The sequence below is a fragment of the Centroberyx affinis genome, unplaced genomic scaffold, assembly GCF_046629955.1.
Source record: "Centroberyx affinis isolate AG114_WGS23_722 - 3 ecotype Tasmania unplaced genomic scaffold, CSIRO-AGI_Caff_v1 ptg005683l_1, whole genome shotgun sequence".
In the NCBI taxonomy this organism is placed as follows: Eukaryota; Metazoa; Chordata; class Actinopteri; order Beryciformes; family Berycidae; genus Centroberyx; species Centroberyx affinis.
This window is the reverse complement of record NW_027282866.1, coordinates 1-67,500: the sequence shown is the minus strand read 5'-3', so window position 1 is coordinate 67,500 and position 67,500 is coordinate 1. Positions and strand designations below refer to the sequence as shown.

Below are 67,500 nucleotides of genomic sequence, written 5' to 3'. Positions count from 1 at the left end.
AGACATACGATGCCCCCCCGCGCCACCCTGCCAAAAAAAATCCCTGTAAGTGGAAGGGTTCATGTTCAGAGGTCGATATATAGCTGCTAACTGACTGTTGTTGTCAAATAAAACAGATTTCAGAGACGCACTAAAATCCTGCTGCTGCCTGAAAGCCTGTAGGTAATGAGATTTTCCAAAAAAAACATGAAAGTGTGTATGTGTGCATCTGCATTTCTATACACAAAAACACATCGCTTTAAGCCTTCGCATGAACTCCATATGTTGTATCTCTGTCATCCCCCCCCCCCCCACACACACACACACACACACACATTAGAAAACCCTCGCACTTCAGTCATTTTTTAAACTTCCCGTTTCAACCCCCCATCTGACCAGGTGGCTGTTTATTCTCCTTTAATTATTTTCAGTTTTTTTTTTTTTCTCCGGGACCATGAAATAAAAAAAATCTATACGTGGATTCCCCGAGCTCTCGTTATCCGGTTGCACATATTTTATGGCGAAATAAAACGGCGGCGTAATGAACGTTGGAATTTGACCCCATGCTGTTCGGGCCACGCAAAAGGTCAGGGAAATTAATTTTACCCACTGTTGCAGAGGAAAGACGGAGAAAAGGAGTATATAGGAAACGGAAAGAGGGGAGAAAGGTTATAGATACAATCAGAAATCCGGTGGAACTTCGAACCTTTTTCAACAGTTGATGAGTGAGTTCCACGATTCAAATGATCACGTCTTTTCTCCGTTATTAGCCGCGCAAAACACGGCGCAATTTGAACTTTCTCACTGCGCAAGCCTCATAGACGCGGAAGTGTATCTTTCAGTGCGCTCTAAATTGAATCTTATCTATTTGTAAAAGGGTGGTTAAGTGTGTGTGTGTGTGTGTGTGTGTGTGAAGCACCCCGAGCGCTGCTGTCATCCTTCTTTGAGAACAAAAGCACTCAACGTTACGAGCTGGGTCCAAGACGAGTTCTGCCCTGTTATTTATGGAAAACGAGGAGTGTATGGATTAAAGAGATGATGCCAAGAAGAACAAAAAAAAAAAAAAAACACAAAAAACAAAAAAAAAAAAAAACGGCATGATTCATTTCCCAAGCCATGGAAAAGGGCCAAAGGACAAACAAATCAATGGCATTTTGGATGATATCTGGCCCCAAGCACTGACAGGCCCTGGAGTATTTGGCATGAATGTAAATGTAAAAAGTCCAGTTTTCTTTATATCTAGCGAGGCGAGCCAAAGCTATATGCTATTTTATCTTGATTTTGTCGCTATATACATGCATTGAAAGCAGTTGTAGTAGCAGTAGCAGCAGTTGTAACAGTGGCAGCAGTGTGTTGAATATTTTTCCAGTCGGATGGAATAAGCAGAAGAAGTGATGCTGATGATTTTAAGAGACAACGGTGAGATCCATCAAATTAAAAACCAGCCAAAACAATCAAATAATGCACTGGATAAATGATGTCATACTGTAAAATCTATGGCTTATTGTCTGGGCGGCGGGCCAATTCGCATCGCTACACTGGTTATGCAAAATGGCAGGAATGCCTCTAATGTGAGCTAGTCATCAATATACAACAGTCTGGTCTGCTGCTGCGCTACTGTTTCCAAGGTAAATGCAATGTGTGTGTGTGTGTGTGTGTGCGCGGTAGTATTTGTTTACGCCAGCGATTCGGCGCGTTAAAAAAGCCACATGTGAGGAGGATGAGGAAGAGGAGAGAAGAGAGGGAGGAAGAACAGAGAAGAAGAAGAAGAAGAAGAAGAAGGAGACAAGCCCTGGCTGGCTGCCACTCATCTGGGCACCTTCCTAAGCAGGGCAGAAAATCAAACACGCCAGGAAAGAATTAAAGGAGAAAGAGAGGGAGAGAGAGGGAGGGAGAGAGAGAGAGAGAGAGAAGAAAAATGATTTTTCTTATAAATAGCAGGGCTCGCCAGAAGGCAGAGGAAATGAGAGCAAGCGAGCGCTGGAAAAGAAGGGCTTGAGCTTGACACGGGGCTTAAAATTGAGAGGGGGCGGAAAGAAGGGACCTACTGCGCGAAAATGTCTCCAACCAAAGCAAGGATTAGTGTTCCAACCTCCTCCACCGCCAAGATCCGCCAGTACAACTAATCACCTTCACAGCTTCTCCCTCTCCCTCTCTCTCTCTCTCTGTCCTTTTTTCACTCCTTTCATTCCCCTCTTCCCTTCACTCTCTCCTGCTCTTTAAAGTATCATTTCGCCCCTCTCATCGTCATTATGGCTAAAATTAAAGCGGAGTATGTTCTGCCAAGCACGATTAGTCGCCGCAGCCTAACTGGGCGCAGTAAGGTGCTTGGGTATTTTATTTTATTTTATTTATTTATTTATTTATTTTTTAAGTCAATCTAGTGCACCGTATGCACGCTACATTACCGGGGATAGGGGACACACACACACACACACACACACAAAAAAAACTTCAAAAGGCATCTACATATGTGATGACAAGGGATGTCGCAGATAAACGACACACACACACACACACACACACACACACCCCCTTCCCTTCCTTCCTCTCTCCCTCTCTCTCTCTCTGTCACATCCCCTCTGTCACTCCATCCCTCACTCTCTGATCTTCTCCCCCCCCGTCCCTCCTTCCTCTCCACCTGTCAGTCCATCCTCTTCCCTCTCTTCTTCTTCTCTCTCTCTCTCTCTCTGCCGCCGCCATCCATTTCCTCTTCCTTCTCTCTCTCTCTCTCTCTCTCTCTCTCTGCCCCCCCCCCCCCCTTCCGTGCAAGACGCCTCGCAAAGATGGCGACGGCGACAAGGAACGCCGTCGCGTAAACATAAACAAGTCAAATTGATCACATAGAAGATGAGCCAGGCGGTGGAGAAGAAGAAGGAGGGGAGGGGAGGGGGGGGGGGGTATGAAGAAACAGACAGGGGCGATTAAGCTCTCTTTCTTTCCCAAGCTCGATCTCTCTCTCTCTCTCTCCTTCCCTCCCTCTCTCTCTCTCAGTTGCAGAACCATCCCGGAGAAAGAGCCACTTCATAAGCAGATGCCTGGCATGCGATTGCAGCCGGGGGAGTGTGTGCGAATTCATTCTCCTCCGCTATAAATACGCCGCCGTGCCTCTGTATAGGTGCGAGCACAAAATGTAATTAGACAGTGAGGCAAGGAAAAAAAAAAAAAAAGCGAGCCGCCTTTCTCTCTGTTTGCATATTTTGTCCACAAATAATGTACTACAAAGGCGAACGAGAGAGAGAGAGAGAGAGAGAAGGGAAAAAAAAAACCTCTCTTGAATATTCATTTACAAAATAACGGTTTGCTGATAAGGCCCAGGCATGTGATAATCAATTAGCTAAATGTTCTACAAAAACCTGGCGCTAAGAGAAAAAAAGAAAAAAAAAAACACAAAAAAAGGCAATAATAATAATACACGCGCACAATGCGTGTTGATGTTTCACAAGAAACAAAATGACTACTTCAGCAGAAGTCTGCTCTGAATATCCATACCGCATTAGCCTAGATAAAATAACACAAAGAACAAAAAAAAAAAAAAAAGAAAAGGGAGCAGGGATATGTATTTCTAATGAGTTTGTTTGTTTCAAGGGGGTTTTGTACGGAGTTTGTTTTACATCCAGTGGGCCTAAACGCACCTGCTGTTACGTGGCGTGCGTGGGATTAGGAATATTACAGGAGAGGGAGGGGGGGGGGGGGGGGTGCAGATATTGCGGGATATAACGGTAGAGTAGAGCGCGGCGGCGAGGTCGGGACGAGACCCGGGGATCGGCGGCGTCGACGTCGGATCTTGCCGGTTTTTTTTTTTGTTTTGCATGCCGACAAATTGACAAACACGGAATCGCAGTTTCGGCCCTCTGTGCTCCTCTGGGCCCTCGACCCCGCAGTATGAAATCATCTCCGCATACGTTCGCGACTAATTTCCCGCCAAAATTCCAGAACGGCGAAGTCTAATTGTACAGCATGTCCGACGTAATTGAATTGTTCCACAGGCAGTGCTTTTATGCATTGCAGTTGTTACCACTACCCTATTACTGCGTGTGATACCAATTACAATGTGTGTAATTAGGCCTGGTGCCGATTAATAACTGGTAATAAGTGCTGTGTGTTGGATAAGTATTATAAGCAACTGTTTCCAATAACAATAATAACACTCATTTTCAAACTAATGCGAGTGACTCCTCTCCTGCAGCTCCTCCCGGGGCCCCCCGGGGCCCCCCTCCTTGTCGCCACGCGGGCCGCGTCGCCCTCTACCGGCCGGTAGCGGCGCACTGCAGCTGACCCCGGCCTCGGCTCGGGCTTCCTGCAGCCCCACGACCTGGCGGGGAACAAAGAGGCAGCGGCGTGCCAAAGAGGGCCTATCGCTCTCCCCCTCCAGAGAGGACGGGAGGGGAGGGAAGAGAAGAGAGAGAGAGAGGAGGAGGAGAGGAGGGAGGGAGGGAGGGAAGGCTTCCAAGGGGCAGGGTTAAGGGGGCTCCTCCGCCACGCTGGAGCGATGCAGCTGTGCTCCGCGGGTCCACGCCGAAGCCGAACGGGGGCAAACTGTTTCAGTATAGGGGGGGGTGAGGGGGGGTGTTGGCACCGAGGGGGCGGGCTGGTAAGACATCTGTCATCCTATCATCAACGCTGTCACATCATAGAACAAATGGGCTATGGGATTTTTTTTTTTTTTTTTTTACACACCCCCAAAAAAACAAGGGAGGCGGGTGGCAAAAGGTGATGGCTCCTGTGTGATCTATTGCCGGGGCCTATTGTGCTTCATATGGTGGTAAAAAAAAAAAAAAAAAAGCACAAAGAGCGGGAGCCACTGATCGGCGCTTTAAAGCCGATCAAAGGGGTCAGGCGATAAGGATGGCAAAAATGGCGACCGAGTGAGGCGCTTGCAGATCTGCTCAAAATCACCCCCCCACCCCCCCAAAAAAAAACAACAACAACAAAACAAACAAAAAAAAAAAAACTAATCATAATCAAAATCAAGCCGGCATCGTCACGCTGTTCCACATCTGAATGTCCTTGGCCGAGGGCCCAGAGCCACGTATGGCTGCGGCCGTGAAGAGTGAAGGAAGGGAAGGGAAGAGTGGCATATTTAATTCCCCCCCCCCCCCCACCTTCCCCTCCCTCCCCCCCCTCCCTTTTGTTTTTTTTTTTGCCGAAGCAAGGTCTCCCATAATGACACCTTGACTGTGAAGAACTTCATCCACTCCTGCCGCGCTATCTGGCGCCGGCGTGACAAGACGGGGCGCTCTCTCTCTCTCTCTCTCTCTCTCTCTCTCGCTTTGTTGCCCGGGAAGAGCGGGAAGGAGAGGAGGAGAAGAAGAAGGAGCTTTGAACCGCAGACTGACAGCGCGGGGGAAGCCGTTCCAGGCGTAAATGTAAATTATTGTTACTTACACGTTTAACCCGGCACCTACAATCCCCCCCCCACTACCCCCCCTCTACCCTCCTCCTCCTCCTCCGTTCGCCCGGCTATAAGTCTATGGAAGGAGACGGTGGTGGTGGTGTTGTTGATGCTGGTGGTGGTGGTGGAGGAGGGGGGGGGGTACAATTCTGACATCATGTTGCCCTCTTTTGGCGGGTATGTGCAACTGCGCCTCGCTCCTCGCCTGCCTCCAAAAGCAACAACAAGCTCCCCCCCCCCCCGCCCCCGTCCCGTCTCCCCCGACCCCGCAATGAAGTGATGAGGTGATGAAAATGGAGAAGTGGGTCTGGAGTGTTGATAGCAACTCCAGTGATGGAGCGGTGAGTAAAAAAAAAAAAAAAAAGCAGGTGACCTATGACCTTTAGTCGGGGATCATAAGGAAAACAACCACCAATATGAACAAAAATCTATTTATTTAGGCTTTTTTCCCCCTACTAGACCCTACCTTCACATACCTTCCATCAGTTTGATACTACTTACTATGTTATATACTATGAATTTACCTCATAAAGATTTATCTCAGGCTAAAATAGGTGAGTAAAGTCTATTCTGAAAGTAAAAAAGGTGGGTTTAGGTGGGTTTACCCTCCACTTCATCCATGGACACAATGTGCAAAATTCATGCTAAAAACTAGACACTAGAATGCATGAAATTAAAGCTACAGGTAGTGATTTGTTTTCCCCCTTGTGCCTGCCGCACCCCTCTCGTCTCCCACGGATTCGAGCGCCGTCTTATGACTCCACATTTTCCACCGCCTGTTTGTGAATCAGCCATATAGACGTCTCGGCTTACACAATCGGGAACAGTTTGGGGATTTTCTAGGGTTTAAGTATTAATCCGGCGGCGGTTTCGGCGTAAAAAGCAATTGTTACCGAAGGGCGGCTGAGGCTCTAGTCTGGCGGGATGTCCTCTACCTGCTTTGGAACTTCCCTTTGTCCATTTGTCTCTGCACTCCTTTCTCTCACCTGGATCCCTTCCTTCAGGTTTGATCCTGACGTTCGTCTGTGTTTCTGTCTTCGTCTATGACTAAGCTTTCCAATCTGTCCCCTTTTCTTCACTTCTGTATAATTCAACAAAAGACAAAAAGCAGTGGGACATGTGCAGTTGAGTTAAAGCTAGACCGGACAAACTCATAGCTTCAGATTACATTCGAGGCACCTTACGAAATAAATAGAACAAAAGCGCAGACAACCGCTAATCTCGATTTAATTTTAAGTATTAAAACGTCCCAAAAGTGGTGGTGGGGGGGGGGGTTGTCTTTCGCCACTGATCTTGTTTTCCACGCAGCCGCTGCCACTCCTCGCGGGGAGAGCCGAGCGCTGGCAGCGCCTGTCGCCAGGCAGAGCTCCAAGCCATTTCCCCTAGATGCATCTCGACTGAATCGATAGGGCCCTCGCAGCATATCATTAGACATAAGTATTATAATTACTTGTGTTATTAATTTTGCCTTAATACCGGGGATAATACGATATGTAATTCAACCCCATTGAGGGAAGAGAAAATAAGATAATCACAAATGCATCTCTTATGAAAATCAATGCTGAAATGGATATTCCAATAATGCCAAACCACTGCCCCTCTGGTTTTTTCTCATGCATATCAACCAATCATTTTCCGCATTCATCTGGAAAGAAATATATAAATACGTCCCGCATATTTCACGTCGGTGCCCCTGTCCGAGGCAAAACAATATGGATTTGTGTTGCCTCGCAAACAATTTTAATAAAAAGCTATCGATTGGGGATCGAGCGGCTAGCCTGTGGGCGCGGAGCACCAGACCCCAGTGGGTCCAGATCATTAATGTCCTCAACTGCTGGCTTCATTGGCGCAAATTTGGTCAATAAGGGTCTGGCATGCACGCTTCGGGCTTTGATTTTGATACAGCCACATCAAAACTGTTTTGCGGCCGCTCCACAGGCCGATATCCTGACAAACTGCAATCCGGGTTTTCTCTCAATCTAACGGGGAAAGCGTATTCTGATGCAGCACCGAGGTATAGCATGCTTTGTAGGATTCCAGTTGAGATCGAAACACCGCCAAGGCGTAATATGCAATGTAGTGAAACGATTAATGAATTTGAACACACATTACTCCTACTCAGCCCGGTGGTAAACATCACCTGGAGACTATACAGCACAAACAAAGTCTAGTCATAGCATGTGCATAGTAATAAGAGATAGAGCCACGACACCACAGCAATACAGGACTGCTTCCACTCCACCAGCAAGGTAAATAATGACACACACACACACACACACACACACCGTACAGCGCATCATGAATAGATTGCGTGCATAGATTTCAACATCCCCCACAAAGAGTGGGGTGTGCTGGATTTCACATGTGGAAAAAAAAGTGCAAAATACACTCTCTCTCTCACATACTTTCCTTTAAGACAAGCTCCACCGAAATTTGTGCACCCACAATATCTCCACACACACACACACACACACACACACTGTCTTGAGCAGGTATCAAAGCCTTGGCGCAGCGAGACAGTTTTAATTACCAGGTACTTTCCTTATGCTTATGATTTCAATTTCTCCCTGCAAAGCCGGTAATGATATTCAAAACGCCTGCTGGCAACTCCGACTCCTTATTCTCCCCTGTCTTTCCCTTCCACTAAAATGTGAATACCTCAGTTTATAGGCTTATTTGTCCTCCAGTCACTTTGTAAAATCTTTATTCTGGTGAACATATCTTTTAAATGCGAGCCTCGCTGGAAGGAATGGCAATAAAGGTTTTGGGGGAGAGAGATCAATGCAGAATGTATTAGGCTGCACTACCGAGACCGACTTCAATAATAAAAGAATTGATCCTTTAAAGTGAAGCTTATTCTGGGCCAGAATGGTAAAGGAGGATGGTCCATTCCTGCATTACTGCATGGGCCAGATGGAGAATCACAGCAGGCTATATACATATATAGATATATATATATATATATAAAAATGCACAATGTATTTTATTATATATTCAGTCCCAGTTATTAAAGGATTCTTGTTAAATCGCACTCAATATGGAAGAGCATCTCAAATAATACAGCATATGGAGCAACATATTCAATTGTCATTACTTAAGCTTGACAAAGTACGGAAGGTTGATGCCGACAAAAATGAGAATAGAGAAAGAAGAGAGAAGAATGAGAAGAAGGGAAGAAAATTAAATTAAATTGTTGCGGAGAATATATGGGATTAGTGTTTTACCGAAAAGCGAAGGCCATTTTAATTTAGTGCAGTTTAGTATAGAAGAGGGCAATTCAGAGAAAGCCACAGGAAAAGGATAGCCGTCATTTAATTCCATCCGATTGTTTTTAAATTGGTGATTTTTTTTTTTTTTTTTTCAAATGTGAAATGAGAGCTGCTGATATCGCCTGGCTTCCGTTTGTTTTGTTTTTTTTGCAGACCGGACACATCAGATCCCGCCCCAGTGCAGCGTCTGCAGCGTATGTCTGTACACAGCCAGCGGTAATCAAGCGTGAGGGGTGGATACATAACAAGCGCACTTCACAGTATGCCTAACAAGCACACTTCACACACTAATCAGCTCAAGTGGACTCGCTCGCAATCCCGCGTTCGGTTTCCACCCCCCCCACCCCCCTCCAGATTATGAAATTATCTCGATCGTATCAATAGATATCGTTATCGGTGATTTTTCCGCCGAAAAGTAATGAAGACGTCGAGGCGGCGGGAAGGAAGGAGAAGAAAGAGGAGGGGGGGGTGATTGCCGGGGTGTTTTGTTATAAGATTAAGCGGCTGAATGCAAAGCGGGGGTCGAAAGTAATCGGAGATGACACACACACACACACACACACACCTCCTGTTGTTTCTCAGCAAACTTCAACGCTGCCTGTATTGATCTCCATGTTAGGCCTTCGCAGACTTGATCAGTCCTCCTTTCCCACCTGGTGGTATCCAAATCAACACACCGAAATGACAGGGTTAGACCAGTACACCAGGTTGATATTGGCCTTTAAGTAAAAATCAGATATTGGCCAGTCAGTGTGGTCCACCTCTGATATGATGGAGGCTCCTCCCTGATCACAGCTAGTCAATATGTATGTTATTATTATTTATTTTTTTTTATATCAGATGTCTGACCAGAGGAATCATCCCAGTGTGGTGTGGGAGGATTTGACTCAACAGTCTGTAAAAGCTGCAGTGAAACCTGCCTCACTCTGCCTTAAGGAGCTGCTGACCCACCTAGAAGAAGTTCATTAGCTTTCAATGGAGAGTTTTAGTGTCCCATGATGGTCTGAATGCTGTTTCACAGGCTGAGAAGGATCCAATTCTAGGGGAATCACTGAATACATGTAATTTTTTTGATTTTTTTTTCCGCACATGAAAATGGTCTAGTCATGTTTATTTAGTCATGTTTATTTATGTAGCCCGTTATCACAAGCAAAGGGCTTCATTTACATACCATATATGATGGTATGTAAATAAAAATATATTGGATACCGGCACAAAATTCAATCCCAAAATGTCGACTTCGGCTTTCAGACACCTGTATCAGTCTAACAATAACACACACACACACACACACACCCATACACACACACACCGTGACCAGGCTTCCCATAAGACATTGAGGGAGAAACGTCAACCCCGCCACCTCTCAGTCTGCCCATCACAGGGGGGGGGGTGAGGGGGGGGGGGCAGGACAGAAACCCGCCCTCTCTAATCCCATCAACTCATGTCAGACACCGGTTTGGATACAGCCCTATCTGTGAGGCCTGTAATCCACGGCTAAGACTTCACACACCACGCTCCCACTCATCTGGAGACACACACACACACACACACACTACGCGGCAGGCAATCGTGTACCCACACTCGCAAAAAAAAGTGCTAGTTGGTTTGCTGTATCATTCAATTTGTGTTCCGATGTATGAACAAAAACGTGATATTACGCTGTATTGTATATAACGGGAGCGCCCTGTTTTCACGTCTATGCTGCCAGCTAATACACCAGTATGCTTCATGGTTAATAATCAAGCCGAGCATAGACACAAATGCATGCATTAAATCCATGTCTTTCCCATGTATTATCCAAACGCAAAAAGAAAAGGAAAGAAAAAAAGAAACTCACTATGTGTTATTTCATATATCAGTTAATCCTTTCTTTGGGGTCTAACTGGCATGGAAAGAAAGAAAGAAAAAAAGAAAGAAAGAAAGAAAAGGGTCACAAGGGTATTTTACTATTTTGCGTACAACATCTAAGTATTTGGCAGATAGAGCAATCACACACAGTACACACAGCCACTGTCACAGAGAACCTATGCCAGCAACCTACATGTGTGTGTGTGTGTGTGCGCGTGCATGTGCGTTTGCGTGCATGTGAGTGTGATTTTTCACAAATGCGCTGACATTGTTAAACCTCATAAAATTTCATAAAAATCATCGTTTTCGAACGTATTACTGATTTTTTTTTTCCCCCGCCTTAAAGCTCCTTTGATTAAAACAGAGGATGCTTAATCTATTGAGAATATCATAAATCGTAAATGTGGCAATATATTTCTAGAAAAAGAATAGAAATTCATAGAAGCCAAGGTGCAAACCCTCCCTGAATATGTGGTTATAAAACATAGATAGAGGAAAGAACATGCAAAATGATGTTAAGACTATAAAAAAAAGCAAAAACATTTGAAAAAGACAAAGTGCATTAATCAAATTGGTGCTCGAAAGAATCAAACACAGAATAATCTAGAAGTGGCCATGCACAAATCCCTGAATGTCCTCGGCACATTTTGCTGTCAAGCCATTAAATCAATCACCGTTGCAGGGAACAATATGTCCTATTATCATTCAGATACATGCAAAACGCCATGAAAGAAAGAGCGAGAAAGATAAAAAGGCACGTCGGACAAGGCACCCCTGCTCATGTCTCGCTTCAAAGAGAGAGAGCGAGGGAGAGAGAGAGAGCGAGAGAGAGAGAGAGAGAGAGAGAGAGAGAGAGACGCAGGGTGCAAGACCCACACGGTGTAGTTCCAGCCAATTGCATTCCAGAGAAGTGACCATGGCCAGTGATAAACAAAGCACCATAGATCATTCCTCTCACAGACGGAGCCCGGCGCTGGAGGCAGCGGAAGGGAGGACGGACGGAGAGAGAGAGAAAGAGACAGAGACAGAGAGAGATAGAGAGAGAGAAGGAGAAAAGAGAAAGACGACAGAGAGCTCACCGCCTATGCATCTGCCCCTGCTATCCTCTGATGCTACATTTTGAAGCCTTTTGCAACTGGAATGCCATTAAGCCAGCCGTGTTGCATGCCTGCAGATTTCCTCTCTATGACAAGAGAAAGAGAGAGAGAGAGAGAGAGGGAGAGAGAGAGAGAGAGAGAGAGAGAGAGGGAGGGAAGAGTGTTGCCTTCCTTCTCCCACTGCCACCGTGCCGATGCGTTCCTATTCAAAAAACGCCTTAAATTGTTCCCATTTCCCTCAGACAGCGGAGAAAAGAAAAAGAAAAAAAAAAAAAAAAGGGCATTCGACACTTACCCCACTCTCAGAGACAAGACTCATTCAGTGTTCATTTGAGCACGGTGTGCGTCACAACAGAAACCTCAGATATTCCTCCAAAAAACAGATGTGTAAAGAGGAGCAGTAAGGTTCTCCCTCTTTTGTTTGTGAGCCTGCCTGGGTAGGTTTCTCTATTTGCATCAGCCTGCTTTTTACAGCTTTGAAGCAGGTGGATGACAAAAACATCAATCTCTCCAGGCACATTGTGTGGCATGCACGCTTTGACACACTCCCCTCACCAGCTCTATACAGCATAATCACAAATTCCTATTCTATCCTCAGAGCTCGAGGAATGAATATGGGCTGAAAGGGAAACTGAAGGACAAGTGTGGCAAAAGAGACTGCTTTTGTAGTAATCATGTTTTGATTGGATTAGAATAGGAATTTGCGATATCTCCGCAGTTCCATTTGCCACATGTTGAGGCGATTTTATGCAAACTGATAGAGGGAGGACATTGGCTGATGGATTTCAGTCAACAAAAGACATTAAATATGAGCCATAATTACAATGTGCCCATTTGATTTTTTGCTCTTCACACCACCTTATAGTGTTAATTAATACCAAGTCCTGTGCATATAAAGATTTACCAATTGAAAAATGACTTCTGAAATCTAAAATGAAATCTACAAGGAAACACAACATAGCAAATCTTTCAACAGCAGACTGAATCTAAATATTTGTCATACTTTATATGTTCCACGAAACATGATCAATTAAAATAGACATAATTTAATTTTTGACCTTTCTAATAAGTTGCCCTATATGGTAAAACACCCCTGATTCCCAAAATTTATTTACTAATTCCATGACACTTTCACTGTTTTAGGCTGCCAGTTACATCACACAATCTGCCTGAATGAAGGTGTGTTTTGAAGAAACGTGCAAAGACACTGTAACAGCGGTGTGCAAAGAAATGTATTAAAAGAATATGATTTTGTTGATCATTTCTGCAAATTAGATAGGACCATGACAGTGGTTTATAAGTGGGCTGCAGATGAGAGGGCATTCAAGCAGGGCTTTTGCTCTGCTCCTTGTTTTTGGCAGGTCTGCAACTGCAACCTACATCAGCAGATTTTGTTTTCTTCCAGCAGGAAAGCCAAGAAAAGAAGCCACGATTCTTCTTCTTTGGTTTTGTAGACAGGCTGTCTTTGGCACTGGAGAGGTCCTGTAGGTTCGACCAGCTGGACGGGTGGAGGTGTCGTTTCCAGGGTCAGACAGAACAGATCCTTGGTGTCCTTGGTCTCATGGCACAAATTGGTAGAGGCCTTGATGTCAACAACAGTCTTACGCACATGGAGAAGATTGGATGAAGCTTCAGCCTGGATCTCCTGGTGTAGGATGGATGGGAATGGAACACGGATCTCCTCCATCAGGCAGGTTTGCACTTCGTCCTTTACGGCTTCGGCCTCCTGGATGGGTGGAGGGTGATCAGCCTGGTTGTAGCCTTAACCTTAGCCTCATGTGCCAGGATTGATGGAGTCATATCCTCCGGGTTCAGGATGGCTGGTGCCTTGTTGTCTGCAGCCTTTCTAGTTTCATTTTCCTGGATCAGGCTTGGTGGAGCCTTAACCTCAACCTGGATGGCTGGAGCGGAAACAAGGAGAGTCTCCACTGTGGTGGAATTATCGTCAGGTCGAGCCAGGACAGCACAGAGGTGACATTTCTTTCCTTGCCACATTCAAGTTTAGGCAAGATGCTGACAGCTCTTCCAGCAGTGGGCTCAATTCGTGCTTTTCCCCCTTGATGATATGAGGGCACTGTTCCTCCTCTTTCCCCAAGTCCTGGAGGAACAACATCAGGTGAGAGTCATTTTTGATGAGTGGCTCCCATTCATCAAGATCATGAGGAAGTCCATGGGGTGGAGCGCAGTCAGCAATAAATGTAGAGCTAGCTGACGAGGAAGCAGGAATGTGCTTTTCCCCAAGTTCCTCCTCCTCCAGGTGGACCGAGAGGAACTGCATCAGTTCAGTATCAGCACTGATTACTGGTTCCCATTTGTCAAGATGCTCCAGAGTTGGCCCAAGTTCTGGGGAGCAGTCGACCGCAAATCTAGAGAGATGTGATGAAGCGTAGAGGAGGTCCTCACCAAATCCCTCCTTCTCCAAGTCACAGTGGGATTTGACCAGTGGCTCCCACTCATCCAGGCAGTCCAGAGTGGATCCACAGGGTGAGCAGCAGTCAGCCACAAATCCAGATGTGTCACATGGGGGAGCATAGAGGTATCTCCTTCCAACTGCCTCCAGGTGGTAGTCATCGTCAAAACCAATGGAGGAGCGCTGAAGCTGATTCAGTCTCTCAATGATTTTGAAGTCATCAATCACTGGAGCTTCAACAATGCTGAGCAGGTTGGATTGAGCCTCGACATCCTGGGTTGGGTCCTTGGTCTTTGAGGGAGGAAGGTCTCCTATGTCCATATCCAAGAGAAGTTTGAATGCTGGTGAAGCTGTGCTGGCTATTGGTTCCCATATATTGAGGCTCTCAAATCCACAAGCAGATTTGGAGCCGAGACCAACAGCAGATTCAGGTGACAGGTCACCGTCCAGCTCAGCAATCCCTCCAGAGAAGCTAGAGGCTTCAGCATAAAGGTATCGCTCTTTCTCTCGGACTTTTGCAAACGTGCAGTCAAAGTTTCCATTGTGACTGCCATTGAGGGCGTTGAGTCGAGTGACCATTTGCATTGATGCTGAAAGAAATGCAATGGCAACATCTTAATGAAACAAATAACCACCTTATGTAGCTTAGTTCAAGGTCAATATAGCTTTGTCTTATGTTTTTCATCACAGTTTTGTTGAAACAAACGATGTATGAATGCAAATCAAACTAAGGAACAACTACACACAGATGTAAATCCTTCAACACAAACAATAAGTCAATCCTGGCTGGCTGTGTCTCGATCATCTGTTCAGCGAAATCCTTTGCACTAATCTTTTATGTTAAATAATACAATTTAAAATACATGTGCCTTACCAGTATGGAAATCACTCTCCATGTTTGCCTTTCCACACAGTGGATATTGTTAATGTTTTTCCAAATAAACGCAACGCAAGGTTTGTTTCTGAATTGGCAAGCGAAGACCGATCAGAGATGACAATGTTGAGTCTGTGTCTGTGTTCAAGTCAATAGCTGCCTTTATGATATTTACATTGTAAATTCTATGAGCTGTGCCTGCATTCTGTCAAGCTGGAGTTCATTATATGCAGCTCAGACTCCAGTTAAACTTTGATGAGAGATTTGTCTCACTTGGCATATGGTTTATAAACTAAACATGATTTCAAAAAATAAATAAACAGAATAGAATATTTGGAATTCATTAAGATACCCTATTTCTTTATGAGGAAAACACATTGACTATTTAATTCCTATTGCGCTTTCACTGTTTTAGGCCATAACTTAGCTGACTTAGCTGATATTTTAGGAAAGTATTTTGACTGTAGGCTACTGACGTTATCCATCTTCAAATCAGCTTTTCAGGCATAGAATTTCTCTTTTTTTAGAGGAACATGTACATCCACCCATGCAATTAATAGAAACTTGAGTCTAGGCAAGCAGCTAACAGTAAAAGACCAATCATGGAGAAAATCATAAGACTCCTAAAAGGCACGAGAGACAAACGCCAATAAATCTTGCCTGCTTTGGCTTTACTCATTAATAGTAAGCAAAATCATAAACCAATAAAAGGTATTCACTTGGGTAAAATAGTGAGCATAAAAATAGAACAGACAAGACTGTGAATTAAGAGTTATTTCTCATCTTGTCCAGTGATAGTCAACTTCTAAAAAAATACAATTATTCTAGCCAGCTATTCCTGTGTTTATTAACAACAACGAATGCTGCTTTCAAGTGCTCCTAGTAAGATCCTACTTCAGTTTTCAGAAGTAAATCAGTAAATCAGACTTGCTCATTAGATTCAAGTGCTTTTGGTTTGCTTCTAATAAAAGCAGGATTTGGTTGCTGTTATGTTAAAAAGAAAATCAAGAAGCATAGAGCTGCTTTTTGCTGCTGTGGCAGAATGAAGAAGAGAAAATGCATGTCAGACATTTAATTGATGCTTGAATTAATATATTTCCCAAGTTGTTGTATAATTTATCACATATTAAACTAATTGTGAATATTCATATTCATATTAAACAAAGTGTGGAGACAGAAACACACAACAACACAAATTATTTACACTGAAAGCCAAATATTTCTGCAACTCGCTTATACAGAAATTCCGACATTTCCAACAGCCCATGAAGGCAGCCGCGTGACGTGTAATGTTTTGTTTTTCATGGCGGGAGACATCGGTGTCTGGCTTGGCTCTTTGACATACTGAAAAACAAAAGACTTTCTTGATATATGGTGGTTATTTACAGCATGTAAGGTCAAATGTTTAGCTCAGGCTACGCTGGTGAGTGAAAAGTGTTTTTCTACATCGTAAATTCACTGCTACTCTAAGCTACCCTGTCAGGCTCGCTAACGCTAGCCAAGGAAGCAGTCTTCCTCAGACAGCTGACTGGAAGGTTGACCAAGAGCAACACGATGGAGAGTTCACTGGTAAAAGAAAACCCGCTGCTTTTACCTCTTAACAAGGAGAAAACTGTCTACGACGGATTTATCACAGTCCAGGTAACTTGCTGTGCCAGTGGGCTATTCTGTCTTTTACGGAGAGAACGTGACTCCAAACTGTATTAAAAAATCTGGCAATGTAATGTTTACTTCCCTTCGACAAACGTACATGCATCGTAGAATATAAATTAAGACCTTTTACGAATCGCCAAGAGGCACTGGTAAATTCGGCATACATATAATCCGTCAAGCGGCCTACTTTAATAAATTGGAAACTTTTTAATTGCTTCGCGGTGGTGTAGTTTAGCGGAATAAGATTGTGGGAATAACAAGCGAACCAATTGTAAAAGTTGAAATTTTATTGTTATAAGGGCTGCTTCGCGTATCGGACGTATGCCGAATTAAAGAGTGGATCATTACTATTCAAGTAAGGTATAAAGTCACATTCTACCAAGTATATACATTTGCCAATACGCAAGACAACATTGCGTTGTCAGATTTTTGAATAGGGATTTTGCGTCACGTTGTCTCCGTGCGAGGGCCTTGAACGTCTCAGGGCTAGAATTGAGCTATTAGCTCTAGATAGCACAGCTAGCTAACATTATCACCCTCGAATCTTGCCCTGCAGACAAATTCATTTGTAATATTGTTATTGTGGCTTTCGTGTACAGTAACGTAATTACATTTTTCTCGCAGGAACGAGACTTCAGAATGAGAATACTGCTACCACCGGATCACCTACTCAAACAGGCCAAGTACACATTATCCTCTCTCCTCTGTTTTCAAGCTGTTTTTATGCATTTTTGAAGAGACATAGCCTAGACATACTGTGATCAAATGATATGCTTGTCTTCTACTTTAATATGCCAAGACAATTCAGACAAGTATGGCATTTGGTGTAATTAGGATGGAGAGGTCACAGGAGGCTACATCCACATCCTCACCCAGTACAGCTGCATCCTCAGCTACCGCGCCCCCACATGACCACAGTATAGTGTTATGTGCTGTTTTTCTTGGTCCTAACATCTGCCCGACTTTGTCCTTGTAGGCTGCACTGCTGTTGGCAGCTGAAACACCTGTTGCGTGGATATGAGCACATAGTGAAGCAGGTAACCTCTAGACCGGACCAACCCGTGTGTTGCATTTTCCTGCCTGCTGCCTCCTAACAGTATTTTGTGTTGTGTCGTGGCTAGCAGCTTTGTTTTTTTCTGTTCTGTTTATTTTTTTTGTCATGTCTTTTTGGCTGTCTCTGTGTTCGCTGCATCCTGCCTGGCCTTGTTCCCGCACACTCTGTCACCCGTCAGGTTTGCCTCACTCGGAAGCAGAGAAAAATATTTTTCACTGTTTAATTAACATCGCCTGGAAAATGTCCCTATTTGTTATGTGGCCCCTCAGGGTTATTTGGATGAGATTGATATTTCACCCCGGGCTGCAAAGTTCATTATTTTCACAGCCTTTAAGCTATCATTAATTATTAAAGCTGGTGGCAGCCCCCATTAATCACAAACACTGTGTTTGATTTGAATGGCTGGCTAGGGGAAAAAAATAGACACTGTCACTTCATTATCCTCCCATTCAAGGATGTCTTTTCTCTCTCGTTTGACTCCTCGCAGAGGCTGCAGCACTCGGCTGATCTTGTCAGTTTCATTCTGGAGCTGAAGACCGTCTTGGTAAGGAGGCGAGAATGACACAGTGGTTAGCACGGTCGCTTTGACATTGTAGGTGTATGAATGGAAAGTAAATGGGAACCTCCGGGCATTATCAATAGCCTCGATTGCGAGCGACACGTGTACATGTATACCTCGTTAGATTAATGAAAACTGTAACGGCCTTTGTGTTTGGCACCAGACGAGGGCGTGAGACATATTGGCCCGGTTCATTTTTTTTGTTGTCTCCTCCTGTCTGATTTATGTTGCGGGGCTTTTAGCGGAGCGATGGAGCGATGGTGGAGTGAGGACGTCGTGATATGACATGCATAGTAATCTGGGTTTAAAATAAAAAAAAGCGCTCTCTCTCTGTCACTGCAGGAAGTAGCCCTGAAGAGCCGTCCTGAGTGCCGCTCCATCCCACCTCCACAGTATTACTCCCGGCTCATCTCGGAGATGGAGGCCCTTGGCTGGGACAAGTAAGTGGGCTGCTAGGAGCACTAACACCGGCTATATAAGCAGGGCTTTAAATGAACTCCAGCCACTTGTCAAACGCTGGGAAAGTTTGGCTGTGACTACTAAGTCTGTCAACTCCACTATGTTCAGTTTCTATATTAATAACTACTTTGGCAGCTAATAAATTGCATTGTCTGGTGAAATTCTGAGTTCACTTGCCACTGTGGCTGTGCAAAATTAGTTTTATACTCTTCATATGGCAAACTAGCATGCCCTCCATATGTTAAAAGTAGTGTCAAAGTTCCATAAGTTTCAAAAGTCTTAAGTGATCTAAATTTAAGGCCTCAAAAAGTATTAAAATACTCTTAAATACATTTATTAGAGGTCTTATTTTCACCATGTAATGACGGGTTTCTTTGCACTTAGATTAATACACAACATGGTTAGAAATACAATATGCATCGAATCTGCTTTACTAAACACAGTTGGACTTCATGTCTCTTAACAGTTAATTCCCTGGTGTTATTCGTCTTATTCTTTCTCTATTTATAGTTTCAGAACTTCCATTAGCTGCGTTCAGTCAGAAATAGGCCGGTTTTGCCAGCTCTGTATGTTCATTTTGGCTTTTAAACACTATGTATTTGCACTATGTATTTGCTAATTAGAGTAAACTGATTGCTTGCTGCAGCGAGGAGGAAGGCTATGCAGTAACACTAATTTGTGACCGGTTGCTGTCGGGCAACATTGCCAGAAAGCTCAGAAGCAGCCAAATCTCCCTCGCTGACAAACAAGTAAACAACGGCAAACAATGGAAACCTATGTCAAATTGGTTTTGACAGATTTATCTCTGTTCAGACAGAGTGAATAGACGTCTGGCGGCAAGTTGGTTTGAGCTGCTTGCGATGTGGACAAGACCCATCAGGCTTAACCCAGACCTGGCAAGAGACAAAGCGTATATCTTCACTTTGTGTAGCTCCAAAAAGCTGCTGTATAGGATCTCTAATGAACGTAAATAGTCATTTTAAATTGATGCACAGCTGATAGTCAAATAATTGTTGTTTTCTAATGAACATAATAATGCTCCAATACCCACTTGCATGATCCTAAGTACTCCGAAACGAATTTGCCTATGCAATTGCTTGCTGATAGAGCTTGTTTCTCTGTGATCCAGATATCAACTCTGGGTTTGCCCTATTCTCTGTAAAGGCTGAAGTGGTAACATTGCTGTAGGAATGTTGAATGGAGGTTAAACTCTTTATGAACACACAATAATGTTCATACGCCAAAATGAGGCTATTGGAAGCCACTCGCAGGGCCGGAAAACTCGGAAAAAGACACTAGTGGAACTCATTTAATGAAGCGAGTGTGCGAGGAAGAGATATAACATATTTGGAGTTTCTCCCATTTTCCCATAGGAGGTCAAATTAAACCGCTTAAGTGTGCCGAGGTACCTAGCCCGCTATATGGAACAGCCCATAGTCCTGCTAGGTTTTTTTTTTTTTTTTTTTTTTTCCTCCCAGCAGCCTAAACAGATTGGAGAGCGCCGCAACAACGCAGCTCCACATTAACGAATGGCTCTTAATGACTTCCTTATTTTTAGTTATTGAGTTATAGTTAAATCCAGGTCACATTTAATAACTCGCAGCCCACGTGCGGCGGCGGGGCCCCGGCTAATACCGCCGTCTCCACTTGTCAGGAAGGTAGTGGTGGTGGGGAATGTGTGTGTGTGTGCGTGTGTGTGTGTGTAGTTGGATGATCTATTCTCCCTCAGCTCGGATTAAGCCTTGACTACTACACTCATTTTCCACTTTTCCTATTAATGACCACAGCTACAATTATGATATTAGCAAAATGCAAATCGCTCTAATTGAAGACTCTCAGGTTTTAATAGGAGAAGGGAGGGAAGTGGGTGGGTGGGTGGGGGGGTGGGGGGGTTGAAGGTATGCTTTATGCGGGAAAATGGGCCCAACATCATTTCAGTGTCGTGTTACGGTTAGGAGGCATTATACACAGTGGGCCTCAATCTCCAAAGCACTCGAGATTCGCTTAGCGTCTTAATTGGCACGGGCCGCGCTAATAGCCGCCAGGGGTTTTTCAGCTGTAATTCTGTCCGCTGATTGGGCCAGGTAAACGAGTCGGTCTCTCCCTCTCTCTCTCTCTCTCTCTCTCTCTTTCTCGCTCTCTCTCCGAGTTTGCATTGGCGAGAGTGGTCATTTTAATTGGCTGGAGATGGCACGCCACGTGTTAATTAATGGGAAACGGAGTCAAGTAGGTCAGCCGCCGTCACTCGGTGCCCCCCCCCCTTCCCCCTCCCCCCCTCCTGTCTTCTTTTACGAGGCCGGTAAAAGTCCCCGACTAGGCTTCGTTGGGCCTAGCGGGGCCCGGGGCCGAGGGATTGCACCGGCTATAGCATGGGGTTTCTTTTTTTTTTTTTTTTTTTTTTTTGCGTTAAGTCCAGGTGATGAATCGGCCCTATACGCAAATGATGTAAGTACAATCACAAATGGTATCGGGAGTTATGGAGTTACATAAGTAATGAGTATGTCCTGGTTAGCCCTGTTAGGCCGTAAACCAGGCTAATGAATATATAGGTGTCTCTTATAAGATTAGTGTATCTGGGTGCTTCTGTACAAAGTGTGTATGCATTCGGTCTGCATGTGTGTGTGTGTGCATGTGACTCGCATCGTCCTCTATTTCCTTTATCATTGCTCACCAATTCCTTGGATACCTTGTGAACGTCATCATTTTGCACTTGAATTACTCATGCGACACGCTCACACACACACACACACACACACACACGCTATGTATGTGTTGATCTCATTGTTCATGAATCACTCAGTCGACACACACAAAAAAAAAAAAACACGCACATAGACACACACACACACACACACACAGAAGCACAAATGTGTGTCGCGTGCGCTGTCTGGAAGCAGCTCAGTTGGCTGCGGAGTTGCAAATGGGATGCTCTCATCAGTCTTCCCAGCAGGACGTCTGACTGTCACGCTGTTTCCATCATGGCCAAGTAGGGGCGGCGACTAGTCCCTGCTAGCCCGGGCGGGAGACCCCAGAGGAGAGGAGATGGAAATGATAGGGACGCACCGATGAGACTTCTTCCACTGCCGATAACTAATTCCAGAGTACGGAACCTTAAAGTTGGGCCGATACGGAGTTGCTTCTACCGAAAAATATAGACTATATACTGTAGGTATGCCCACTTTTAAATTAATACAGAACCTGGTTAGTAGTACAATCTGCATCCTATCTGCTTTACTACTATGGTGTTAAATTCAATTCCAGGTAGCACTGAAAAGGTCTTTAAAAGTCTTATTTTTGGCCTTCTGAAACCTGCAGATAGCCTGTATTGTGTATTTGCCAATAGAGTTAACTAATTCCTAACTGCAGCAATACAAAGAATATGCAATCAACTATTTTAGCGTCATAGGACTAGGAATAGGATTAAGATGAAACCATTTTTCTGCTTTTGAGAGAATCAACATCCTTTTTATGTGTGGGCTTTACAAAGCACTAGCACTTTATTTTATTGTTTTTGCTTATTTATTGATTGTTTTTATTTGGACACTTGTCACTGCACTTGCATAGGTCTATTAACTGGCCTCGCCTGACTGATTTGTGTATTTATTGCTGTCAGCGGTAATGGGAATTTTATGGGGCTATGCTGTATATGTATATGTTTACTTGATGCCCTGGCTTGTGTCTATGCTGAGGAAAAGAGAGTGGCCTTGGTTGATATGGATGTTAAATATCGAATTGGAAAAGGTCATAAAACCAACTCTTCTCATATGGTACGCATGGTTTTTGGTGTTGTATAGTCAAGAAGTTTTGAACTACTGTTACCTTATTTTAGCCTTGTATCGGCCTGATAGCTAGTGCTCGACTCATTTAAAATGTGGCATGGGAGGGATGTGTGTGTGTGTGTGTGTGTGTTAAAGGGAGAAGATAGGGCAATGTGTTTGGGAGATCTTAATGTGCAGATGTTTTTTGGAGATAGTCAGATGGAGTGAAGATCGGGACTGAGTGAAACTGAATGAGCGTGAGAGAGGAAAAAAATGTATCTGGCCCCACAGCACGCGAGAGTGAGATTTCGAGCGGAATCGGCGTGAAGACGGCGATACGAGCGTGATTTGACCCCCTCCACGTCCGTGCCCTTCCCCGGCGTTCAATTGCGTATCGCTTTTTTTTTTTTTTTTTTTTACGATTCGGGCCGCGTCGGACATCATCTCCCATCATTCCATCACTCCCCCCCCTCCCCCCCTAAGTGTGCGTCAGGCAGGGACACACCGCTCACATCACTCCTCTCCAACGCGCTCCATAAATCCCCGGCAGAAATACAGCTTTGTCGGGCCTCAGTGCGGAGCGCGCGGCGTAATGTATTGTAAATCTAGACTAGGACTGTCCAAATCCTTTTGTCTGAGATCGGTCTTTTGTCTTCCGGCCTCAATAGACTGGAGTCGGACTGGAAAGGAGGAGGAACTGATTCCTTAATGGTGTGTTGGAGCGGGTAGCAGGAGCAGTAAATCTGACAGCGGTGTTGGTGCATGCTCGGTGGAGATCAGTATTTTGTCTTCAACTTCAATAGGTTATAATTAGTTTGGGTAAAGGGGAGAATCTGATTTAGCGCTTGACTGAAGCCCTAAAGTTTGAACCCGTCGCAAACTGAGCCTGAGAGGTGAGAACTGTGTGAACTCCAAACCCGACTAAGGCGAAGTCTTGAATCATTTTCTCGTGAGAAATCGCTAACGACAGCGGACTGTTTTTTCAACAGTGTTTTTTGAACTTCAGCAGACAGGTTCATTCCCTGGTTCATTCAGCCGGTATTTCTTCCACAACCATGTGTCAATTTTCATCCCAAAAAATTCCAAGTATTCAGTGTTTCTCCAGGAATTTTACTGTCAGGGTGGAAGAGCGTCTGAAACAGAGTTTAAACCATCATGGGACACTAAAACTCTCCCTTTTGAAACCCAGACTGATGAAATTGTTTTGGGTTCAGCAGCTCCTTATGGCAGGATGTCCCACCACACCTATTCAATGGTAACAGAAACTCTGGGACATATTACTACCTTTAAATCAAGAATGAATTCACAGGGAAAAAAAAAACTGTACGGCAGGTTTTGCAGACTGGTTTTAGGTAGCTGTTGTCAGGGAGGAGCCTCCATCATATTGATATTTCATATTTAAAAAGGCCCGATATGTATCAGCAAACCGATATGTTCAAATCTACTTCAAGCATTTATTAATTCATTGTATAACATACCCTGTCCCTTTCTTTTTCACAATCATAAGCAAGTATTCATGAAATGCGACTGCCCCAATCTCAATAGAATCACCACCTTTTTATCATATTTAATTGTTTTATTAATCAAAGAGGTTTTGAAACTGAGCAGCAATTTGATCAATAATATAAATGTAGTTTACCCATTCACAGCAATAGCCTAACTTTGATCTGTGGCCTGCAGACTGTGAGAGGAATTTGTCTGTGCTTCAGTCCAGTCCTTTGTATCTGTCAGGTGATATGTCAGTTGTTGTCATGTGATTAGACAGTTACTGCTTGCAGATGAAATCAGTTTGTTTGCTCACAGTTTTTCCACAGAAGGCATAAAATCCAAAGGGTTTCAGTGTTGCACATGACTCGGTGTGGAAATATTTCTCTCGGCCTCAGTGCGGTTGGGTTTGTTATATTCCTCCATTAGAGCATTGAAATGCCACTCGCTTGTCTGCTCTTTTGATTTGAGCAGAATCACAAACAGCATGAACGCTACACTAAACATTTAAAGGGAAATCCCACTTTTTAACATAACTACGCATTCAAATGTTAAATATTTGACGGGGTTCAGTTTGGAATTTAGGGGGGTAAAGTAAAGTGCCACCTCTAGTCGGGCCTTGCCTGTGTTGGAACCAGGAGTGATAAATCTGAAAGCGGTGTTGATGTCTCAATGCTGCTCTCTCCAGAGCGGTGATTAATGATGGATGATGGCTGCTGTCATTTCGCAGTGCTACATGTACACCTCTCTGTGAGTGGATTTAGTGGGGGGATTTATTATGTATGTATTGTGTGTGTGTGTGTGTGTGTGTGTCCCTCTTCAGGCTGCTTTTCATAGACACAGAGTTCCGTACGTTGAGACTGAAAGCCGACGACTCCTCCGGAAGACAGCACATCCTCACTGTTAAACTTAAGTCCAAGGTAAGACACACACACACACACACACACACACAAAGTTTCCCATAAGAACTAGACAATTTTCACACCATCAAGAAACGGATCTACAGTTAGATGTTGACCTGCAGAGGGATCCAAATCCTAACAGGCAGACTCCACCAAACGCATGCGGGACGTTCAATTTTGCTGATAGCAAATCAGCGATTTCCATCTGCACCCCTAAATCTAGGTCAAACCGGAGAGGGTGTGGAGAGACACGATAGCCCGCTGCGACTGAGATGTAGCACAGATAAAACATCTCCACGTAGGCCTCAGCGTGAGAGAGAACCCTCCTCTCTGTGCAGAGAACACCAACACTCCCACACGCATCCACATAGCTGGTAGTTGTACATCTACGGGATAGTGGGAGTAGTACACAAAATCTGTACCTGATGTGGGTCAAAGTAAATGTATGCTGGTGGAATAGTACTCTAATACAGGGTTTCTCAAATGTTCTCATGTCACACATACCCAAATGCACAGATTATAGGCCATGGTCCCCTATTTAATAAGATTTTGTCCCAGAAACACTCCCAATAAGGGAGTATTGTTGTTGTTGATTTAGTATTGAATTTAATCTGTTTACACTGAGATAATAGTGGCGAGAGAGGCCTAGGTCTAGAAAAGTCAGTCTTATACATTCTCTAGTTGGGAATTAAATTATAGTGACATTAAACTATTCCTCATTTTGCTGGGGACCCTCTGGAACTCCCTCAACGACCCCTGGGGGTTCCCAGACCCCAGTTTGAGAACCACTGTTCTAGTAAAAGTAAGTCATTCAAAAGTCCAATACAGTCATAAAAAAAAAGTATATGATCAATTGCACTTATTGTTGTATTTCAGTGCTAGGGAGCGATCCAGTGTGTCATGTGTCAACCTTTATGGATTAAAGTGGTCCGTGTATACTTTCCCTCTTTGAGATGGAAGTCAGAAAAATCCATTATTCTTTTTTTCCTATATAGTCCTAATATGTGTGACCACTGCAGCTGTTGGATAAACAAGTCAAAAGTACGCTATTTGCATTGGAACGTAAAAGTAAAAACTTGCAAATAGCTCGGGAGCAAGCGCCTCAAACGATTACAAACACATCAAAACCGTATCTCAGCACAGTACATGAGTAACCGTACTTTTCCCACCCCTGGCTCTCTCCGACTCTCTTCTTAAAAGCTCCCAGTCAGGATGAAGCGGTCTCGCGGCAGTCGGGAGCGAAAGTAGCACACAGTGGTGGGCGCACATTCTGGGCCCCGGTGGGTGGGTGGCAACGGCCAGGCGAAGGCGGCGCTTTACCTAAGCCCCAGATGAGATCCGCTGGGAGGGGGGGCGGACGAGGGAGGGTGGCGGGACCCCACCCTGTGCCCACCTGCCCGCCCGGCACCCTCCCCCTCTCCCTCCCCCCCTCCCCCCCCCATCACCTCTCTGGCACCGGGTATAAATAGCTCGGAGTCCTCCCTGCGATCCAGCTGCCTCCACCGGATCCGGCGCCAGGTCATCCCTCACCGGGCACAGCCAGGGAGGAGGCAGCACTGGCATGGAGGCTTGGATGGCAGGGAAAAGCGAGCGAGGGAGGGAGGAAGAACAGAAGGAAAGGACGGAAAGTAGTGTAGCGCTGAAGGTGAAAGGAGGAGGGGGGGGGGGGGAGTCTGAGAGAAGAGAAAGACGCCGGAGAAGTGGTCAACGGTATCGGTCGTGTTCACGGCAGAAGTGTAGTTTTTGATTTTGGTTTTTCCCACATTTTTACATTCAGTTTACTGAGGGTTTACATTTACATTTTAGGCATTTATCCAGAGTAGATCACTAAAAATCAGGAGTGCAAAGGTCAAGGCCTTAGTCGTCTTAAAGTATTGCTGTAAACTTAGAACGATTATATGAGAGTGAAGTGCTAAGAGAAGAAAAAGTGCTAGATAGGGAGAGAATAGGGAGATAGTTTTTTTTTTTGCTATAATAATTTGGGTGCCCATTTTAAAGGTGCAGTAAAACTCTGCTATAAAGTGTTAATAAAAGCTAAATAAACTTTCTCCCATCCTGTCCTCTGCACCCATAGCACCCTGCAGAGGCTCCCGAATGCTCTGCTGACCTGCCGGTCCCCCTCGCCATAACCTGGACGCCACAGGTACATGCATTACACACAGATACAGTACATAAGCTTATAATGGCCATATAACCACAACAGACCCCTTATACATAGGATCCACGCATACAACATTCATACAGACAGATATTTTACAGACATTTCAAAAAGCCTCAAATCATTTTTCAACTGTTGTGCAATGACACTGAACCATTTGTCCAGCCAATCATGCCAAGCCTATGTCATTACTTATATATCCGTTGCTATTCATCACATCATTTATTGACAATTTTTTTTCCCGCCTCAAGCGGACGCAAAGACTTTTGTGCAATATCGAGGGAAATTTCCATTCAGCCTTTTCTAATTCAATACACCATAATGCTTTCTTTCTCTCTCTGCTTTTTTTTTTTTTTATCTCTGTCACTACCTCTGTGTTTCTCTGTGTCACTTACTCAGTCACACAGAGAGATTATGTCTTTTTTTTTTTTTTTTTTTTTTGCACTCGCGCAACCAGCCGCTTTGTCCATCACCAAAAAGTAGCGTTCCATATCTGATCATCTATCATTTACATCAGTGTTTCAAATGTATGTGGAGAGGCTGGTGTTGTCTGTGCGTGTGTGTGTGTGTGTGTGTGTGTGTGTGTGTGTGTGTGTGTGTGTGTGTCAGAGTCAGGATGTGGGGAGGAATCGGAAAAAAAGAGGAGTGAGAAGTGAGAGAGAGAGAGAAGAGAATTTGTGGGCAGGGATGCTAATGTGTGGGCAGATTTGTGTGTGTGTGTGCGTGTGTGTGTGTGTGTGTGTGTGTGCGTGTGTGTGTGTGTGCGTGTTTGTTGCTGAGCTGATACATGGCAGGCGTACAGTGAGGACCAGCTTAGAACAGCGCTGCCGTATGGAGCCTGTCTGCCTGCTGGGCCGTTGATGGATCTCTCCCACACTGCAACATGAAGTGTGTGTGTGTGTGTGTGTGCGCGCTCGCCTGCCCGCGTCTGTGTCAAGTGTGTTTTTGTCTAATGTGTGAACAGTCCGTGCGTGTGTGTGTGTGTGGCGGGGGGGGGGAAGGGCCTGTCTGTCGGCAGTCCTGACATGTTCATTTGAATGAGTAATTATTGCCTGCTCTGTTGCAGGGCCAAGACGTGCCACTCTGTGTATTTGTGTGGAACTAGAATGGAAAGAGAAATAAACCGTAGTGTGTGTGTGTATGTGTGTGAATGTGTACATGTGGGTGTGTGTAGAGTTGTGTGTGTCCTTCTGCGCTTGCATACGACACAAAGGTGATTTTAATAACAAAAACTTGTATGTATTAGTCGGACGTGAGTGAGAGATTGAGTTTGGCTGAATAAAAGAGTGAGTGTGTGTGTGTGTGTGTGTGTGTGTGTGTGTGGCTGGCTGAGCAGTGGGCATCATACCCACTGTTGAGTGTGCGTCATAGCATGACTGTGCCCTGCCTCTGTGTGTGTGTGTGTGTGTGTGTGTTGTTGTTTCTAAGCATAAATTTAGGGTTCGACCAATAAGGGTTTTTCAAGGCCAATACCGCTATTTATGGATTGAAGCTACCAAAAGCTCTTATTTTGTGCCAATATTCAATATTTTTTTCAATTTAACCGTTTTCATGTCAAAAAAAAAAATCCACCAAATTTGTAAGGATTCAGTGTTTTCCCACAGAATTGTATACTTTCAGGGTCTTGTATACTTCTCAGGGACACTAAAAAAATAATAATACTAATAATAAAATGCTGAAGTTTGATAGCGTCCAGGTTAGAGGAGTGAAGTGTCTCAAATTCAGGTCAGTCAAAGATATCATAAATAGATAAAGAGCACTGATTGAGACGCTTTAGGAGCAAATCTCTAAGACTCTCTTTCACTTTCTCACTCACTCATGTTCTGCCACTCAAATACAGCCGGAATTCAATTACCAGCTCTTCTTTTTTCCTCTTTTTTTTTTTCTATTTAAACTGGGCCTAGCGTAGTTATCCTGAGCCGTAACCGTAATCATGCCACTGGCATTAATTGGGCTGTAATTGCCGAGGCTCTCAGCACCTGGACGATGCTTAATTGTGTGCACTGTGCTGGCACAATGACCCATAATTTTTGGTTCATTTTTTCCCCTAATTTTTTTTTCCTCTCGTTCCATCTTTATTGCTCTCCCACACCTCTATCAGCCTCCCTTTCTCTCCTCCTCTGTGTGTGCATGTGTGTGTGTGTGTGTGTGTGTGTGTGTGTGTGTGTGCTTTAAGTTGCTTGAATTTTTACCAACTGGTCAATCACTATCAGCACTTTCCGTTCGCTCAAATTGCCTCAAATGAGGTGTTGCAGGAGTAGCGCTGTGCAGTAGGTTGCATCAAAAACAAGCCAAGGTTTATAGCCTTGCCAGTGTGGTATTTCACGGTAATCCTGAAAGTACTTAAAGGATAGATTCTGGAAAAATAAAACGTAAAATCCTCTCTTTCTCTCTTTGTTGTCTCTTTTGAACATAAACTTAATCACAATTTGCAGTTGTTTCCAGGCACTCCGCACCTCCGTTAGCTTCATTTACCCCTCACTGTGGCTTCAGCGCGGAGCAGCTGATTCTAATCCGCACATTTCCCCCCCCCCCAAGGCTAAAATATCAATACTCCCAAATCTCACCGCTTTATCGCAATAATGAGTTTTCAATTCTAATAAGAGGAGTTTGACTCGTCGTGGCAAACAAAACCAATTTAGCCACTGTTATCTTTGTGTTCTCTTTTCATGACGGCCCACATACTTTGAACCTGAACTCTCAATTATTAAATGACTTCTTATAGCTCCAGCCAGAAGACGGAAACTAGAGATCGATCTTATTAACTGTTTATTTTGAGTTGAGGAAAAGATCATGTTCATAAACGAGCGATACATATATTTAGATTTCAATACATGTGTCTCGTGGTTAAAACCTTTTTCATTAACGTTGAACTTGAAAAGCTGTAGCGCTGTAGCGTCGTAGCTGAACCGCTGTGCTTTGTTGCGGTTTTGGGTGGGTAGAGTACTCTGGACCAGCTCCACGGCCAGTTCCTGCTGGTTTTGGAGTCCGTGGCAGAGTTCTGGGCGGTCCTGGACGAGATCGACAGCAAGACCTGGATCCTGGAGCCGGAGAAACCCAGCCGGGCCGACACCATGAGGCGGATCGCCATCGGTACTGTGTCACACACGCAGGCAGATCTCAGTGTTTCACCCAATAGGGCATGGTCACACTGTTGGTCACATGACACTTTGCTTCCATAATGACTAGTTGCAAGTCATTATGAGACTTAGGTACAAGTCTCAGACACTTAACAGAAACTCCCACAACTATTACCAACTTTTCTGCCACTACTTTCTCCATTTTCATTCTGGTTGTTGTTGTCATAAACTGTCAGTTGCCTACATAGTGTGAAACCCTGCCTCTTCTTTGCTGTGATTGGTTGGTTCACAAAAACAGCAGTCAACATCATGTGGTCTCCGCTAAAAAAGTTGAACTTTTCCCAGCTTTCGAAATCTCTCCGTTCTTCTTAAAAAGAGGCAAAGCGCAGCGCTTTTTCCGACGCCTCACTGTTTCTCCCCCTTCACTTCAATGTAAAAGAGATGGCGGTACTTTGAAAACAATACACCCCATGTCTCTGTGTGTCTGTGTGTGTGTGTTGCAGGGAGCAACGTATCCATCAAGGTGGAGGTGGATCCCAGACACCCCAAGATGCTGCCGGAGTGCTGCCTGCTGGGAGCCGAGCATGGTGGGTAGACACAGAGACACCTCAAAGTGCTTTTTGAGGCAGTGCAGGGGCATTATAAGTTATATTCTGATTATAATACATTCATTGTCTGCTAATAAAGCCTTTAGAGCATCTCTTGAAGTACATTTGTACCTAAGGTATTTCCAGGAACTGCAAATGACAGGCAGAGCAGACTGGATCAGGCCTAAGTTGACTTCGAAATGACCGCCATGTACCTCCTCCTACTTGCAGTGTGAATTTAGGGTATAATGGGAATGGGTGTGTCCTGAGCCTCTTCATAGTACTTATATCGCTTTAGTCACATACTGTATCCTGCCTTTCCCCACCCCCAAAGGATTGATCTGAGCACTATGGTACAAACACTGCTTCTACCCATCCTTATTCACACCAGATCATCAGATGTAAATAAAAAAAAAAAGGAAAAGGAATAGCTCTGTAATTTCAGCATTGAACTCTACATGTCTCGACTACCACCCGGCCGGTTGTGTTGACTGCGGCCCGTCCGCCGTGTCAGAGGAGCCGTTTCCCCCCCGAACGGCACGTTCTCATTCTCGCCACGCCAACACCGGCGCCAGCTGGCGAGGGTTTTGGCGCTTTCTATTTAAGTCCCCGTCAATTGTCGGCGATTGTTTCTGTAAACCCAAGGTCACGCGACTCCTAGCCAGTTGCCTAGCAATGCGACTCAAAAGATATTAAACACACACACACACACACACTTCAGCCGCCCGAGACGGGGAGGCAGGCGGCGACCCTCAAATACGAGGGGTCGCGCAGAAATATTGCTTTTTGCATGTAGGAATAACAAACAGCGAAAGTGATGAGCGCCGCGCGGAGACAGAGCTCCCCTGTGGAACAGAGAAAGTAATGACGGTTCATATCTGACAGCGGAGACGCTCTTGTCTGTTGTGAACCGGGCTGTTGTCAAATAAGAGACGGCGTTTGAGGGCTATGCAGGCTATATATTTAAGACACAGGCTGATTTTTTTTCCGAGGGCGCGCACAATAATAAGGTATCCGGAGGTCCTTAAAAAGTCTGGGGGGAAAAAAGTCTTCACATAAATGAGCTAGATCTAAGGCCACTGTTTACGTTTGTGTTTTAAATAGTCCTTTTTTTCACCAGGTAATGACAGAACATAGTTAGTGCACCATATCTATACTTTACTTTGTGTCCCTTAATTCATTTCTGTCTTTTTTTTTTTTTTTTTACTGGCCATGCATAGCTTCACAACTTCCATTAGCTATGCTCAGTGGGCTGTTTTTGCCAGCGTTGTTTCCTTATTTAGAATTTTAAATGTGTCTTAAATCCAAATCCTAAAAAAGTCTTTGATTTGGCGCTTTGAAACCTGCATATACCCTGAATTAGGGCTGGGCGATATGGTTGAAATCAATATCATGATAATCATAAGGATTTTCCTTGATATCAATATATATCACGATATGGTTCATGTATGCAAAATCACATTAAACAATCAAATTAATGTTCATCTCATTGAACCGAATGGTAATGTTAGGTGTGGTGTCAAATAAAACAGAAATATTCAAATAGTATTCCCGCCATACCTCATTTTATGAGAGTTTTTTTTTATGTAAAATTTGCTTGTCATCAATTTAGACAGCAGAAATGTGTGTCACGATATTAAAATATCTTCATATCATCACTAGAGCTGCAACGATTAATCGATTAATCGATAAGTTGTCAACTATTAAATTAATCGCCAACTATTTTGATAGTCGATTAATCGGTTTGAGTCATTTTTTAAGAAAAATAAGTCAAAATTCTCTGATTCCAGCTTCTTAAATGTGAATATTTTCTGGTTTCTTTCCTCCTCTATGACAGTAAACTGAATATCTTTGGGTTGTGGACAAAACAAGACATTTGAGGACGTCATCTTGGGCTTTGGGAAACACTGATCCACATTTTTCACCATTTTCTGACATTTTATAGACCAGACAACTAATCGATTAATCGAGAAAATAATCGACAATGAAAATAATCGTCAGTTGCAGCCCTAATCATCACGATATGATTCCACTGAAAGACGATGAACGATGATATTGAATTATCGCCCAGCCCTACCCTGCATCAAGAGTGTTTAGCAGAGAGTGAAGACATGACGCAGTGTTTGTATTCCTTCTCCGTTGCAGTGGTGACCCCGCTGAGGAGCAAGCTGAACGGCAACATGCACTTGTGGTGAGAGACGAACTCCTCCTTGCTGTTTCTTCATCGGCCAAAACCTTCTGTCACGCTTTCACGTCGGGTTCTTCTTCGCCATCACCATCACCTAATGTTAGATGATGGTTACCACAGAGTCAAACCATGCACACCAGTTTAGACCGCTCTGAGGCCAAAGAACCATCTGATAATCACACGGGGGGGGAAAACGTAATTACTTCTCATTTCGAAACAAGGCTGAGACTCTAAATTTCACCACAGGTTTTAACATTCCGCCTCCCTGCATGACACATCTCGGGAAAATCTCACTCCAACACCGTTTAGTTTTAAATAGCAGAAATGTTTTTTGTTTTTTTTCTCTCCCTCTCTCTCTCTCTCTCTCTCGCTCTCTCTCTTTTTATACCAATGGTGGAAGTCTCCTAATCATCCCCCAGTGTCTTTGCAGGCTCATTTGCATGTGTTTAATTAGTGTGTGAAGGAGCTGTCTGTGGTCTGCTGGCAGGAACCCGGACTCCAGCGTCTTGCACAACCTCCGGGATGTTTTGGAGATCGAATTCCCGTCACCTGCCACCCACGAAAAATCTGTATGTCACACAGTTGCCCCCTTTTCCATTTCAAACATGTCCGTTCCCATCATGATTACCCCTAGCGTGTGTGTGTGTGTGTGTCTATGCATGCATGTATACTACTGTTTGTGTGTCCGTTTGAGCCTGAAGTTATAAGGGGGTGGACATACAGCATCGCCTGTTTTTCCTGTCTATTTCCGTTTTTTTTTTTTTCTATTTCTCTATATATGCGGGCTTTTTCTTTCAAGAGGTGGGCACAAATTCCCCTTTAATTGGGTTGTTTACAGATAAGATCATTAGAATAACAAAGATGGCAGAATTCTCGGCACTATCAAGATCGCTTTAATCACGCAAAACCATTTATCTTTTTTTTTTTTTTACACTTTTTTTCTTCCCTCCTCCCCTCTCTGCGGATGGGTTGAAAGGGCGTCGTGTTTATCCGCTGTCGCCGCAGTGATTAATGCCTCGGCTTCATTAACATTCAGAGGAGCGCAAAAAAAGTTGAGTTGACCAGATGTTGATTTTTTTTTTTTTTTTTTTTTTTTTTACCTGCCATCCTCTCTCTTAATGGATAGCTCCGGAAAAAAAACAGGAGCTTCTCATTACGGCAAAATGCAAACGAGAGCAGAGAGAGAGAGAGTCTGTGTGAGATAGTGTGTTTGTGATGGTGGGATTGGAGAGAGGGAAAGAAAAGAAGCGGGTAGGACTGAAGGCGGGCTGAGAGAGAGGAAGCACGGGGGAGGCGGGAGTGAAAAGGTGATGTCACCAACAGCACTAGAGTTTTAACTAGGAGGGTTATTTATCGCTCGAGTGGGTTGAGCGCCCGGTTACAGAAGCCCCACCCGAATCTCCAGCATCCTCCAGCAAACTAGCAGGGAGCACACGCACCTGTACCCCTAGAGTCTGTGGAAGTGCATTATATGAGAATGCATGCTGAATATTTTTTACTTCAATTGCTGTAATTGTGTGTGTGTGTGTGTGTTGTGTGCAGAGCTTCAGCGTCGAGTGTGGGATCTGTTACTCCTATCGCCTGGAGGCTGCGATCCCTGACCAGGTGTGCAACGACCCTCGCTGTGGCCAGCCCTTCCACCAGGCCTGTTTGTACGAGGTACACACACACACACACACACACACACACACACACACACACACACACACTCAGGCCACTCATTTCAGTGCAGATCAATCAAAAGGTATGAACAGTCATTCTAAGTACTTTCAAAAGCATACCCATATGTCTGTAATGCAGGTGACGAATCATTAATTTTTTTACACTAATTATGTTGCCCTCTTCTACCAAACTTCATCCAACCTGCATGGAAGCTGAATTTAGTTTAACCAATGAGACAACAGAACTATGTTAACTAGGGTTAGAGTTAAGTGTGTGTGGCCTTTTAATAACAATTGGATTTTGGCCAGTCAGTGTCATCCACCTCTGATATGATGGATATAATGCAGTTTGATTGATTACCTATTTATTATAGAATTGATCAATACTACACTGGCTGTCTATGGGAAGCCCTTATCCTGAATTGATTCTAATATGACGTTTTGATCAGATTCCACACAAGTATGCAAGAATATGTTATATCATTGTTATCATCATCATCCTGGGTTTCAGTGGAGAGTTTTAGTGATGATGGTCTAAATGCAGTTTCAGAGACAATACAATTTTGGGAGAAACACTAAATACTTCCAATTTTTTGGCATGTAAATGGCATAGTTTAAAGATGCTGAATACATCAGCCAGAAATTATTTGGTTAATCATTCTTTATTTTTAAGTTTGAGCACATATCCTTGTGTGAGCCCTAATACTGTCACATTAGAGACACATGGCTCTCTGCCTGGCACTATGAGGTGAGGAGAGGGATCGTCGAGGTGGACCGGTCACGACACACACACACACACACACAAAATAAGCTCCTGGCCTTCTACCCATCTGCTTGAGCGAGGATTACTTTTGTCTATATATTCTGTATTTAACGACTCTTTCTTTCAAGGCTATGAAAAAAGTGGCCAAGAGGACAGCATACATAAAGTTACGCATAAAAGGACAGGCACACTTTGGACGCCCGAGTATTGTATAACGCTGAATAAATCCTTCAAAGTGTACAGTAATGAGTGTATATTCAAACAAGCTTTATTATCACTTGACACTGACATACCAGATACAAGGTGATGATTAGTAATGAGGTAGTCCTTCTCGTCTCTGTCTCTTTCTCCTCCAGTGGCTGCGAGCGCTCCCTTCCAGCAGGCAGAGCTTTAACATTATTTTTGGAGAGTGTCCTTACTGCAGCAAGGTATGCACCCTCGCAATGTAACTGACAGGATTCTTCACAGTGCTTCACAAGGGCCTTCGCTCCTCTGAGAGTCAAAGGATATTCATAGCTTAATTAGCACAGCTCTATACATCGTGCAGCCTTCTCTTTTCTAAAAGGCTGCCGAGTGCGTTCAGAACAATGCGGCACATTCAGTTGATTTTACTGAGGGTATTCTAGATGTTATAAAGGAGTAAGTAAAGCACATAGCACTGTATGCCAGTGAATACAGTACGTCATTGATTAAAAGTCATAGACAGTTGTATATGTATTGTGTTTAAGTGTATTTGGTAGTCCTTCATCTAAGTACTGCTACAGTTCAGTCAGAAGTGAGCACCCACTTCATGCTTTATTGTGAAGCATTTAACTGTAATGAACATTTCATAGGCAAGTATATAAATCTGTGACCTCTAGGAGATAAGCAGCTACATTGGGTTTAAATATCTAAAACTGTGTTTATTCTGGTTGTATTTCAGCCTATTACTGTGAAGATGGCAGCACAGAAGTCCTGAGAAGCGGGTCCTGTGTTCCTGTCAGCCTCATAGAGACACCGTCCCAGAACCAGAGGGTCTCGGGTGTGATCCAGGCAAGAGCCTATGTGTCCTGACACTCATCCCCTACCCGCTCACTCATTGTAAGCCACTCTAGATAAGAACATCAGCTAAAAAGACTTAAAAATTTAAAAACGCATCTTGGCATATGATTGGAACAAACTCCATGAAGCACCCAAGACGTCTATGGGTTGGGGTCAGGAGAAACGGCGCCGACCCTGTTCCTCATCTCATGACGACTACAGCGGCCAGGAAGAAGAAGAAGCCCATGAAGATAGAACAGTAGAACAATCCACTCCCCTGTTTGGGACCAGGTTCCTCTCTTGGGCTTTTGATAAGGGACCCTTCCCACTCCCCAAAGCTGTGTCCGCATTTGTCACATTGACCACCATGATCGTTGCCCCACCATCGTCCGTGGGCGCTGCGTGTCGGACCGTAGCCCCCGCTGTGGTCCAGTTGCGTTCCGTCCCGTCTTTCCACGTAGCCGTCGTGCGTTTGGCTCCTGAGGTCACCGTTTGCCGTTACGTGTGTTTCTCTGAGCGGGCGGAGACGTCGTTTGACTTTCCGTCTCGCCGGGGTCGCGGTGAGGTCGTCATCCGTTTTCTTGACGGGCCGGTTGGATTTAGTTTTCTGTTGAAGAGGGTAATTCAAGTGGAAGCTCTTTTCAGTTTGAAGTAACCTGAACTCTTGTACTGCACTATACTTGTAAAGCTTTAAATAAACTTGTGAAAGATTCAGTGCCAGTTAAGTACTTTTGTATTTCTTTGTAACATTCTTGTACACTTGAGTCACAACAAGAGTGTCTTGTTGATCCGACAGAATTGTGTTTTGTTCTTAAGGTTTTATTAACACCTTGACAAGGAGAGGCTTATTGACCATAAAATAGTCATATTTTACTCGTCTTTTTAACATTCATCTGCATTTGGGTTCTGCTAGTAGTGTTAATGCGGTTTTCACAGCAAATTAAAAACAGTCAAGTTCCATATGTACGGAGCCTGGCTGGTCTAGCGTCTTGGCCTCACCGCCTGCTTAGCCTGGGGTGCCGGGCCTATCGGAGGCCCTCTGAGATAGCACGCTGCAATGGGTTTGGGTCGTGCCTCTTCCTCCTCTGCATCATCATCTTCATCTTCACTATAATAATCATCTTCATCAACCTCCACAGGTTCAGGCTTTGGTCTGGGTGATCTCCTGACAGCAGCTGAAGCTTTTCCTGCCTTCTATAAGCAAAGGACAATATTTAGTGGCTAATCAGCAGTCTGACTGAATGATTCAGATGTGTCAACTGATAAAGTGGTCACATTCAAAAGCTGCTTTTTGAAATACGATGACAGTGCGTTTGAATTCAGATCTGGACTGTGATGAATGCTATTTTGGTGCAACTACTGTGTCCCATAGCAACTGACGCCTCCAGCCAAGGAACCACCCAAGTGTTTAAAAGCCAAAGCACTTCCTAGTACGTTCTAAAGGCAATGTTCAAAAGATATGAAAACACAGCCTCTAGTGTCCATAACTGTAACTATACACTCCAACTCGGTCTGTAGATGATGAAATTTGAAAGCAACTCGTCTAAAAACTTTAACCGAACTCCTTTGGTGTTTGATCTGAATTCAGCTGTGTCGATCCTGACCTGTTGTGACTGAGGTTTAGTAAGAGGTGGTCCTCTTATGTAGCAAGCTGGCACTGGTTTGGGCTTCATCTCCTTTTCTGCGTCGTCTCCTACCTCCATGGCCACAGGCTTGGGTTTGGAGGAACCTCTGGCTCGTTCTGCCTTCTGTGGAGAGGTTACAGGTAGGTAATTTCCACATGTTTTGATGTGTTAACAACTAGTTACATCCTACCCACCTTATTTACAATATAATATAATATTTATTATTTATAATATGACTGTTTTGGCTTCTGCCATATTACGTATTTGCAGTTTGATTCATCTTGTCCTGGAAATGTCCTTATGAAGAGTGGGAATGCAACTCTGTTGTCTGCAGGTCTAGCTGTGACTTATATCTTTGTGATTCACTTATGTTGCAACCGTGAATGAGTTTGGGCCTTTTCTGGTCCTGTATCTCATCCACCTTCAGAAAATTTGCTCTGAAATGCAATAATATAAAAAAATCAATGAAATTCAATAATGACATATTGTTGGTTTGATCAAAATCTGTCTCAAATAGAATGTGTTTCATATGAATGTGTTCTGTGTTAAACAACTTCTGCCAAATTAATAGCAACTTTATTTTCATGACACTTTAAGAAGTTTGACCAATTTAAGACAACTTTGCCTGAATACATAATTACATCAGCCATAAAAGAATAATATATTAATATGACAATAGCGATAAATGATTCACTGAAAATGCCCATTCAATGGCCTTTATCTCCAGTGACATTTACTCTCCTCGCTAAACCGCCAGTAAATGGCCACTTCTGTTTAACTAGGGATCAAACTGGCCAGCACTCTAGCATGGAAATGAAATGACACAAGGAGAGGAGAGGAAACAAGGAGCATAATTGGAGACACCCTGTGCTATGTAAAGTGTATGTCATCAACTTCTTCAAATTGGGCCATTGAGAGGGCGCGCGCGGGGCCCGAGGGGTCAAGTTAGCCGCTGTCGGGAGGGACTGAAGTGATTCTGGTGAATTTCAGACGAACCACGACCCTCCTCCAGTTTTAGACCCTTCCCACCGCTGGCTGACATACTCATCGCTGGGTCAGGGGCAGGTTAACCCGCCCCTTCACAACTGTCACGGTTCCCCACAGTAGCGTTAAGAGACTGAACGGAGAAAATGGGATTCTTCTTGAGCGTCGCTGAAGTTGTCGAATGTTCTTTTTAAAATGCACATATTTCATGTTAAATAGTCCCCACTGACTGCGTCTCTATTTGTGTTGTAAATAAAGACCCGTGATCGAATGGGGTCTTGGACTAGGTTCAAGCTATCCATCAGAGTGTGAATTTCCTGTAGTGGGACACACATGCACTGCCTACACACTCACACACACTTTAATAAATCTGTACCCTCTGTACAACACTATATGTGCATTTAGATTTTGAATTTAACCATCTGGTCTATGTTAATTTGCACTCTACTCTCTCCATATAGAAGTCTCAGATTATTATATGTCACTGCAAACAGTGCAGTATATAGTAATATTAAAGGATATAGCAATATTATTAAAACTCAGGTCAAGTGATTTCATTTAGCAGAACATTATGTACTATCAGCACACTGTATGCTGCATTCACCAGTATTCTAGATGGGGTTTAATTACAGTCAGTGGCAAAACTACTGGGACAGTGAGGTAGTCTTTTCTGCTGTTGACTTATCTACAGTTTAATATGGATTTCACATCAAGAGATGAAGAGTGAAAAGTGCATAATCTGTGACTTTTTCATATAAATAAATCTCTATTTTGCCACTCTATCCCTGATTGATATAACACAATAGTGTTAAATCGGTACTGGTATCTGGTAGCTCTTTCTTGGGAAAATTATGTGTTTTATGTTTCCGGTTTGTTTGGTATAAATAGAAGAACAACTGGGTAGTTAGAATGAGCAGTGATAGCCACCATGGCTGAACAAAGAAAAGAGAAACTCAAACTGCATCAACAGAAGATCCAAGGAAACAGATGTCACAGTACTGGACACACTGTTTGATTGACAGCTGATCTCTGGGAAGAGCAGTGCAGAAATACCACAGCAATGAGCGCTGGGCAACAAAGATGGAGTACAAAGTATAAAATAAAAAACAAGATCTTGCAGATTGCCACTTTAAGCTTGACTTGTATATTGATTAAATTAATAGACATGTGGATACTAGCCCCCAGCCTCCTCGTGTTCTCACCTTGCCCCTGACAGCAGGATCTAGTACCTTGGCGGTCGACCCCCCCGCGGGTTCTTCTTGGGGCCTGGAGAAGTCGAGCCTTCCCTTGCCACTGCTGGCCAAGAGGTCCTTGAGCTTCTGGTAGTCTGGACGGTCTTGGTAGCCCAGAGATTTCACATAAAGGAGGAATCTGGCCACATCATCTAAAGACGGGGAGAGAGTGTGTCAAACAAGAATTCACTGATGCCATTATTGCCATCCTATACACAGCATTGGATGATCAGATCCATTACTTAAACTCAACAAATATACTGTAGGCTTGGTCTGTTACTTTGGGGTTGCAGGACAAGAATGACTGATATTTATTCACTTTTTCTGTATTTGAAGAGATCTAACATCCTTACGTGAGAAAGGCAAAAAAAATCTAGTCATTTGCTCTCATCTCTGACATGTTACATGAACTGATTGCTATCAGATTTTAGTTAGATTTTCGTATTTGTGAAATACTGTGATACCATACCGTACTTTAGCCTGGTATCAGCATCAGTACTGGTGCATCCATATTATGAAATCGTTGTGAGACTTAAGTCATATAGCAAGCAAGGCAGGGTGTACCTGAAGGTCTTACAGTCCAGATACTGCATTACGTTGCATCTCACCATTGGGAGTATTAGGCATGCGCGCTGCATTGGAAATGCCGTGCGTATGTGTCATACGCAGTCAGCCTCTATGCATCACACACTGGCCGGACGACGTGTATGACACATAGTGCGGTAGAACTTGTATCTCTCTCACACACACACACACACACTTAGTTGATGCATACCCTGGGTCTTATCTGTGGCGGGCAGCCGGGGCCTTGTCAGCAAAGGAGCACCCAGTCCCAACCATACATCACACACTAAGCCCTCACACAGGTGTGACCTCTCTTTTATAAAGAGGAGAGATAAAACACGACAGTAAACTTTGAAAGGCGTGTCAATGGGACAGCTGTTTAATTGCTAGAAAGTTATTTTGGACGTTCAGGTGATGCGAGGAGGGATGGAGTGCTTTATCCTGGGCAGGAAGGTTCGCTTGGCTCTGTGACTGGCAGCATGAGGCTTTGATCTCCCTTTAGTTTTGGACTGTCGTTTAGCCTCGTCTCTCTTGGCTCTTGTCAAATATTCTCTTGGACATTAATCCATTCTAAGGGTGCGTTCGCACCGTGCGCGTTTGGAGCTTTTACTCCTTTAATTCAATTTGTTTGGCAGGTGAGAGCGATGCCACTGGAAGCCGGGAGACACCTGAAAATAGAGGTCTTAGTCCTCTTTCAAGAGAACTGTGGTGTGGTTTGTTAGGAGTGAGAACATTATCCGAACCAACCACAGAAAATGACTCCAAAAGGCAAAGTATTATGGAAGTATTAGGGATCTGATAGCCAGCAGTTCCTCATGTATGGAAAGCCTAGCATTACAAAATGAAGCAAGGGCAAACCGCAGTCTGGACTGATGACTGATAACTGGCATGAACACCTAAACTTACTTAAAATCGGTTCTGGCTATAAAATCATACTTTGTATATTGTGTACTTTCAACCAAGCAACCTTATTGGTCAAAGGCATGTTCCAACTGTGCTGAGAATTCCCATAAAGCATGGGTAACTATACTTTGTTGGGTGCTGTACAAACTCTTGTGGTAACCATGAAGCTAGCTGGTGATCCTTGTTTTCTCCTGATGCATAAATACTACTTTGAAGACTTTTTAGGCAGTACACAAATACACATAAACCATTGTATAAAAGCTTTAATACCCTGGAGGATGTTCTTTATTGTGATTATGGGTATTTCTTTGCTGCCAACGCATCACTGTTGTGCCCGTAACTACAGTAAAGTACGTCCTCTCGGGTACTGTTGCTATATTTTCAAAACTAATTTTCCATTGTAATATCACAAGCTTTTATCCCATATACAGTGTGCATGTCAACCCACTGTCTGTTTCAGCCTAAGCTCTGGCCTTCTGTCTGACTTCTTCCATGCCTAGACTAGAAGATGAGACGCCTAGAGGTTATTTTGTTTCTTCCCTCCACAGGCTAGTCTAATACCCAAATTCTCAGTTTAACCTAACAAGTGTGAATTATGTCCCGTAAGCCGATGACGCCCCGCGACCTTCGCTTACCTGTGCTGGCTCCGCTCGCCGACAGCTGCTGGACCGAGCCTGGCAGATTATCCATCAGCCTGAGACGGGAGCGAGAGAGGAGATAAAACGGCGAAGACAGGAAAGTTATGAGAGAGAGAGAGAGAGACTTAAGAGGCAGAACTTTAGGTGAGAAGAATGCGCCGGGAGAGCGCGCTGAATCCGAGCCAAAGCAAACAGTCCTACAGGCTGTAATGCTTCTCTCAACTGAACAGACTGACAGCCAAAGAGCTCGACTAATACACTGCCAGCCTCTAAGGGCGCGGCGCTCCGTAGGTGGAGGCCAGGGGTGGAGGGGAGCTATACCGAGCACTTGTGAGGGCTGCAAAAAATAATCTATCGAAATCGCAATATTGACTCCTGCAATTTCCAAATGGCAAGAGGCTGTGATTTTTCTTGGAGGGAAAGGTGTTTTAGACAGCTTGTTAAATAAGGTATTCACGTGCTGCGCAGCATCCCTTGCCTGCATATCAACTTCCATGTCAGAGAAAATCATTTTATACAACAAAAAAAAAAAAATAGAAGCAGCGTCCACATGTTGAAATCCATATCACAGTCGCAATGTTCAACATAAATATTGCGGTTCTAGCACTTGTGCTTTACTGACGATTTCAATTTTAGACTTTAGGACTTTTACGTCACCTTTTGCCAACGCAAATATCCTACTTTTATTCTGCTACATTTATCTAACATGTACAATTACTCTGAAGGGAAAGGGGGGAATGCACGAAAAGCACTATACATTCAAAAGGGCAGCAATTTCAAGGTTCAAGCCAGTTAATTGGAAGTGGAAGTGATCAGAGGCAGCGAAAGCAGATCAGCAGCGCATTTAACATAACCTTTAGATGTTAATGTATCTGAATGGTCCTAAGCATTGAAATATGGATACTGAGTTTTCATATAGAATGCTTATTTTTGGTTTTAAAACTTAAGTACATTATAGCATTATAGTCTGTTTTTTCAAAGGAGGGTTGGCAGTCCCATTTTTTTTAATTTATAATGGGAGATAATTATCTGGGGAAGGGAATAGGATAAAAAAAACATTCTGAGGTCTTCACCACTAAACCATCTCTGGACAAGACTAAGTAATAGGATTCAAATTCTAATAGTAGCTAGTAATTCTAAATGGAGACCTTTGTTATCAGAGTACCAGTCACTTTGCATGTTTCTAATTTGGAATACAGTGGAGGATTTGAGTGGTGGAGGCTGTGATGCTCTACCTGGCCTTGGCTTCCTGGACCTGAGTGGGGTTGTGGAGAACGTTGTCCCAGGGAAGCGACCCACACATCCAGTGGAGAAGACAGAAACCCAGAATCTGGAGGTCACCGCGCCTAGATGGAGCTGGGCAGGGAGACGGAAAGATGATCAGAACAAGCTAAAGCAAATAAATAACTCAAATCCTTAGGCCATGTTCTCACTATTCATTTTCAAACTGCCAGCTCCTTTTTTACATTAATAATTCTTGACATTCTCATATAAATGAATGATGTTGACACTATACAGACATAACCGATTAGGACAACAGTCAGATTTAAGTTATCCGAGTTCCCCCGATTGCTCCGCATGGCATTGTGGGTATTGGAGTCTTTGTTATTATCACAACACGCGTTCAAATGGCTGCATTTTCTTCAAATCTCAACATATCAACATGTGGCTAGAATCTCTAGAAACATAATAGGTTACCACCGCTGCAGTTGCTAATATTGTTTTTATTCCATTATCTCGGGATTGCAACTTAATTATCTCGTTATTTCGAGATAACACAAGTCTGAAGTAGAATTGACAATGTCAGTAACCTACTTAAATCGTAATCTTGAGAGAAATATTTTTGTTATCTAATGATAGAGATAATAAAATTGTAATCACGAGAAAACAGTTTGATTACGCTGTGATCTCAATATAATAGGATTAACAAATTCATGAATAATCACTGGCACTCTTGGCTTCTGTAGTGCAGTGACGAGCGGTAGCCCGATTATTAAATGAATCCATGTTAAACCGGGTTATTAGAGAAATCGCTTGGTTCCTTCAAACCATGTAGACGCTGTGATCGAAATATGGCCTTAAGCTGATTACTAGCAGTAATCGGGGTATTGGTGTGCATGTAAACATACTCAATAATGCAGAATCGGAGGTAAACAAACAGGAGGTAAAGACAGAAACGGACGAAGAAGAACGAACAGAAAACTTTGCAGCAGAGATACGGCCATGTCTCGCGTGTGAACAACAGGATACATTCATTTGGCTTGAAGATGCAGCTTGATGAAATCCAGGGAAGATGACAACCTGCTCTAAAAGCAGACCGCTTCTGATTGAGGAGCTGTTTGTGTGAACCGAGCTGAAACACAGTGACAGCGGGAGTCGCCGGAGGATGATTATGACGACGACCGCGCGGATGCAGTTTGTTTTCGCAGCTGGGGCCGGTTCCCTCCCTCTTAGACGAAGAAGTTCTCCGGGGTAGAGGAGGTGACATATTGGGTTGTTTCCTCCTGCGGTGGCCTATTTGGAGAAACCGGATCCCCGTGGCCTCTGACATGATCCAGACGACCGCCGGGTAACCTGTGTACTCGCCAACGAAAAAATACCTCTCTCTTCCTTTCGCTCCCCCCGTGGACGGGGAGTCAGGTAGTAAAACATACAAATGTCTGAGGCCAAATCACTACCACATGTTACAGAAGTCAACAATAGTGTACTCTTGACCCCTGTTGTAATAGGTGTGTGTGTGTGTGTTAGTGATATGCAGGTCATCTCTGTAGCTACCAGAGCCTGACGCAATTTTTTTATTTTTAACTACCCAACCTCGGGGGACAGAGAAAATCTTTGCCTGCATTCGATCCTCTGACCAGCAAGAAAAAAGAAAAGGATACCTATACATACCTTTTTCTCTTTCTACCAAGTGCTTTACAGTTGGAGAAAAGTTAAAGTTAAATGTCCAGCGTCCCAACTTTTGCCTCAGAGCCTTTTTGATGCAGTGCATCTGCAATTGAAATGCCTCTAGATATGGCTCTTCACTTAGAGAGGGTAGGCAAAGCATACATATGTACAGGGTGAGTACAAGGTGTTACACACCACTCTGAAGAGCTATTATGCTCAATATGTGTATTACACCTAGGTCTTGCATTGCAATCAACTGGCCATCTGCATTACAATCAATTTTTTTCACAATCATTTTTCTGCAACTTACAACCACAAAACACTTCAGCAATTCATGGATCTGATCAGGAGAGCAAAAAACAAACTAGGAAATATAAAAAAAAAACTCTTTAAAAGAAATAGACAACTGCAAAATAATATGTCTGATAGTCGTGTCATTGCCTATGCACTAAGCCCGCTTCTTTAAGAACAAGTCAACAGTGTTTGTGTGTGTGATTGCGGGCGTCTGCGTGAATGTGTGTAGTTCATCAATACTTGTGGACCAAGTCCATCCAAAGGGGTCGAGCCCGGGGAGTTTTAGCAGCTCAATACTGTAACGGCCACCGCGTGTCTCCGGAGAAATTACCTATCGACTGGCTCCATCAGAGGGGAGAAATCTCCTCCCTGAGCCGCGGCCGGCATTGATCCTCCCCAGCCAACGGTCTGGTCTAAAGAGGCCGGGGAGGAACGGACTACACGCACTGTAACGGGACTGCGGTGATCCAGTTACAGAAGATGGTCACTGTTGTTGATGAAATATGAAAGATCAAAGGAAAAGTAGTCCATACTTAACTGAAAGTAATCAAATTATATGACTGCGTTTGAGTATTCCAATGGATTTTGTCACCGATTACAGTCATCGGTATCAGAGACGGATGGCAGCAAGCAGGGATGTGGTGATGAGGACAGCCCGGAAAGACAGAAAACAACAAGTGTGGTGACTGAGGAAATTGCCACTAGAAACTAAACTGTGTTGTGCCTGAAAAAAGGGGGTTAGCCAGGAACGCTAAGCTGCAGGGACCCAGCAGGGAAGCAGAGCTATTGATCGGGAATGGTGGAGGTAGCGGTGGACTGGGTGAATGGTTGACACTGTGGAGGAAGGGCCTTGAGAGGAGCGATGCAGTTAGCTGATGTCTTTGGGCGTCGGTTGTTGTTTCGCTTCTGGTCATCATAACTTCGAGAAAGAAAACATGACTGTATGTGGAGTAAACCAGGGAAAAAGTCACCAGACCAACAGAAATTGATGGAGGTTTTGTGTCCCAAAAGCCTGAAATCTTGAAAAAATGAAGCCATATCAATGATTGTTTGGTTGATTGGAGGTGTAACTGAGGTTATTTGCCACTAGAGAAGGCTTTCCCCCTGGCTTTTACGGTGTCTGAGGTGGGAACATCACCAGCTTTTATGTGAGAGCCCACAACTCTGGCCCAGGTTTTAGGCAGATAATGTAAGGCTATTGGAACCCCCTTCAGAGGGCCAGAAGCAAGGAAAATGCTCTAGTAAAAGTCATTAAAAGGAAAAGATAGAAAATGATATAGTGTAGCTCACATTTTCATTTGTTGTCAGGAAAAAGAGTCTATGCAATATGCGGAGAAATCCCTCTAAAAACAATGGCTTTGACAGTTCTGCTTCAGCAGCTGATTTTATATGACTATTTTGAACAAATCATTTTTAAAACTAAAAAAAAAAGGTGAGCATGAAGCCGCTGCAGGCAGAGACAAAACAGTAAAGTGGCAGCTATACATTAGCCCCCAAATATCAAACTGTTGTTGTTGACTGTTACACTTCTCCATCTCAACAACTTTGATTATACGGGGTCGGCTCTGCTTCGGTGCTCAACAGCTTGCCCTTGTGGGTGTTAAGTATGCATTAAGTCAGCATTACAATGTGGCTTCCTATTGTTGTAAATAATTACAGAGCACTTCATTGCTACTGAGAGGCAGTTGAAGGAGAATAAAGATGAAAAATACATGTGACACCGGCGCTGGAAAAAGTATTGCAACTCCCACAGCGACATAATAGATTAACAATTAAAAAGATCAACAACTACATTAAGCGGTGCTGCCCTCTGTACGTGCTCTGGGCGCGTTATCGCCGCTCACAATGGTGTTTTGTCTGTTTGCTCTCCTGTACTTAATGCGTTTTGCCCTCACATGAGGAATGGCGTGGAACAGTGCAGATACGTACTGTATATGCATGTGCAAACACACACACACACACTCAAACAGCTCTCTAAAGGAGCTCGGGCATGCGTGAACAGCATACACACGTGTGCCCGATACACATATAGGCAACACCCACACACACACACACACACACAGAGCCTTCACACACGTTCTCCACATGCTTGTGACAGGGAGGTGAGGTGGTGATGGTGTTGTTGTTAATTATCTCCTATTGTTATTCAGATTCTCCAAAGCGTGCCGCGGTGTCACACTCTTAACCCTTGTCCCCCCGCAGCCGCGCCGCTTTTTTTCCCCGAGACGGTCTTCCGTCCCGCCGGACGCCCACCGAATGGTAATAATTGCAGCGTTTAACTCCGGGGCTCAGAGGCTCGCCCGCTCCCAAGACGCGTTTCGCCGCGCCTCGCCATGGCAACCCGTCGGCCGTCTTCTGCGGGGACCGGTGTCACGAGGTCGGGGGAGGGGCGGGTGGGGGGGGGGGGGGGGTCTCGACGTCGGTCGGAATCCGCGTGCGGCGCTGGAGAGTCCTCGACCGCTTTTGGGTTGTTTTGTTTTTTTTAAAAGCAGGGATTAAAAACGACAATATCCAAAAAAGCTTCAAATTTGAGGGGTCAATGAGTGTTATCTTCCTCTAGCTGACAGTTCGTTCAATTCAATTGGTGATGATGGGAGGATACTAGAGGTAAAGGGGAACCACTCAATTCAGAAAATGAGAGAGAGCTGTCCACATTGTTTTGGTTTTTTTTGACCGAAAATGATCAACTAGTGTATGCCTGTGTTTGGATCTAAGTTTGAAACTACGACGATTAGCATTGCTCCTGCCTTGGACACGCGGACGTTTCCATGCAACACTTACCTCGCCAAAAAAGGCCCCATCATCAGCACTTTCAAAAAACGCCGCACCTTTCCCTTGTTCTTTCCCTCCCTCTCTCCACCCGAAATCATATTAAAAATTGACACGCTTTCCGTTTGATAATTATCGCTGACGGGGCGTTTTTTTTTTCTTCCTCCGGCCCCCTCTTTTATTTATCGACCGCATCGACGGAAACACCGGCGCGGCGATTAGGCAGTCTGAGCCGCGCTCGCCGGCGATATCGAGCCGGCGGGTAGTGGAGTTGGCCGGCGCGGAGCTCGGAGAGGTTATCTGCGGGGCCCGGGCCTCCGCTCTAACCGAACATCAAAGCCCTTAATTAATGGGGGATGAATACACGATGCGGGTTATGACTTCGGCTAATTAGGGAATTGTTAAACGGAGACGGCGCCGGGGGAATTCGGCGGGGGCCGGGGGATGGAGGAATCGATGGTCAATGAAGAGAGGGAGCATGTAGGCAATTTGCCAGTTAATGCGTTCCCGATACCAGCCGAGGGAGGCAGAGGGTGGCGGGGGGCGGGGAGGCTATTTTGCATGTATTGACAAACGAAGACTCGGCAAACTGAAAGGACAGCACATATAGTAAGGTTAATCCGGATTCTGTCAAATTACCAAAATACTGGTGAGCGTGGTTCTCTCGAAGACAACACCGTGAACCTGAAGCTCTGTCAGTTCTGGTGAGTTTGGGGGACTGCATACCTTTCTCCCAACAATTAATATGCGTATAGTTGTATTTGAAAGTCATTAGTTTATGTAAAATCACTAAACATGGCACTTGGATAGCATGTACTTATAATTTAGGAATGTTTTTATAAGCCCTTTCTCTGCACTATCATTGCCTTTGTGAGAGAGTTGTTCATTTTTGAACTGACTAACAGTTTAAGGCCATAAGAATCATATAGCCTACAATCAATTGTAGTCAATTGTATACTTTTTGCTGTTAGTTATCTATTATTTCTTGTACTTTTTTATAAAGAGGCAAATTGTCATCAGTCAGTCCGTGGAGAGACACCTCACGTTTTTGTACCTTTGACCATCAAACAGTGTTTTTATGCAAAAGTCTAAGCAGTCTAATACAAGGTTAAAAGCTGTGTTATTCTGAAAATTTAACTTTAACCATGACATAATTTCAATAATCCTCTTGCATGCAAAAAACATGACATCACACAACAGGCAAAGGAACTCCGCTGATGTATGGTGATACATGTAGCAAATGCTGTTTAATCAGTGCTTCTATGAATATATGTTATAGGCTATGTTTGCTAGCGTTATTGTATTCTCCATAGAAGAGAAGGCAGTGATCAACTAGGTAGACAGAAAGCTCAGATCAGATTCAAATAAACTGATCATTAATTAGGTCTATATGTCACCACAAATATGCCATGGGACTGTACACAATCTGTACTTGTTTCCTGTGATGTTAACTGTTTATCTGAATCAGACACTTACAGACCCCTTTGTGGGCGTCCAGACTGGTGTACTCAATGGTTCCATTGTGGCCCTTCTTGGGGTTTTCCTTGTACTCTTTGTGGACTCCATCAGGACAGTACCTGTAGGACAGGCCGTAGTCTGCTAGGTAGACCTACAGCACACAATACAACACACACACACACACACAAGTTGCTAGTTGCAAAGTCATTCAACAAAATAAGTGAATTGATCACGTCATTCACGTGGCTTTTCAGACATATCAAAACTACAAGCTAATGTGAAAAAAAAAACAATCCTATGATACAATAAAATGGATAGTTCTCGTCCTCCATTCCGATTGGCTGAGTTACATTTGAAGCCGTTATAAAACACTCTGTAAACTCAAGTTGTAAATTTACGTGTCACTTAGCAAGCACTTTGTTTAGCTACTATTCAAGGAACTAGCTCGGCGGAAGAATACCATTTGATTATTATTTCATTATTATCAATGCAAAATGAAATATTGTACATTTGCATTATTTCTTTTTAATGTAATGGTGTGCTATCACCATTTTGTTTTATTTTTAGTGATTTAAGAACAGTGAAAAGTACATAGATAAGAGTAGGCCTCTACTACTATGAACCTGCATAGTAGCTAGTGGAGATGCACTGCAGGCAAACCTTTTCAGGGTCTCTGTGACCCAGCATCAGATTGGCAGCTTTAATGTCTGCATGGACATACTCGTTGTCATGGATATACTCCAGCACATCCACCTGGCAAGGACAAGACACAGAATGCACACACACACACACACAGAACACCTCTGTAAAGAACAAGAAGTAACAGATTATATAACTCACAATGGCCATTGCCTATGGGTGACTATATCACCCATGAATGCAAGGCAAACAAGCGAAACGGATAATGGCGCATACAGAATGGTAGAAGTAGGTTCCATTCACCTCTTACTTATTTACTCAACCTTAAGGTGAAGATGGGTCAGTATCTGTTAAAGCGCTCTTTGACCCTTTCACTAGTTCCTACGTCAGCCTCTCCAGCTCCTTTATAAATCACCAATCAATGGACATAAAAAGACCGGAGGCAACCGCTCACCAGTCCTCGACCGAGCTGGAGTGCGGCGGCCATCCTCAGCCGACCCCCGTTGCGCTCGCACACTTTCTGAAGGTCGCTGCCCAGCCGGTCCATGGCCATGAAGCGATACCTGAGTGGGAGAGGAGGAGATCAATAGTCAAAGCCTTTCTTTGTGAACCACATCCCTATAATTCCTGGGTTTCAGTCCCAGTGATGGCTCTGGCCTGAGAATAAGAAGCAGATACATTGTTTGCAGCATTTCATACCCAGAGTGACGTGCTACAGCGGAAAAACCTTAAAGTATTTGATCACAGACATTACAAGCGTTCAATAGTAAGAAGTGCAAAGGGTCAAAGCCACAGCGACCACACACTAGAAGAATGATGTCCCTAGAATGATGTTTCATTTATCAAGTGAGTTGTAAAGACATAAGAGCCGGGGAGAAAAGGTTGATTTTTTTTACACAGATAATACTGCCATAAAAATATTGCATAAAAGAAACCGCAGTCATCCTTTAAATATCATCTCACATTTCATTTCTTTAATAGACTTCATTTATAGACCCCTACAAGATTTTATCATAGAGTTAACCTAAATTAAAACAGGCAGAAAAAAACACATTCCGCATTGAAAACTATATGAAATGGCAATTTCATTGTCAGAAATAAGTATTGGAAATAAATAATGGAACCCATTCTGAAGCCGTAACGCAAGGCCGAGCAGGTCGTTTATGTTACTTTTAAAAAGATTTTTCTACATGCAAGTGTAAAGTGACATTTGCCTTCAAGTTCCGCCCACACAGTCTACATAAACTTTCACAAACTGAATCAGCTGCAGCCTTCGCACCTGTTCTTTCTCTCTCTCTCTCTCTCTCTCTCTCTCTCTAATGACAAGAATCAGAAAGAAAATGCTCGCCTCCTCAATAGAAAGTCCACAAACTATTTGGTTCAAAGAGGATCAGGCAAAACTAATACTGTAATGTGCAGGGAAAATGCTGGTCACTTGCTGAAATGCTTATTGTCAAACAGACCTGTCATATAGTCATCAATCTACTCACTGACATCACCATTTGACAATATGACACGACCAAGTCCGTACCTGAGTCCATTATGTTCAGCGAGCCCCGATCCCCAGTAGGCCGGGATGCCCAAAAAGGCCAGTTTCCTGCTTCTCGCCCATCTGTGCACTGGAGCAACATCAGGAGAGGAGTAATTATGTGAATGCGCACGCACACACACACACACACACACACACACACTTCTGTAACTAGACTCCTAATGACCTTCTAGGGTGTCCGAAAAGTCTGGAATCATCAGGAAACACTGCTTGAAAAGTGGGATTCGAAACCACAACACAGACACCAGAAACCCTGGTGCCTTGGACCACTATGTAATGTTACCTATCCCACAGATCCCAGACCTCCTGTATTGACAACATCCCTTCCATGAAACTGTTCCTTTCCCCAGGGTTCCTACAAAGTGTCAATTTCAAAATTCCAGACTTTTTCCAGACTGTAATTGCTTGATTTGATTTGAAGATTTTGGATTTCAGTATGATTTATGCTGAGAGGAGGGTGAAGGATGAAGATTACTCTCCACAGAAAAATATATGAGAATATTAGAGAGGGGTAGTTGTATGTATATCAGGATAGTACAACATTTTCCCATACTTGTCCAAACTTTTTGTGCAATTCCCAAATGTATCAAGACCTGGAAATGACCAAAATATTTCTCCATACATTTACAGACTTTCCAGACCTGTGTAGGACCCTTGTTTTCCAGGTGAACCCTAGCCAGAACACTCCAAATTCTACAAAAGGTCACCAGTTGTTATGTCCAGAATTCATATTGGTCCCCCAATAACGCAGCATAATAACGCATGCACACATATATCAGATCTTACAGCATTGAGGCTACGAACACACAAGTGCAAACACACACACGCATGCACACAGACAGAGGCCCCAGACAAAGCAGTGGGCCTGGCTCGGGGCTCGATGGCGGCCGGCCTGACTGGCGCTCGACCAGGCTGGCAGGTGGTCAGGGGCCCAGCGGAGGTCCGGGCATCATTACGTGTGAGTGGCTCCCTCTCTCTCCCTCTCTCTCTCTCGCTCTCTCTCCGAACGACGGCGTTCGAGAGCTCAGACAAGCGCAGAGAGGGGGGCTAACTGCCACAGAGGTGCATGTTTGCTTTGGCTTATTAATTACTGTGCAGCAGGCGGCGAAGCCTCTGCGTCTGCGGCCACTTCATCAGTCAAACACACTCCCGCTCCGCCGAGCCGCCGGACGGGCGGTGCTACTCACTGCTCTCCGGCTTGGCTGCCCTCTGGTAGAACTTGAGCTCGGAGAACAGGGGGCCGTTCTCGTGGTACTCCTGCGCACACGAGCAAGTGGTGTTAACTTTCACCGTTTCATGATCACAGTTTAAAGCTGCACCAGGCGAGATTTTTATATAAAAAAATACACCCGTCTTATCAGCCTAAATTACAAAGTGTGGCTGTACTACTAATTCAGACTCTGTAGATTCACCCTATTTCCCCAAATGAAATTCTAGAGTCACAAGAAGTGACAAATCCAAAAATGTCTCCTAAAGAGAAGTGACCGGCACTCTGTCCAAACCTGGACTGACCAACGTTAGATCTTTTCCTCTCTTTGGTTTCCTTTGGTATAAAGCATCACAGACCGCAAGGGTTGGTAAATATCAGTTTGCTGTATGCAGTTTTACACTGTGACGCTTAAAGGAAAAAATCCACCCTCAAACCGGAATTACATATGTTACTCCTAATGGTCTGGGACAGTTTGAGGTGAAACTAGAATGAATGCTTTGAGTTGAATTTAGACTTTATATATCTGCACACTAAAAAACACAAAAATACAAATAAAAGCGAAATATCACATACTGTGTTGGCATTATAAAATATAACATGGGGCTTATAAAAGCATGTCACTTCAAAAGAAACAAGCAAAAAAATAAAATATGGTAATGGCAAACAAAAGCAACTGGATCAAATAAACAAAATCCCAACAAAATGCAACAGGCAATAAGTTTCAAATATATTCAGAAGCTATGGGAGGTTTTCTCACACATTCAACATTAGTAAACACTAGAGGAAAAAGAGACTTGTGCTTTCATTTAAAAATGGATGACAACATTAAGTAAGGATGTGTGAGCCGCAGAACTGTATATCTCAGTATTTATTTGAAACTGAAAAAAAAAGCATTAAAGTCTTATGTACTCACCACTTTTATCACATGATCAGTGTCTGCTGCAACAGGTCTGTCAACATCCTGCGAGGCTGAGAGAAGACAGGAGCTGTGATATGATGTGACACGTCATGATAAATCAGCACTTATGGACCAGATAAGACCCTTTGGGATTTTTACATTTTATGGAAGACCGTGATCAGATTTGCAAAATGATGTATCTTGCGCTTTAATAACAAAAAAGGAAGGAGGAATGAGGAAGTTCATGGAAAAAAAGGAAGAAAAAAAAAGATTAGAAAGAGTTAATAATTAGTTGTGACATGTCAGTGATTTAAATTCTTAGCAGTCCAACCTGTTCATCCACACTACTTTCACAATTAAATCAGACAGAGGCTAATTTTGGTGTTGGTAAATTTTATCTGTACTACATAATCTCCCTGAATGAATGTGTGTATTTGACAGACAAAGAAAGGGAGTTATTCTGTCCAGCTGTGTGCATGCATGTGATTAAGTGACACAGTGTGTATGTGTCATCAGACACAGTGTCCTCATTACCAAGATAGATCAGTCCAAAGCCACCTTGACCGATGATTTTGCCCAGCCTCCATGTCTTCTTCTCAGTGTCGGTCAGAAGAAAGCCGTCTGGTAGTGGCTTGGGTAATGCCTGCTTTCTTGGTGCCATGGAAGCTGAGGAAAGTTGGGTGTGTCAAAAAATAAAATACCTGGGGAAAATATGTTGTACATGTTAGGAAAATATGAAATAATAACACAAAACCTTAAGATACACATGGAGAAATGGGAAATATTAACATAACATTTGCTAATGTGGCTGGAAACCTGTGACAAAAGTTTTTAGGTTTAGTGGTAAAAATGGAAATAGATTTAATAATTTACTTAAACATGAGGAAATAAGTGTAGATAAATTCTTACAAGCACTGTCTGACGTGAAAACAAAACTGAAACAATGATATGGAATCTTCCTGGGCTGACTTGCCATGTGGTTAGGCACTTAATATGGCCTTGCTTATTGCCCAACGTACATGCCTGGTAAAACATAACTTAAGACCTTTTCCGAATCGTTAGGTTCTTCTGGTAAATTCGGCATAACGTTATATCAACTTTTAGAACTCGTTCCCACTGCTCGCTACTGTACAGTATTTTAGTAGTAGACTTGTAAGAAGCGGCATAAAAAAAGTCCTCAAGGTGATATTTTATTGAAATGAGTGCTACTTGAGTTGGATGTATGCCGACTTGAAGAGTGGCTTGTGGCGGTTCAGGGAAGGTCACTTGTTATATTCTAGGAGCTATACAACTTCAAATAAGCAAAGCAACACAAAACTGACAGACTTTTAAATGCAGTTTGGCGTAACCTCATGTCCATACAAGCCAGAACGGCACTATCGAGGCTTTTATTACACTAAGTAAATAGCGAGCCACTATAGCCGAAATCCCGTACATTAGCTGGATTTCTGAATCTATATCAGCCGAAGACCAATGAACCCACAGCTGTTAGCTGACACTCGGGAATTATCGATTTATGCTATGATCGGTTGAAGATGTTGCCAAGCCAACATTAGCCAAAGTAACAGTTGACCATGCTAGCAGCAGGCTAGTTAACGTTAGACTGACTAGCAACAGGCAAAAAAATTGCACTGACCTCCGAAGGGAATCCACGCCGTATGACAGATGCCGTTTTTATGTAGAAACAAGCCTCTTAGCTAATTCTTAACAGTCATTAGGAGGCTTTTCCAATGTATCTACCCCGCTTTATCAGCTGTGTATCGCTGGCACAGCAAAAGCAGAAACAAAACTTACTTACTTCCTGGAAGTTTGTCCCTCCCGCTACTCGGTAGAGCCAATGGGAAGCATGGAAAGTGTTCTTTGACAACGAATAACCAATAGGGAAGCAGTAGAGGCGGGAATACGCAGTAATGCACTCCCCGTTGGCTCATATGTGATCTTGACACCGTTATATCTTTTGGATTGACTAATGCCAATTCAAAACTCAGGTCAGCAGAATTGCCAGCAAGATGCCAAACTGCCATGTAGTATGTTTTGACAAAGTTAGAGAAAAAAAGTCAGGTTGAATTGTTTCATATTATGTATTTAATCTCATTTCTCTCTATTTCATATACATACATAGACATATATACATAAACATGTAATTTATTTAGAGACAAATTAAGAATAAAAACCCATACATTTAAATCCAGATTCATTCACTGATTGTTTGGTTTTGTAAAATATAAACTCAGATTCTTGAAAGGTGGGACATGCTTACAGATTAGATAATCTCTTTACACCCATGTAAATATCTATGAAGCATCATTTACAGCTAATAAAAGTTGAGCTATATGTCAGTCCCTTTATCATGACTCAGTCTACCAAAGACTAAAAAAATGCAATTCATCATCATCATCATCATTTATCATCACCATTATCATTTTAATGAATATCATCATCGTCATCATTCTTGATATGTCATGATCCCTTAATTGATCAGTATCACTTTATTCTCTGAATACAATAAATACTGTGTAGTTTAGGGTTAGACCTATATATCAGTTTGCTGCAAATTTAAAGAAATTGGTGCAAAAAAATATTAAAAATCGTTATCGGCCTCCAAAAATGCTCATATCAGTCTAACCCTAGTGTAGTTGGTGCAGAGGGTGTCATCCATAGGGCTTACAGACATCCTTGTTACAGCATGGTACTGAAGTGGACCTCATCTGTGCATACATACTCTAAATAGTCAATATCACTGCAGCCAATACTAGCAGCAACATCCAATAAAATGGAACCAGAGGTGGTGTTGTATCCTGACATAGGATTGGGCCTTCAAAGCAGCCTCTTGTATACTGCTTATTCACCTTACTTACACAAATCAATAACAGTTTGTTTTCTTGAATTCAAGCCTCCCTGATGTAACCCAGCTTGATCTCCGTTTTGCTGTACAACATGGTCAATATCATGCCTGGGTAATGAACACAGGGTGCAGGAACAAATGGAACGCTGTAATCGGCGGTGGACACAAACTCACACATTTCTCCGCTCATCGCTCCCAATCAAGCTTGTTTTATTCAGATGAAAGGAGAAGGAAAGTGCCTACTCTTGTTGTTCCTGTTGGTATGCACCTGCAGCGAGCCTATCGATCCACAGGCACCCTTAGGGCCTAATTTAAGACTCAAGAATTCTGCTATAAAAGAGAGAAAATAAAACATCGCTGGTTGAACATCAGGTAGTCATAAAGAAAACTGGGGAAAACTGGGTCTACTTTGGAGTGAAGATGAGCTCTGAGTCATGTAGGCTGTTTCTATGAAGATCAATGGAACAACAGCTATAATGAATGTGGCCTAATTGTTGCACCACAGGGCCTATGGTGTATCTTTGACTACCTGTCATTAACTGGGGTTATGTCTAACTGCCTTAGGAATACCTTTAATTGCATCATCTTTTCCCACCATCTTTTGCAAAGGCAGTCCCAATAAGTTTTTTCATTTAATCAGTAGGTGATTGGGCCGTAGAAGTGACCGTAGACGTGTGGACTTGTGTAAATGCCTGAGATTTGAACAGATTTGAACTATTCCATCTGAAAAACATATCACTTGGTATAAAGCGGGGCAGTAGACAGGCAGTAAAGGTGTGTGTTGCTCCAAAATACCTCACTTGATGCATTCTTTTTACAATTGTAGGCTTATCTACAATGTGTCCCACTACTTTTGCTAAATCGGTCATCTTGCACATCTCAGTTAAACCTCACCAACAGTTGAAAGAGCTGGCCTCTCCTGGTGAGTTTAAAGGGATAATGGAGGATTTTGTGGCAGACTCAGTAAGGAGCTGTCTTTGCTTTGCTTATTCAAGATGACGAAGTTTTTACTCTGTGAACTTGCTGTTCTGATATTGGACTAGTGGACTTTGGAGCGCTTAGTGTGTGCAGAAGGTTTTTCTTTGCTCTCCCTTTCACGTGATTGCGATTGCATTTTGATTTTATACATTATTTTACTACTTTACGCTATTTCTTTTATGTGTTTTTGACTGCCCATTTGTTCACTCTGTGTTAAAGGTGCAACCACAGAACTTGAATGGATAGAACAGTCTTTCCCATTCAAGTCAATGTTCCAGGACAGCCATTTTTGTGCACCGATGGGCTAGCTTCCATAAACCAACTTTCGGCAAGTCGCTGTGGCGAGAGGTTTTACAGCAAGAACAAAAGGAGCTTCTCCATTACCCTTGCTGCCATGGATTGCTAATATGATAATGCAACTAGAAGAGTTGGAAGAGAAGTACAATCCTTGATAATGCTACATTAGCCTTGTAGCTAACGTCAACTTTCAGAGTTGTGACAGTTTGCTAAGCACTAGTGCAACAGACACATCTGCTCAGTTCTCAAGCAAGTCTGAAAGATTTTACGGTCTTAATGCCCAGACCTGCGTTGTCACTATAGCAATTAACCCTTAAACACTAGTGGCCCTTTTATGCTGTACTAGCTAAATTAGCATGGCAAACAGCGGACGGACCGTTCTATCCATTCACGTTCTGTGGGTGCAACACTCTGGCTCAGGTTCAGTCTCACTAAGTACTACCAAGAAAAATGGGTGTAAGGAATCCTTTATCTCAACTGCCCCTCCTAAATGTTGGAAGAGGAGGACCATGATTGTTTGTTGGTGATGATGATGAGGTGCCATGCCATTGTTCTGACAGCCCATTATTCCGAAACCCCAATAGTCCGAAAACTCCATGCCTGGCTCCATCCACAACCGTGGCTTCTGACAGCCTTGACCGTAAGCTTGCCCTAACCCTAACCTCAGTGACCCCATGCCTCAACCCAACCACCTCCGGGATAACCGGCTGTCAGACAAATGGGCTTATGGTCCAATGGGTGGACATTTTTCGGACTATTGGGGTTTCAGAATAATGGGCCGTCGGAACAATGGGCAGTCCCCATCCCGACTGCCCCTCCTAAATGTTGGAAGAGGACCATGATTGTTTGTCGGTGATAATGATGACGACGGTGGCCTCATGTTGTGAAAGCAATTGCCCACTGGGACGAATAAAGTTGAAACTTGAACTTGATGCTGCTACCTTAGCCAGGACTCCCTTGAAAAAGAGACTCTTAATCTCAATGGACCTGGCTAAATAAAGGTTAAAAGAATACACAGCAACACCGTCCACAGTACAGTAGGATATTGCTGTACAGCCCCAGACCCAATCGATCCAAAGTCACCTACATTAACACGAGTGACACTGCAATCTCTCATTGCGACCCAGGGTCTAGCCAAGCTCACTCTTCCCCTTCTGTACCACTCTCTCACTTGATGTCTCTCTTTTCGTCCATCCTCTCCCTCTCTTGCTCTCTCTCTCTCTCTCTCTTTCCCCCTCCAACTCTGCCACCTCTCACCCGGGGTAATTGCTCTGTGAGCTCGGCGGTGCCTGGCGAGCGACACGGCGGTTTCCTCTCGCCGCCTCTCATAGTCTGGGCACGGTGACACCAATCTCGGCGAGGGCGCGACACCATTTTGTGTAACTGGCCCTCGTGATGGAGACGGCATAATTGTCCTAATTAGGCGGGGGGGAGGGGGCGCAGATCGGGGGCGGCCGCGGCCCTGACCCACCCCGGCCCAAGTCCATATGGTGGGAGGCTGATAATGAGCCAGTTAATGTGCTGTGTCCATCAGTAAGAGATACTCAATATGGACGGCGTGCCAAAGAGATGGAGGCGTTTTTACCCTTCCCTCACTTCTCTCTCTCTTTCTCTCTCTCTCTCTCTCTCACTCTCACACATACATACATTTACGTTTTGGCTTCAAGCTGACAGAAATTTTGACAAAAGTCACTCAACGTTTCAAGAAAATGATGTATTTATGGGCTTAATTATACAGGCTTACCTAGACATACCTGTCAACACAATTTGTGGGCGTTACATTTTGTCAGTAATTACGGACATCTTGCCCCCGTATCAGAAATGCCGTTTTCCAAACGGTTTCATTTTATGTATCATTTGTTCCTGGCCTCGTCCCTCAGCTCCCATCATGCAGCTGTGTCACTATTTCGTGTTGTGGCTTTGTACCGTTTATGAATATGAGATGTATTGCCAGTTCAAATGAAAGTAATACAAATCTAATGGCCAGTAATGAGATGCTGTTTTGCCATTATTGGACATAGGCTGGGTCTATGCCGGTGTGTGTGTGTGTGTGTGTGTGTGTGTGTACTCCCAGTGCTGTATGATTTGATGCTAATAAACCCACACTTTCTGCTCCAGAGAGCAAGCACTGACCAGGATTCAGATTAGGCCTTAATGGCTTCCAGGCCTGGGGCTAAATTGAAATGTAAAACCCCAAACCAAACATCATTTAGTCCTTACGTTTCTTGATGTGGCCCAGCGAGTGGAAATTGGAGACATGTAGCTGTTTAACTGTAATTTGCTTTGTTTCATGCAAACATTGCGTTGAAGAGGCCGCACTACATGAAAAAACATACATGGATTTGCATTGTGAAATTGTAACTTTTAATTTGCATCCACTCAAAGCCTCATCCCAATCAATTCAACAGTCTAAGCATTTTTGTAAGTGTTTTTTTTTTTTAGTTTGAACAAGCAAAAAAAAACAAGATCAGATCTGTGTTATATGAATATAGTTTGTACTTGTGGAGCATTTCACACATGGCAAGCAATATTCAGTATATATAGATTATATAGATTTTTGAAGGCCAGTACAGGTACCGGCACTGCTCATGTATGTGTCACATGCAATATCTCAGACACCACTGATTCAATTTTGACAAAACGTGGGGAAATGATGCATCTCACCGCTGCATTCCAGCATTCTAAATTACACTGATTGGCCCAAGGGGGAACTACAATTACAGCTCAAAACAAGGTGACATGTTTACTGTTACCTTGTTTTGGATTGAAGCTGCCGATACTGATATTTTGAGCTGATATTCAACATCTTTACTTTACCGCTTTTTACAAATGCTTAACCATTTGTATGTATTCAATAATAATGTCATGTAACAACAATAACAATAAAAGTAACACATCCTTGTGAGTCCAGTCAAAATGTTGCATTACAGTCAATTCATATGTAAATATATATCAGGATACATTACAGTTCAGTCTATTGGGGGCATACTGTCAGCTTCTTGCTTAAAGGGAAAATCTACACTCAAACAAAAGCATACCCATTATTATGATCTTGAACACAACAGTTTAATGACAATTTGTGAAAATTAACAAATCTCTCTCAACACTGGAAAGAGAAACAAAACTCTAATCTCTAATGTCTTATCTGAGATTATTATGTGAACCTGACTGAGACAAGTTCACCCTCACAGCCTCACTGTGTTTGCTCAAGGTCTCTTTGACAGTAGCCACAGCCTCCAACAGCTAAACATCCAATAACAATTACCTCTTTGGACAATGATCAATACGATACCACTGGAAGCTCTTCTGTCAAACCGTTCTCATCAATCTATGGAGGCAAAAAATAATCATCTGAAAAGAGAAAGTTGAGGAAAATCAATTGTCTCATTAGAGATGCATGGAAGGTCAGAGCATCGGTGTCTTTGTTGGCCCGGCTGTCTTTGTCGAGTGTCATAAAAAGCAGTGTGTCCTGTACAAATGCTTTACCACTTGACACATTCGCAGCTTGACGAATTCACTTGGCTGACCTTGGCCAAGGCAACACCAAGTCCAGTGTTAACCAGGGGAGTGAAAGAAAGAAAGGACGTCTTCAGAAGTCTGTCTCCCGCACGTCTTTGTTCGGCAGTTCACGGACTGGGGCCACGGCTGTGTTGTATTGTACAAAGCAGTCGCATGCCACATCGGGTCGGATCTAAAGAAATGCTAATGTATTATGGGTCAGCAAATTCACGGCCTTGCATTTCATCTTTTACTTATTTACTGCTCCAGAATGAAAGAGAGATCTGACTCAAATGTACCTCAAATTCAGACAAGGAGAAAAAAGTACAGTGTAGTATTTGCTTTCTCTCACCAGAAATATTCAATTTCGCAAAGTCTCGTAAGATTTTGTGGGATGCGCGCAAACTCTGAAACGCAGATTGCGGTGTTGCGGACATGAATTACGTGAACATTACGTTTCTCCACCACGGATTGGATTAACGTGACAAAAACACAAATTGGACTCGCCACTTTCACCTGTTTGCCACCCTGCGACCACAACACCCGTACTCTCCACCGCACTATATTTCTACGCCAGGCTTCACGTAATCCTGTTGTGGTGAGAAGACATCGTGGCCATTTCACGAAATTTCAGGACACAAGTCTCAAATTTTCTTGCAGCGTCTCTAACAATGAGCATGAAACCTGAGTAAGATTTCAAAGGAATCTCAGCGTGACTCTTTTAAGATCTGCTGGAATTCGACGAGCGCCATCAAAATACTTCTTGCCTTAATAATGAATCCCATGACTGTGACTCATGAGATTTATTATTTTGGTAACTCATGACAATGCTATTTGAGAAAGTACCTCAGATCTCTCTACTAGCATTATTGTGTTTGTTGAAAAAAATCCCCATCACCACAGCTTGGACTCAGACTAATTTCTACTTTTTATTGCTATGTTATTAGATTTTATATGATTTGTTTTGCACTGGCAGGTTGCTATTTTTGTAGTGGCACTAACTATTCATTCATAGAGGTTTGTGTGATTAAACAGATGGATCATTAGCAGAGGACCAAGTATAATGATGTTTACCTTGTTTTAACTTGTTCAGAACAAAAGGACAGCTTCAATATCCCATTAACAGACAGAACTCCTGAGGCAGTATTTGTTCATATGTTTTTTGAAGTATGATATCTGCTGTCGGGGAGCCAAAAAAATAAAACATGACACATTTGCTTCACATTTAAAAGGGAAAATCTTACTGGAATCCAAGACTTTAAGCAGCTTATTTACATAATCATTTATGGCTCCTAAGGGATATTAGGAGCCATAAATCAGGCAAAAACGCAACACCCAGCAATGGTAATTTTGTCTTACAGTAATCTTAAAAATGTCGTCTCATTGCTCGCATCCTAATTGTTCCTGAGGGAGTCTTAGAAGACACAACTCAGATATTATTCAGCACAAAGCGGTACCTGAAAGAGAAGCTCTTCTCTTCCATGTGAGATTGAAAAGATCTCTCAGTGCCCAACAACTTTTAGCCGCATTCACTCACCTTGACCAAGTCAACACTATACACTGTATACAAAAATACCCAGCCATCAACATGTCTCGAGACGTCTTAAGACACATCAGTGAAAACATCTTAAGACATCTCAGACGTGTCTCAAGACATCTTAAAAATAATCTTCAGACCTCTTGAGACACTGATTTTCTACTTTTTTATTTTCATGTTCTTTTATTTGCCTCATTATATTACTGTATATACGAATACCGTATTTCCTCTAATATTGGCCCGGGCCTTTATTTACCTCAACTGCAAAGGGGACCAGGCCTTTATTGGAAGCAGGCTTATATTAGAGACAGGCCTTTATTTCTAATTCCCTCTGTTTGATAAGTATATTTGCTCATATTTTAGTATGAAGCCTCCTTGTTTTCTGATCTGCTTCTGTTGGGGTTCGTTAGGTAGCTGTTACTACCTTTTTTTTTTTTGTTACTGCAATGCATTATGATAATTACGGTAATCGACGGCGGCATGCTCCAGAGACTTCCGCCAGGAGTTTACCGGTGTCCACCGTTGTTTTTAGCTGTGACAAGCAGCTCTATAGCTCGCTCTGTCGGTCGGTCGGTCGGTCGGTCGGTTGGTTGGTCCACAAAAATTTCCCCACCCTTTGGCGGCCTATAGCCGCACAGTACGTGGTCGCAGCTATGGCGAATTCACCCTTGTTTCCTTTGTTTTTTTCCCCGGCTTGTATTTGGGGCCGGCCTTTATTTGTTCGTGTCGACCACGGCCCCGGCCATTATCGGAGACCCAGCTTTTAATTGACTACCGGCCACTATTAGCGGAAATACGGTAATGCACATTATTTTACCTTTTTAAAGCACATTCGACCAACAAAGTTAAAAAACACAGTATTTTTTGGCATGTCAATAAATATTGCTGATTGCATTCCTCTCAGACTGCATGACTTTGGCATTAGCTGGCAATGGTTTCCAGTAGCGTAGTCCCTGATATACACAGGTTCACAAAAGTGCACCCAACTTATTCTCTGGGGATTTTACTTTAATTATAGCCATCAGTGGCTACATTTAAATGCATTTCCGTTCTTAACCCAGTATCTCCAGTAACCTGGTTAACCTGATAAGTGGGATCCTGTGCTTATGTGCGTCAGTATCTCGGATAATATCAGAATATCCTAGGTACCTTATCAAGGTTTCTCATAGCAGGGTTAAGTGCTTACCAAGGTTATTAAAAATGGGATATGGCATTTGCATGCACCAGCTCATAAACAGAATACTGGAGTATTCCAAATATGAAGGAAATATTAGTACATGTTGCCATTGTTGGATATAGAGTAGATTTGGGAGGATGTTTTAGCGTCACATTTTCTTGTTATTTGTCATCTTGTTTTTGCATTAAACTGACTGGGACAAGATTTGTATGATTAACAGTTATTGCCAATTTCAACACTAAAACATGTTCAGTAGGAATGCATGAATGAAAGTATGAAAAGGTATGGATTACAGCAATTAGGAGGATGTGCAGTAGAGTCAAGAAGACAAAAAATAGAAATGTGTGCAGTATGAATTAACTGTTAATTAAATGAAAACATCAGTATATGCAAAATGTAATAAATGGGAAGAAAAATAAAGTGAAATTACCACATACACTACCAGTCAAAAGTTTGGACACACCACATTTTTCTTTATTTTTACTATTTTCCACATTTTAGAATAATAGTAAAGACATCAAAACTATGAAATAACACAAATGGAATTATGCAGCGACCAAAAAAGTGTTAAACAAATCCAAACTATCTTATATTTTAGATTCTTTAAAGTAGCCGCCCTTTGCCTTGATGGAAAGGCAAAGGCTTTGGAAATAAATTAATACATAGGATCAACTTCACAATTTATATTTGTCTAAGAAACAAATTTCAAGCATTTAAGCAGAAGCCTTTAGATCAAAATGGCTTTAAGAGAATTAAAAACATAGAAAATTCAATCAGGTGCGTCCAAACGTTTGACTGGTAGGATGTGCAAAAGCTCATATTCACATGAACAGTTCTACATTACTACACTGCTAGTACACAGTGGTGGAAGAAGTACTCTGATCCTTTACTTAAGTAAAAGTACCAATACAGCAATGTAAAAATACTCCATTACAAGTAAAAGTCCTGCATGAAAAATCCTACTTAAGTAAAAGTACATAAGTATTAGCAGCAAAATGTAGTTAAAGTATTAAAGTAAAAGTAATGGTTTGGTCCCTCTTGACTGATATTTTATTATATATGACATCATTAGAGTATTAATACTGAAGCATCAGTGTGTAAGCAGCATGTTACTGTTGTAGCAGTGGTTCCCAACCTAGGGGTCGGGCCCCTCCAAAGGGTCACCAGATAAATCTGAGGGGTCGTGAGACGATTAATGGGAGAGGAAAGAAGAAAAAACAAAGTTCTGATACACAAATCTGTTTTCAGTTTTTTGACTTTTTCTCTAATCTTTGATTTTTGCTGAAATATTGGATCATTTGAACATTTATTGAAATGAAACCATGTGAGGTTTAGAGGGAAAAATCACTATTTGGTGGAGCTGTTAACAACTCATAGACATCTGAAGTGTGACCCCGACTACACACTGCTTTTTGTAAGACGTCAAAAGCCAAAAAGGTTGGAAATGTGTTGTATTTTAAAAGCTTGTTATATTATCCATTGTGTCAAATCTCCATCTGAAAAGTAACTGAAGCTGTCAAATAAATGTAGTGGAGTAGAAAGTACAATATTTCCCTCTGAAATGTAGTGGAGTGGAAGTATAAAGTAGCATCAAATGGAAATACTCAAGTCAAGTACAAGTATCTCAAAATTGTACTTAAGTACAGTTCTTGAGTAAATGTACTTAGTTACTTTCCACCACTGCTAGTACACACACATTAACACACACCAAAGCCGCTGTGATGGCCTGGCATCCTGTCCAGCGGATGGATCTGAACACCTGATGTTGTTGTTTCTTCACAGCACACAAACAGGAGAAAAGCCGCCGGCCTGCGAGTCGCTCACTCAAACAAGACTCACTTTACTTACTTTACTCCCTCGCAGCAACACTTGTATGGTGTGGTAAGAAAGCGGGATACTAACCGTCCAACACAAACAACAACAAAAAAAAAAAAAAAAAAAAAAAATCATAATAATAACAACAACAAAGAAGCACTGCTGGCAGAGAAGGCTATATTGATTTATTTTCTATGCTAACTAGAGTTTGAAGTTGCACAAACAAACAGCGCTTTTCTTTTGTTTCATCCCAAGTCCCACCCCTAAATCATTCTGACCCCAATAAACAATATACTTTTGAAAATACAAACGCACTTCAGATGTTGATCCCAAAGTTTCTATCCAATTTGTGCAGGTGTGTGTGCGTGGACTACGGGGGGATGCAGAGATCCGGCCCTACTGTTCTCTTCCCCGGCTCTCACCTGGGGCTCCTAACTAGCTCGGAGAGTATGGCCGGAACGCTCGCAGGTACCGCAGGGCAATTACACAACTATCATTTGCCGGAGACTACCTCTCTACCGCTTTGATGTTGCTCCTCAAACAACAATGCAATCCCCTACTCTTTATCCCCCCTGGTGCTCGGCGAGTGTTAATTACCAAGGCTATTACCATCTGCATCCAAAAGCGGAGGGGGGGGGGGAGTTTCCCAAACGGCGGGTCGGGATCCAGGAGTGGGGCGCGAGCGGTTCCGACGGGGTCGACGGGACCCGAGGAGGAGCGAGGCGGTAAAATGGATTATCTTTGTCGGAGTGAGCGCGAAGTGTGAAACGCAGATTACATGTTATGGACAGGAATTGGGATTATGTGACAGTAGTATGAATTGGACACGGCATCTTCACCTGTTTGTCACGAGAAAAGATCCGCCGATGGTTACGTTTAGACAAGTAAAACAGCTTTGGCTAAGGTTGGAGTTCGGTTTTTGGTCATGGTGAAATATGAAAAACTTGAGAAATGAAAACTTCACTCACAGTAGAGTTTACTTTTTCGCACGAGTTGCCAAAACGTGCCCTCTAAATAGTGATATCGTGCTCTCGATATATAAATACATGCGCTCTTCAAAGAGTCAATGCACATATTGGTGATTATGTTTAAATGTGGCGCTGTCCTGGGTGTGTTGCAGCCACCTGATTGTGTTTACATGGCCTGATGGTTAAGTGGCTAAATATGTTGCAATATTTGGGGGATTTGCCTATTCAGTGTAAACAGACAATGGATATTAACATACCAATATCCATCCATCCATATCCTAACTGGGCCGATCTGCAATACCTAAAAGGTTCCTTTTAATTAGCATTTTTTCCTAAATTGCACAGTTTAACGAAATCGAGGGAACGAATTGTATCTCGTTACAGTAAATCATGGACTCTATATAACTTTTTTTCTCTCCCAATGGCCACTCCCGGGCTCCGCAGATATAATAGTGATGTCATAGTAAATAAAAGGTGGGTAACCTATGACCTCCAGATGATCACCATGAGGCCGCCAACCACCACTATGAA

At 43.3% G+C, this 67,500-nt stretch overlaps 2 protein-coding genes across 7 annotated transcripts; one reads left to right on the top strand and one right to left on the bottom strand.

Annotated features, from left to right (window-relative positions):
- The first annotated feature begins 16,195 nt into the window (after positions 1 to 16,195).
- On the top strand, positions 16,196 to 36,221 carry fancl (FA complementation group L). 2 transcript variants are annotated; one of them, XM_071547138.1, is made up of 15 exons: positions 16,196 to 16,516; positions 17,153 to 17,211; positions 17,505 to 17,565; positions 18,070 to 18,126; positions 18,484 to 18,581; positions 24,667 to 24,763; positions 26,820 to 26,888; positions 28,585 to 28,599; positions 29,846 to 29,996; positions 30,487 to 30,570; positions 32,716 to 32,761; positions 33,246 to 33,327; positions 34,301 to 34,417; positions 35,539 to 35,610; positions 36,105 to 36,221. In XM_071547138.1, exons 1-15 carry the CDS (start codon positions 16,430 to 16,432, stop codon positions 36,138 to 36,140), a joined length of 1,131 nt encoding a protein of 376 aa, XP_071403239.1. In that variant the 5' UTR covers positions 16,196 to 16,429; the 3' UTR covers positions 36,141 to 36,221. The 2 variants fall into 2 exon arrangements, with proteins under 2 accessions (XP_071403239.1, XP_071403238.1); XM_071547137.1 differs by lacking the exon at positions 28,585 to 28,599 and having other exon boundaries at positions 36,105 to 36,140.
- LOC139667652 (serine/threonine-protein kinase VRK1-like) lies at positions 35,439 to 55,614 on the bottom strand. Of its 5 annotated transcripts, none has more exons than XM_071547132.1 (14): positions 55,491 to 55,614; positions 54,389 to 54,555; positions 53,870 to 53,925; positions 52,934 to 53,003; positions 51,729 to 51,816; positions 50,652 to 50,760; positions 50,219 to 50,311; positions 49,577 to 49,709; positions 43,384 to 43,504; positions 42,146 to 42,204; positions 40,014 to 40,195; positions 37,807 to 37,950; positions 37,202 to 37,396; positions 36,405 to 36,809 (listed from the first exon to the last, which is right to left on the bottom strand). In XM_071547132.1, exons 2-14 carry the CDS (start codon positions 54,513 to 54,515, stop codon positions 36,405 to 36,407), a joined length of 1,782 nt encoding a protein of 593 aa, XP_071403233.1. In that variant the 5' UTR covers positions 54,516 to 54,555; positions 55,491 to 55,614. The 5 variants fall into 5 exon arrangements, with proteins under 5 accessions (XP_071403236.1, XP_071403237.1, XP_071403233.1 ...); XM_071547133.1 differs by having other exon boundaries at positions 37,202 to 37,393; XM_071547134.1 differs by having other exon boundaries at positions 40,041 to 40,195.
- Between the last annotated feature and the right edge of the window lie 11,886 nt (positions 55,615 to 67,500).

Coding starts and splice junctions, on each gene's coding strand:
- fancl (XM_071547138.1), top strand. CDS start 16,430: ATGGAGAGTTCACTGGTAAAAGAAAACCCGCTGCTTTTACCTCTTAAC. Junction 16,517..17,152: donor ACGGATTTATCACAGTCCAG/GTAACTTGCTGT, acceptor TTTTTCTCGCAG/GAACGAGACTTCAGAATGAG. Junction 35,611..36,104: donor AGTGTCCTTACTGCAGCAAG/GTATGCACCCTC, acceptor GTTGTATTTCAG/CCTATTACTGTGAAGATGGC.
- LOC139667652 (XM_071547132.1), bottom strand. CDS start 54,515: ATGGCACCAAGAAAGCAGGCATTACCCAAGCCACTACCAGACGGCTTT. Junction 50,312..50,651: donor TCCAGCTCGGTCGAGGACTG/GTGAGCGGTTGC, acceptor TGTCCTTGCCAG/GTGGATGTGCTGGAGTATAT. Junction 37,951..40,013: donor ATCCTGCTGTCAGGGGCAAG/GTGAGAACACGA, acceptor ACCTCTCCACAG/AAGGCAGAACGAGCCAGAGG.